The sequence below is a fragment of the Manacus candei genome, unplaced genomic scaffold, assembly GCF_025592945.1.
Source record: "Manacus candei isolate 608988 ecotype Guabito, Panama unplaced genomic scaffold, ASM2559294v1 h1tg000119l, whole genome shotgun sequence".
Taxonomy (NCBI): Eukaryota; Metazoa; Chordata; class Aves; order Passeriformes; family Pipridae; genus Manacus; species Manacus candei.
Window position 1 is genome coordinate 1,614,453 of NW_026138167.1, and position 71,853 is coordinate 1,686,305.

General features: G+C 45.9%; 1 protein-coding gene and 2 long non-coding RNA genes across 4 annotated transcripts; 1 reads left to right on the forward strand and 2 right to left on the reverse strand.

The window, feature by feature from the left end:
* Positions 1-18,622: 18,622 nt before the first annotated feature.
* Positions 18,623-28,103, reverse strand: LOC127462157 (uncharacterized). The gene is made up of 3 exons (XR_007900325.1): positions 27,920-28,103; positions 25,752-25,875; positions 18,623-18,978 (listed from the first exon to the last, which is right to left on the reverse strand). It is a non-coding gene; the product is annotated as an uncharacterized LOC127462157 (long non-coding RNA).
* Positions 28,099-31,242, forward strand: FOXB1 (forkhead box B1). Its single transcript, XM_051770535.1, has 2 exons — positions 28,099-28,479; positions 28,889-31,242. Exon 2 carries the CDS (start codon positions 28,912-28,914, stop codon positions 29,872-29,874), a length of 963 nt encoding a protein of 320 aa, XP_051626495.1. The 5' UTR covers positions 28,099-28,479; positions 28,889-28,911; the 3' UTR covers positions 29,875-31,242.
* Positions 31,243-65,827: 34,585 nt separating this feature from the next.
* On the reverse strand, positions 65,828-67,940 carry LOC127462143 (uncharacterized). Of its 2 annotated transcripts, none has more exons than XR_007900309.1 (3): positions 67,817-67,940; positions 66,875-67,007; positions 65,828-65,968 (listed from the first exon to the last, which is right to left on the reverse strand). It is a non-coding gene; the product is annotated as an uncharacterized LOC127462143 (long non-coding RNA). The 2 variants fall into 2 exon arrangements; XR_007900310.1 differs by lacking the exon at positions 65,828-65,968 and adding an exon at positions 66,401-66,490.
* Between the last annotated feature and the right edge of the window lie 3,913 nt (positions 67,941-71,853).

The window sequence follows — 71,853 nt, forward strand, 5'->3', positions numbered from 1 at the left end:
GAACTCATCTCTCCTGTATCAGGGTACAGCCTACTGAGCACATGAGGCAGTGGAGTGGACGTGGTGGGGTTTTGCAGAGCCTGCTGTGGTTTTTAGGTGGTGGGGATGGTGGTCCCTGAGGGTTGTGTGGGTGCAGCACAGCCCCTGCCCAGGGCATTGTCCATGCCTGCTGGAAGCACACTCCATGAGGAGATGACAGGGTTGGCTCGGGCTGGACCTCCTGGCCTGCTTGTTGAGTCACCCCAAACCCCTGATGGATGTGCTGAGTCCCCAGGGTACAGACACCTGGGGAGGAGGCAAACCCTGCCCTTCCTGAACCACACTCTCACCACACATCTTGGATCTCAGCCATTGAGCCTCAGCCCAGTGCTGGGATCCACACCAGGACACCTGCTGGCTCCTCAGTCCAGGAGCTGCCTGGGGAGGACTCCAGCTACAGCCATGGCATTGCTTCTGCAGCTTCAGCTTGAGCTCTGCTCCCACTTCCACCACCAGTCCCCTTGGAATTCTAAACCCAGGCTGAGACTGATGCCACAGGACACTCCTGGCACCCAGGCTGTGGAGTGCATTGGGGCAGAACACTAACAGCAGCCCTGACTTTTTTTTGGTAACTCCTGAGTGCTGCTTAATGTTTAGGACATTTCATCCTCAGAGCTTCAACTCTAATCTTGTCCTTGACTCTTGACTGAAGACTCAGCCAGGAACGTGGCTGTGTGTCCAGGTCCCCTGGTGCAGAGAGGAATATCCCACCAGCTGTTCTCAGATTACTCTGGCCACCCTTCCCACTGGCATTCTTACCCATTTCTCAGTTTACTCTTTCTTGAAAGCCTGACCCTAATCCCAGCCCTAACCCCTAGGCTAAAATGTATGCACTGGCACACCCCGAGCTCCCAGGTTAAGGGCTGCTTAGGGTGAGGGCAGTTCTCACTTGATTTTAGCATTTCTGAGCTCCCCTATTCTGTCATCTGTCCCCACTGGCTGTTTCCTGGAGCTGTTTCCTGTGGCTTTTTGGGACCACAACTCTCCTCTTCAAAGGCAGAGCAGAAGAGAACAATCCATCTGAAACAACTGTCTCACAAGAAACGATGAACAGACACCAGCTGGAACCCCAGGGCACCACTGGCACACCCCTGGGAGACTCTTGTTTTTCTTTTTTTTTTTCCTATTTGGCAAAGCAGCAGCAAGCTGTATTTGTGACCCAAAAATGCAAAAACTGCTTTGTGAACAGTGCCTGAGAAGATTTTTGAACACCCTTAGCAGTAGCATGATTTCTTCTTGTGAGAATGATTTTCCACAAAAAGCTTTTGCTTAAATCTCTACTTATCAAGAACTTTTTCTTACAGAAGTCAAAAAGCTTGATCGTGTTTCATTTGCATAATAAATTTAGAAATAACCAACTGGAGAAAATGAATGTACCTATACCTCAGAAGAATGAGCATTTAAAAAACATAAAACCCCAAATACTACAAAATGAACATGCTTGGATTTCCTACTGAAACAGGAAAAACTCAAACCCCATATATAATCCAATGATTAGACCTGAATAGTAACCATTTATACCATGGGAAACAGTAACTAAACACGGAATTATGGCTACACATTTCTAGGACAAGTCCAGATAAACAAGGTGGGGGGAAATGGCAATACTGGCTTTAGCAACCAGTTCATTACATTGTGCTGTTGCCTATCCAATGGCCTGGGAAGAGCGAGGATGTCAGGGAAGCTGAACACAGGCTCAGCAAATTACCACATTTAACTGACCAATAACCAAACCTAAAGTATCTCAGATCCAGTTCTACTCTTGTGGGATTAACTGTACTTTCCCTAAGTTGTGTCACTTTGATGTCTTCAGGGGCTCTAAATGCCCAGGGAGATTTTCACTGATATTTTTAAAATAAGTTGAAGCCACATATTCCTCCAACCCTTCAGTTTCTATCAGAGAGAACATTGACAACACTGATTTGATGTCAAAAACACTGAGATTAGCACTGAGAGGACCTGGAGTCAGTACCTTGCTCTGGAGTTTAACTCATGAAATCAAAAGCTCCCTGTGCAGCTGTGGTATGAATGGAATTGCCTGAATTCATACTTTCACATATATAGATACTTCTGGAAAAAGTTGGCCTCCTGGTGAAGGCAGAGCAGAGGGGGATGAGAAGCAAAGCAAACCTGACGAGTATTCAGCATGTGGGAGATATGCCCACACTTCTGACTCTTGAAAACATCTGCACTGGGAATCAATTCTTTAATTCCAGGAAAGCCCGAATTACCAGTTCTCTGAATACCAGTAAAGTTGTGTCACACTTTTAGTCCTGATTCCTGTTGTCATTGTCAACTCCTGTTTTTTTGTAGGTGTTCTGTGCACAGCAGGCAGACCTCAAACAGGGACAGTGGTAAACAGAGGAATATATTTCAAAGTACAGACCATGTCCTTGATCACGAGGGAGGATCAAGATGATCAATAAACTTGAACTTTAGAGCATCCATGAGTTCCAACGACCTATATCTGGGCTGGAGTGAGTTTATTGTTGTAACACTTGGGGAAAAAACAAGGACAGAAAACTGAAGGACAGTTTTCTCTGAAACAGTTTGCCTGCAGACTGCATATTTGAGGCCTCTTTAGGGGTCTGAGTATATTATAGTAACTTTTGTGTCAATCCATACCAGTCCATCACCATTAGTGCAGCATCAATTTTTCATAAATATATGAAAAAGGTTCAGTGGAAACAAACAAACCAACCAACCAAGCCTCTAACCCACAAGCAGAAAGCATCATTTCTTTTTGTAACCCTCCGAAATGTTGTATCTTCACAGCTTTCATTTTTCTCCTTCCATTCAACTCCCTCCTCCTTTTCTTTCTTTTTTGGCTTCTCTGCACTGTGTTGATTCCTTGTCATTTTTCATGGTCATCCTTATTATCCTGCTTTGGACATTTGCAAGCACTGTGGATCCACTTTTTCACCCTTCGCATCAAAATATCTGTTTTCCACATTTTTAATTTGCTTCTCACAGAAGTCAGGTTTTTGTCCTTTGTTCACTTTGTAATCAACAAGTACAGAAACTATCAAAGCATAACATGGAAAGTTGTTTCCCTCTATTAACAGTGAGCTCAGGACACCAGATGATCTGGTAGTTGTCTGAAGGGACTGTTTCTCTTCCTGCTGTTTTTAAGATTCACCAAAAAAACCCTAAATGGTTATAAATGACACTCGGTGGCCCATAGCATTTACAGAGATATTCTATCACTGACAGGAAGATGATAAGTCATTTTATATGTCTACTCAAAAAGATTGCTGTTCAAATGAATTAGAGGTATATTATTTTATGTTAAGGTGTATTCCTTTGCTCAGCTTCAGCTACAGTGAACCTCTACCAAGCATCTGGTATATTTTTATATTTCCAAATGAAAATTGTTTCTTAGGGCCACTGACAGATTCTTGCTTTTACTTAGTGTTAGATACAGTTAGATACATGTTTTGCACCACAGAACTGTGCAGTTGTATAATTTTGCAAGAAATAAACAAAATTAGCCTGTATTTTGTATTACGCAATAAAATCAGTGTCTGTACTTGACCTCTTACGTTTCAGTATCAGATGCCAGGAGTAACCACTGGAAATGTATAAGCAAATACACAGTTCCCAAATATGAATATTATATTTTAAATGCACTTAAATACATGAAACAAGTAAAACACAGAGATATTTGTAAAATATTGCTGAGGGCCAAAGACTCCATGGAGGTGTCAAGTCTGTAGACACGTCAACAACAGAGGTGAGTCCTGGAAGATTCCCCTCCTTTAATTTTCCAAGGGACTGATTGTTCTGCAGAATTGGTACCTCCCCACAGGTTCTGTGGGTGCATTTCTAAGGCCTGGGAGACCAACCCAGAACCCTGAGACTTCCTTCTGGTTGATCATGAAATCATGAAAACGTCATTTCACTGAATATTTATTTCTCATAGCAGTCATTAACTTCCCAAAGTGCACTGTGTCACACTGCCAAGAAAAAGCAGCCTTCCCTAAGGACTTCAGCATCTGAATAGAGACATGACAAAATGACAGAAGACAAAACAGACGGAGGAAGTGAAGTGCAAAATGCAAGATAGAAATACGAGATTTCTGAGTTATCCTAAAGGCACTGTATTGGTCTTGTTTCCACACCCATTTCTGCTGTTGTTTCTGTCTAAACAAGCATGGTGTGGAGCTGTGACCTTTGATGTAACATCAGTCACTCTGTGGGCATTATATGTAATATATGTGTGTACATATATTATACGTATACATAGAGATATACACATAAGTGCATACAATAATATGACCAGAGAATCTGGCAAATGACTCTTCTATCTTGGTTACTCAATACCTTCAATTTTAGAGAATGTTTGTGGCCTGGCCTTTGAAAGGTTCTCACACCTCCATTGTGTGTGGAAGCCTTTGATAAGCAGCCCTGCAGGTGGTAGAATGCCTTTTCTTTGTCTTCTGAAACTCCACTCACTTTTGGCAGAGATATAAAGTGTAGCATCCCGGTTTCCCTTTCTTGCTGCCTCTGCAAAGAGGGTCTGGCTGTTTGCCCAAACTCCTGAAGCTCCCAGCAGAGACTTACCAGAGCTGCAGGGGTTGGTGCTGCACACTGAATATACCCCTGACCCGCAAAGCAGAGAGAAACCACCACTCCCTGTCCCACACAGGGACTTCTGCCACCTCCCACCCCCTTACTGGAGGCAGCACAAGGGCAGCAGGATCCTCAGCTTGTTTGGGAAGAGAGAGGAAGGCGAGCAGAGAAACACGTGGTCCCACCCCCTCCCCAAGCATCCGTAACTCTTCCACCTCCACTCGCTCCTTTTTCCATCTCTGCATTCTCTTTTCTCCCTTCTCTTCTCTGGCCTCAGCTGCACAAGAGTAGGAAGAGTTTGCTGTGTCCCAGTTCCAGGCTGTTAGCGAAGGCACCAGAGGCAGAGGCAGTTCTGTTCAGCCCCATTCCCATTGCACACTCTGGAAAATTACCACGATTTCCAGATTGTTTCCAGGTTTCCTGTGCAGGAATTCCAGCTGGGCTGCCAGCTCCAGAAAGCAGAGAGAGATGAAAAGGCCATCTTGGAGAAGTCAAACAGAAAGTGGTGGCACAGCCAGGAAAGCCCAGAGGCACAGCCCCAAGCTGGGATCCTGGGGGGGCCCCTCTGCACAGCTCCTGCAGGTCACAGCAGGAGTCCTCAGGCTCCACGATCCTCTGCCTCGAACAAGTGGGAAACCCAGACACAGTAACAATAATTAAATTTCTCTTTCTATTGTGCTGGCTGGTTCACATGTAAGATAAAATACAATCATTGTTTTGCCAGTTTGAAAACTCAAGGTGTGCAGAGTTATACAATAAACTTAGAAGAATTGCTACTGTCCAAATCAGTTTAGTTTCAGGTGATTTTACTTTTTGTTGTGGCTTACTTACTTGCATTTTAATTGGGAAATCTTTTAAAGCAGCTTAATTGCCAAGTTAAGCCCAGAAAAGCTGCCTAGACATCTTTAATTCAGCCCCTTGTGGCTGTACACTACAATGCAAAGGAACAAGAGAGAAGTGCAGAAATCACTACAGCTGCATTTCCGTTCTGAAACCTCAATTTCAGGAGATGGAACATTAGTGATAACAAAGCAAAGCAAAAATCCTTTCTCAACCTAACTGCAAACATACCTTCTGCACCCCCCAAGGCTGATCTGCTTTGTCAGGGCTGCTCGAATTCCAGCTGCAGCTCCAGGAGCCTCCCTGCTGGCCCACCAGGAGCCGGGTCAGGGCTGAGCACGGGCACATCCTCGGAGCTGGGGCAGAGGGCCGGGCTGCTGCACTGCTCATGGCCCTCAGGTGAGGAGCCTTTGCCTTTCCTTCCATCACAAGCACGAGGAACATCACTCCAGTGCAAGGTTCTTGCACGCACTTCTAGGGTGTGATTTCTGCAGTGTAGCTTTAGCTACTGAGGATTAAAAACAGCGTGTATTTTTTAACTGTCTCATTTCAGCCACTGCCTATACAGATACTCTTGTTATTTGACTCATGGACTTAGCAAAGATTTTTATGGTTTTTGAATGGGCGCCATGGAGAAAAATTATTTTGTCTCAAGAATAAAAGTTACAGTTTAATGATAAGAAACATTTCTAGGGAAATATCCCCAGTATCACATCTGGTGCACTGTTACCACCACAAAAGAATAAGAAACAAGTATTAATCCATGCCTCTTAACTTCAAAAGGACTTTGAATCAGGCTGTTTCTATTTCTATAGGAACACTACCTAATTTGTCTTTATACCCCATGAAGTGGCAAGAAATTAAGCAGAAGACTGTGAAACAATTGCACACCTACTACAGAGTGAATGTGGGTAAATACCAGGTGATTTTGTGTCATGCATATATAAATACGGTCAATGATGTTATTTTTGCTTAAAGACACCAGCTCTGGAAAAGAAGGGTCTATATTAACGAGGAATCTGGCTCCCTTCTCACCCACCTCACCTCACTCGGTTCCTCACTGAAGCCCATCACCTCCTCCTCTTGTGCCACCTCCAGCTGGCACAGAGATCTCACCTGCCCCTCCACAGGCACCACCCTCACATCTCTCACCACATGAATTTCTGCCCCTGTCTCCCACAGAAACCTGACAAAACACTGTGGTTCTCTTCTGGGTTCCTCTTTCCCTTTTCTTAGCAGCTTCTCATTGACATTCCTGACCTTTGGAAGAATCTGCCTTTTGTTCCTCATAGGGATACAATCAGCTGGCTCTGATCTCTCATCAGGACCTGGGGCTGCTGCCTGCAGAGGCCTCCAGCAAAGCCCACCACAGACTTCTGATGGAGCCCAGAGATACTGGTTAGCAGGTCAGAGGCTCTTTCACACCAACAAGAAAACACTCAACCTCAGCACTGAGAAAACTGTCGATAAAAATGCACCAGGAAACGTCTGGATAAAAACATTCCCAAAAGTAATAGGACTAAGTAGAAAATATTATTATCCAGACACAGCTTTCCTGAGACAACCTTCCCTTTCTGGGCAAATTCCATGGAAGTCTAAGCTCAGCAAGGTCACTGAAATGATTTGCCTGGCTACTTAAGAGGCTCAGTGAAGCAGTAACTACTCCACAATGGTAGATTGAAATAAGTGCCTGCAACACCACACCTGGATGATTCAGAGACCTGCAATGCATGAACCCCCACAAAGATCCATCCTTAAGCATAACCCCTAAATTGTAATTTTATACCAGCCTCTTTTCCACCTGTTTTCTCTCTGCACTGAAATTCTTCCCTCTCAAGTGTGAGCAGTGAATCTTCCTTTAGAACGTGGCAATATTTATTGACTGTACTCTTTGTTCACATCTGTCAGACATGGGAAGTCACCACTGCTTTACAAGACTATCAGTTTTAAGTAATGCCATTCATCACAAAATGGAATAGTGTGAGCAACATTTCCTGAAGTGCAATGAATTATACAAGGGTCAGCAAGCTGGAGTCGCGCTTGGCAACACAAACATTGGCCTCAGGTAGCAAACCCATCTCTCCAGCTGTTCTCATCCATATGGGATCAATGAACTGCAGAGACTACAGGCCTCTGCTTATTGGGAGTATCTGCTGGAACTATTTCATCTAACCAGCATCATAAAACAACTCTGCAGTAAGGTGAGTGCTATTCATCTAAAGCTCGTCTGGAAGCCAACTGCTGACGGGGGAAACAGGGACGGCAGGGCGGGCGGTGGGACCGGGGAACGCGGCTGCTCCTGAACTCCACGCTCAAAGATTAAAGCTGCAAGGAGGGGGAACAATATCCCTGTGGTTCACAGGTCACCCCAGCAGAGCTGAGCTTCCTGACAAGCAGCTCCCAGGGTTCCTGAGTGCATTTCCTCACTGCCATAATGCCCTTTTAATGTACCTGCTGTCAGGCAGATTTGTTCAGCAGCCACACAATTAGCCCTGTTTTTGCTCTGAAACAGAAGATTTGGTTTATACACATGGTTTTGCTGGTAAGATTATTTTGTGATTAAACACGGACATTTTACCAGAAGCCTCATCACTCATACATGGCACACTCAAGGCTCTGGTTCTCTCTGCCTTCTGATTTACCTCAGGATTCTTTAAGATTTTACTTCTAATAATGGGTCCTGCAATAAATTTGATTTTCTAGAAGACACCGCATTGCTTTCCTCAGCCTTGTTTTCCCCCTCCCTTCCATTAGTCTAATCAGATTCTTAAGTTTTCTATTTAAAATAGCAATTGTGCAAACAATTGACCAAGAATGTCAGAAGTCCTCATTCAATTGATAATTGTTAATTGCAAAAATACTACAAATCTGTCTCAAACTAAGAAAGCAACAGATTTCAGAGACAAGGCCTTTAACAGAGGCTTCTTCTATATATAAGAAGGCTAAAGGTGCTTCAATTTTCTTGCCTTAATGACATTCAACCAAAAAAAATTCATTACGAGCTAAGCGCTCCCAAGAAAAGAAGAAAAGAAGCTTGTAATAGAAATATCAAAGCCTTAAATGTCAGTTCCTAACACAGCAATCATGTTCAGTAACACCATTGACCCAGTTTGCTTAGCCCACCAGCTGTAGCATTTTAAACTGTTCACTCAAAAAATCTGGATCTTTGAGAGATACTGTCCCTTTCCAGCTCAGGATTAGGCTGATGGAGCCAGACAAGTACCCCATCTAAGGGATAACAACCCCACAACTTGTCTTGTTATCAGAGAAAATAAGCAAATCCCCTCGAATGTGGCTCTAGTGTACTGATGGATTGCAGCAGTGAAATGGTGACAAGAAAGGATGGCTTCATGACTATATGTCTATAAAATTCCATTCTTTTAGATGTTTCCTTGGATGAATTAAATTATGTAAATATATGTTAACAATAATTCATAATATTTTAATAAAATCTTTTTGTTTCTCTGGACTCCTTAGAAGTGTGGTCCCAGGTGTCCTTAGGGTGCTGCCTGTTTTGTTTCTGCACTGTAAGGACACACAAGGTTATACACTTGACAAGCAAGGAAGCACAACTATTGATATATAATGCAGATAATGAAGCTGGGCATCCTTTGTCTAGTATCATTCCCAGTTTTTGCTGGGAGCACTGTTCATCAACAAAGTGACTTGGTATCAAGAAGGGGACTCACATTTTTCAAGTTCTCTGCCAGCTATTCTGGGAAAGAAAAAAGTATTTTGATTTTCTTTTTTTTTCCCTCAAGTGGAAGATTAAACAGTGAAGGTGTTTTTACTGTTGTCAGATTTTGTATTAGTAAATGCAATCAAACCCCCCTCAGTCTCATGCCTCCAGTGAACTCACTCACTGCAAAATACATCCCCAGAGACATTTCTCTCCACATGGTCCCCCCGCTTGTTCGGGCTCTGAAAGTTCGTCAAGTTTAAGGTGACCCTATCTGTAAAATAAATTAAAAGCCCAGGATATTCTTGTACCAAAGTAGCAGCATTTCCTCACAGGTACGTCAGAGCCATTAGTCAGTGCTGCCAGTCCCGTCAGGGGCAGGATCCTGGCGCAGCTGGGAGGCAATCCTGCCTCTGCAATGCAGTGCAAAGAGCTCCCGTGGAACAGCACTGGGGCTTTCCAGCTGAGCTCTGGGGCTCCTGCCCCCAGTGCTGAGCACACACCACGACTCCACCTGCTTTCAGAGGCCTCTGATACCTCAAGGTCCCACAGACTTCACATTTCTTTTCATTTTGGTGTTTTCCCACACACTGACTCCCACAGCACCCCCTGTGACACCTGCAGAGTTCACTCTGCTCCTGCTCAGGTGTCTCTAATTGCGTCTTGAACAGGCAGTGAGAGGGACAGAGCAGCAGACACTGGGACAGAAAAGAGAAATATCCATGCTCACAAAGCCTGAGAACACAAACACTAATGTGCAGGGTCAGACCACAGCACTTTCTGTTCCTTGTTTCCACAGCCCATCATCAGAAGCAGGTAATTAAAGTTCAATCTTCAAGAGGTTCTGTCAACTCACCTGATTTTAGAGTGACAGAGCAAGCATCAGAGGTAGCCTATATTTTCAGTTTTCCTTTGATCTCGTTCTTTGTTTCGTCCGAACTCCACCTGAAATATTTGGAAATTATTTTTCTATTTGGATCCATATCTGCTCTTCAGGAAGGGTAAATACTCAAATAGAATTTATTTCCCCCCTTTAAAAATATGGACATTTAAGGACTTGTCTACTTGTAAAGCTGTCAGCTTGAGAGTGCCGCTGACATTACTGAACACTCCTATTTTGTTGTTCTCTTTCTATTAAGCAAATGTCTCAAAACAGTAACATCTCTAGTAACCATAAAAAAAGCCCAAAACAAATCAGCAAACCTCTAAATAAGTTTTCTTATTTTTTTTTATTTGCAGCTTGTAAAAACATGCTTATTACAGCTGCTACATACATATAAAGTTTGCTTACAAAATTCCCATAAATCCCTGAATCCTGACTGATACCAAACACCCACCAGGTCTGACTAAAACTGCAAATACTGGAGGCCCTAAAAACATTGTTGAGGCTGCAATTCTCATTGCTTAAAGCACACAGGATCAGCTAGAATAGGAACCAATATCACTGGTTTATCATGTTTTATCACATTATCATGTTTTCAAACTCTCTGGGCACTTGACACTGGACTGTTTTAGAGGAACTGACCCTTCCTCAACATGACAACTTTCCAAAGCTTCTGTAATGTGATCAATGTTATTTTCCAAGTGTTGACACTCAGGTGAGAATAAGCTGTGCTACTGTGCTGAGTACAGAAATATAAAACGAGCATGCCGTTTACAGGGGAATTATTGTGGGACTAAAACCTTATCTACATTTTCCGTTGGTACCAAATAGCCCAATAAAGTAACAACCCCCACTGACAAATCTTGCCCTGCCTGTTCTCAGATCCTCACAGTTACAGCCAAACTTCTGTTTCTGGCTGTATTTTTTTCTCTTAGTGCAGAAAAAGGAAACTCCTAAACAATGTGAAAATTCACAAAGAATATTTAAAGGCTTAACTCCATTTAAGACAGCATTTACCAGATGTTTTCATCTCTAGGATTAAATTTAAGCATTTCTTTGCAAGTTATTGAAGAGATGAACTGAGTAAGCCCAATTCGAGTTCCATTTGTGACTTGGGACTCAAATAAGCAGTCACATTTCATGAAAATCCATTGTCATGTTTTCATCCCACTCTTTCAATGCCCCATTTCAATGATTCCTCTTGTAAAGAGTGATGATCTGCACGTGGCAGTCTGATGAGTGCAAAGGTGAAGACCATTCACTCCACAGGTGAACATTGACAGACATTTGTTCAGGGGTAAAATGGTCTGGGGAGCATCTGCAGAACATGTCAGACGAGCTCTACCTTGTGTTCTTGGAGCTTGGTGCAGATTTTTTGATAAGCATCAATTCACAGGCTCCAAAACTTAGATATTTTGTCTGTATTCAAGAGTATTGCTTTAACACCAGGCTGTCTCTGTGCCCCATCTCATTAACAAAGGATCTTCTGAGGACCAAAGGACTTGAAGATCAGCTCTAACAGCTTTATGTTACTTTTGATCCCTTGAGTTTTTGGAGCTAAACAACATCTGTCAGAAATGCTGGTGGTCCCAATTCCAGCCCTTTTGCTGCATGAGCCAGACACATGCTGAGGAAAGGCTTTGCAGCTTCCCAGGGAACAGAAAGCAGAGCAATAAGTGGATAGTTGAGGTGAAGGGCTGGAAGAGGAGGATACACAGCTTGTCCTGTGCCATGAAACCCAGGCCAAACATGCCAGTGTAGAAAATGCCACTAGAAAGACTGCAGACTCATCAGCCTGCTCAGCTAATTGCTGGAGAAAGGGGACTGAAGAATCAAGGGTTCTGGCCAGCTGAACAATTCCAGTGGTCACAGAGCTTTGCATGAACAATCTCAAGTGACTGCTTCCACACCCACCAGTTACAAATCAGCACTCAAAACCTGACCATAGAGAAGACACACTCAATTAGCATAATTCCCTAATATCAAACCAGACGTGATTAAGACAATTCATTTTAGTGTTGCTAAATGTTAATGCATCCTATGGTTCCTTCTTCTTTTCCTGTTTACTCTGCCCTCCTCTCTTTTGCCAGAGGTTCTCATGATAAAGCACTTTTCTCTCTAACAAGGTCTCTCTTTAGAATAGCATCTTTAAATTATTTAAATACTCATCTGGTAAACAACGCAGTATTTTTAGCAGTAAAGTAAAAATCATGTTGCTTTCTGAACTAACCCCAAGGGAAACGTTGGATTATACAAACTGGTTTATTTCTTAATCGATAGAAGGTGCTCAAGGAACCCTGAGCATCATGACATTATGATTAAACTCAAACTGTTAAAGATCTAATTCCATAAAAAAAAAGAAATGCCTGCAAAAGCCCCCTGCAGTAACTGTTACATATACACAAAGGTGATGAGAAACACAAAATCTCTGGCCAAAAATAAGACTGTACCTTAAGCATTTGCATAATGTTCCTTTACATTCCACGAGAAAAGAAAGAAAAAAAAGGCTACCCCTTTACAAAAGTAACCAAGATCCATTCCTGTTTTTACCAGGGTTACTGAGGCAAAAGCTGTCAGTGTTCAGCTGATCTGCACCTCACCTCAGCAGTGGGATGCACCTCTGAGAGGTTCCTGGGGTGCCACAGTGTGGCCTCTATGAAATGAAGGGTGAGGGAGCATCCCCACCACAAATACCAGCCCAGCAAACGGGAGACTGTCATTGTAAGCAAAAGGGGAAGACACAAAACAGATGCCTGTGCAGACACCCTTCCAGCCTTTGCTTGTCAGTTGTTACAGCAGTGATCTCTGAACAGGGGGATGTGGTTCTCGGGGTGACACAGTGGGTTGTGTCAGAGATGAGCAGCACTGAGGTTCTTGCTCTGCTCTGCTCCCACAGCATCTCATGCTGTCCTCCTGCTTCCACACATCTCTCCACATGCAACCCCCTCACTCCCTGCCCTGCTGTCCCCCTGAAGCCTGCAGGAAACTTTTGAGCTTTATCTCCTTTCCCCAGCAGTATCTTCTGCTGCACACAGGATGTTACAGAAGTGGCAGACATTCAACGTGGGAGGGCAGATACAACTGAGGAGACAAGACCCTTTTACCAGTTTCACAACTACAACCACAACAAACCCACGATTTCTGTATGAAAAGAAATCAGTTACTGCTCTCTGAGTCAGTAGCCTCTGTGTAGGCTTAAGTTCACTGCTGATGTAGTTGATTTAAAACCTTTTGCTGTGATGGCAGTGTTGGTAAAAGCTTTAACCATAGTTTTTATGATGCTATTAAGTTTTAGTCATTTGTGGGTTTTGCAGTATATGAATACTATAGATGCCACCTTAATTAAAAGGTCTTGTCATCTCGTGCAATTAAAAAGAGAAAATATACTCTGCTATGAATAGCCAGGAACAAATCGAGCAAGCGGCATTATACACGCTAAGTACACAGCAATTCTGTGCCCCTTCCTGCCCACATCTATTCTCAGGCATTCAATATTTGCCAATAATCCTGCTACAATGTTTTATGTTTAATTGACTTATGGAGTGCTGGTGCCATGGCATCTCTGACCATTAATGACAGCAAAGTTAAACAAAGTTCTGCTTTGCAAATGCATATACAAATTTCACACGGAGTGCAGACAGAGAAATGCTGGATCTCTCAGGATTTCCATCTACAGACACCTATTAAGAGGTGTTCTTTTTTTCAGAAGAAAATATCTAATGGATAATAAGACAGTCTCTTCCCAAAGAGTACATAATAAGATAAACAGACTTAAATAGACTTTAATACCCATGCAACTATTTAATTGGACTGCATATGCACATAAAGGAGATCATGCACATGGCATTCACAGTCTAAACATGAAGGTTTAGACTTCCCCAGCTACCTACAACAAATCCCAGCAGATGATTACCAGCATGTGTCCACTTCTGTCAGCTGCAAACATTCACCTTCATAGGTCTGGCTCCTTCTTTCAATTTTGACTCCATCTCAAGGTCTTTCAAGATAATGAAGCAGCAAATGACTGGTTGCCTTGAGGTTTGTGCCCAGAGCAGGACTGACTTCAGGATCCACTAGTGACAACTTTTGACCATGAGGAAAGGATATTCTACATCCACTGCAGCTTATTCCCTTAACACCCCAGGGCACTGTGCTGACACGGCAGCCAGACAGCCAGGCCCACCTCCTGGGCCAGTCAGACCAGAGCATTCAGTTCACACCATCTCTTAAATCCAGAGCTGCCAGGCCACACCAGCTGAAAGCTCTGTGAAGAGAAGAAAGGCATGAGATGGTACATTGTCTTCTCCAAAGAGGCCTGGAGTTTTGACTACGAATTATCAGAGTCATTTAGACTTCTCAGGATTTTTTCTAGACTACAGAGTCAATAATATTTATAGTGATTTTTGACAGATATTCCTTTAGGTCCAAGCATCACAGCCCTTGTGCCCTCATTCAGAAGTCACAATTCACATGATCATTACCAATTGTAAAATACACCAGTTCCACCAGTGCCAACTGAAGCAGAACCTCCTGCCTTTGGGTCTACTTTTTAAGTTGTGTGGCTCCACTAGAGGACTTATCCTTTAAAGGTGCTAGGTAAGTCAGGCTCAGATGGACATTATCTCAGGAGTCTTTTCCATCTGAAAGTTCTTGACCAGATGTTTGAGTGAAAATGCAAAGTTGACATCAAAGTATGGAAAACACTTTTTTCCCTTCTGTCTCACAAATGAGCAGGGCCTTCTGTTTTGGAGAGCTGACACTGCCCCCATCCAAACAAGTGACACAGTGGACTTAAGGTCAGTATAAGACAGCGGTAACCTGGGGAATGAAAGCTCACCAGCAGAAGGACAGACAGTGATCCTACCTGCCCACAAGGGAAATGACTGCCCTACCCCCCACGCTCCCCCTTGGTGCTTTGACTCACCCAGGAGTTGCCACACAGCTGCTCTAGCTTCTGGGAAGATCTTCACAATCTGCACAGAGGATCCTGGCTTGCTGCCTTGTCCCTGAAGTGCCCAGTGCTCCCCTACAGAAGGAAACTCCAAAGCTGCTCCTTGAAAGGAGCTTTTCCTCTTACATCCATGCCAGCAGCCCCCTTTGGGGCTCGGAGCACCGCGAGCGCCTGTGCTCTGCTGCTCTGAGCCTGCAGCTGCTCCTTTGAAGTGCTCAGCCTTTGGGGAGCATCCTGGGGCACTGCTGAGCTGCACAGCCAGGCAACAACTGCTGCAGCTCAGACAAGCATATGCTCCAGAGGAGGAGACACACTCTGGATGAGGGATGAGCAAAGTTTTGATCACTGATAAAGCAAAGGGGAAAGGTTTTGGAAGGAACTCAAGAAATGCTGAGGATACAGGAGGCTTCAAAGCAAAAATAAGAGCAATCATCTTGGCTCTGATGGTGTAAACTATATAAGATAGTTAATAATCCAGCTGACAAGTTATTGACAATTAGAATAAATATCCATAGTCATGGTTCCAAGAGCCAGGGTCTCACATGAACAGGAGCTCAGTAGCCAGTGAGCAGGAGGTGCAATGGTAGAAACATCAGGTCCACTGTCCAGGGATGATGGAGCCACATCACCACCACATACTGTACCAGCAGCACCCAGCAGTGCTAACGACCTCCCTGCACAGGAGGCTGGTGGCATGACTGGCCCTCAGAGTGCAAAATAATAACCTAATGTTACTTGACCGTTGAAAAGCCAGATAAATGTATGTTACTGTGCAACCTCTTAGGAATTCCTGAGAGTCTTCCCTTCCCTCAAAGTGGATACAGCTGTGCTGGAAGAGTGGCACCCAATCACTCCTCAAGGACCATTTGTAACACAACCACCAGGAGCTGCATCTTTGAACTGTGGGCCTGACTTGGCAGTTGGCACAGGCTGCTGTCACCAGGCCCCCTCCAGCTGAAGTCAGTGGCAGTAGGATAGAGTTAGCACAGAAAACGAAAAAAAAACAGGAAAAAGAAAGAAAGCACCTGCCTGCTGCAGCAAACTGACTAAAGGAGAAACACAACAGTCACTGGTCAGAGATGTTCCCTCTCCTTCAGTCCTGACAGAGCAAACACGTCTCTCTGCAGGCTGTGAGCAGCTGCCAGCCACTCACAGCCACCTCAGTGCCCCTTGGCAACAGGTACACACAGATATGCTGCTCTTAAACTACCAGTCACCCGAGGCCAGGAGCTATGCAGAAAGTTTGAGTACAGATTAACAGGCTCATAACTTTGCTTAAAAGTATGCTATACACTGGGGAGGCTGGGCCAGCTGCTACAACAGCCTCTTAGTAGGGCTCCTGTCCATTAAAGAAAGAATAATTCACAAGAAGCGGCTTCAGAGTAGATCAAAGCACAAAGGAGAGAGGGGAAATGATAATTTTGAAAAAGATGTGCACAAACAACACATTTGGGCAACTGTGGATTGGTAAGTGCTATTTCCCCTCCCACTCTCCAGTTGAGCTGCAGCATCTGTCTAGTCTGAGCAGCATAAATATCACTTGGGTACTGACTATGCCACCTCCTGTACAACTCTGGGTAAATACTACACATGAGATACAAAAAGAAACATACCTTGATTTAAAAAAAACAACACAGTGTACACCTGGTGTTTACTGACCACCTGCACTAATTTGTCTGCTCACTCCTGTTTTATAGCATGAAATCACAAAATCAACCAGGTTGGAAAAAGACCTCTGAGATCATCAAGTCCAACCTATGACTGAACACCACCGTGCCAACCAGACCATGGCACTAAGTGCCACATACAGTCTTTTCTTAAACACCTCTATAATATTCTAAATAAACCTTAAGTTGCAATGTGGGAAGACAGACTGCTGCACCACTTAGTATTTTACTGTTGATGAAGTTTTCAAGTCCACTTTTCTCACATCATTTTACCTAAACATGTCAACTGCATCCAGCATTCAGATGCACGAGTCTTTTTTCCAAATTAATGTGTCATCCACAAGCCTTTGTGATCCAGCCACGTAAGCCAAAATTAAAAACAAAAAAAAAAAAAAGAAAAAGAAAAGAAACCAGCAGAGAGAAAAAGTAAGCAGGAAACCACTTGGCTTGAACCCTAGAGGGTGATGCCCCACTCTGCACTGTGTGTTCTCATTACAGAGCTCAGTTCCTGACCCCTGTGTACGAGCAGGTTCAGCGCCTTCCTTTCTGGAGCACGATGCCTGCTTTTGAACTTGAGCTGCTGAGAGAGTTTATGAACAGAGCTGTTGTTTTATTTACTCTCAATTAATCATGCTCAACTGTAAACAAAGTGTCTGTTTTAGTTCTGCTGACAATTATCCACTTGTCAACATCTCCCTCAAGTACCTTCAGCATCTGGCAACAGCACAAAACTGCTACATCAAAATGAACGTTTTGTCTCAATAAAAAGATAGACGTGTGGCAGGGTTTCATCTGTTTTCCAGCCCATCAACAGTCAAGCTACATTGCTACTGATGCAACCAGACCACTTGCTATGGAATATTTACAAAGGAGGAGGGAAGCCAAATTTTATTTATATTAGTAAGGCAGAGTCAAGGAAGAAAGTAGAGGAGAGCCCCAAAGAGCCCCAACACCTCCCCACAAAGGCAGAATGAGCCCTCCTTGCAGCCTGCCTGGTGCCTCCTGTTCTGCTGGTGCACATCCAGCACCAGCTTCACCAGCCACCGTGCCAAAAGCTGCAGAGTAGGAGTAGCTTCTTTATTTTGTGGTGTTCAGCAAATCCCAATGCAAATGGAAACCACTTACTGGTGCTTCCCCAAATACTTTTAGTATGATAATTTTTCCACTACCTGCTCCGTGGCCTGGGCATTCTTTGGTCCCTGGAGCTCCTGTACTGGTTTGAATTTTGCCATTTTAAGCTTGTAAGATATAATTATTCCCATTAGCTCAAAATCCTTCCTGCATTTTAACACAACCTCCCTGGTGCTTAAATTGAAAGCTCCAAGGTAAACTGCAGATAGCCTGGCACCTTTTTGGGTACAATAAGGAAAAACTGGACACTCCTTTTCTTCTGAGGGGACAAAGGCAGCTTGCCAGGTAACCTCCCTGACAGGTGAGGAGGCTCCAAGGTTCTGGGCCTATGGAGAACATCACCTCCCATCTCTGAGTCACCAAAACCGTGTGCTGTGGCTCTGGTTACCTCAAATCTTTAATATTATTTGAAACTTCACCCAGCTACAGCAAAGTAAGGGGGAAATCTGGAAGCCACTCCAGCCCTGCACCTTTTCTCCACAGAACTGAGTTTTCTCCCCAGAATGAAACACTCAGGGGTGCGTGGGAGGGCCGGAGGCTCCACTGAACGGACCGGCCAGAGGCAAAGCAGAGAGAGACCCCCGGGCCGGGCCGTACCTGCTCCGGGCGGCAGGTCCAGCGCTCCCAGGAATCCCGGCTGCTCCCGGCGGGATTCCCCCCGGGAAGGCGGCTCCGCGCGGGCCGCCGCGCCCTGACAAGCGCTAATCAACCTCAGCCGTGTAATTGATTCTAATGAGCTCGGCTCTGGCTCCGGAGCCGCACTCACGATCACCCGAAGTCGGCGGCGGCGGCTCCGGCCGCGCTCCCTGCCCGCAGCCGCGGCCCGGCCGGACCGCAGCCACCCCTTTAACCTTCTCCTCCCGCCACAATTAATTGAGATATCTTTTACACTTGATGTGTTGTAAAATTAATGCCTAATTTATGTAATTAGTCAATTAACTGTAATTCTAGCATATGGTGCCAAATGCCCAGAAGGTGTTCTTGTTTCCCAGGTACTTATTTTGATGTCATGAAATGCAGCTAATTAATTTTACATGCATATTAATTTCGGATCTATTTAGCGGCTCCCTTTGTGAAGGCAGATTTAATATTTGTCTTTCTAACCTTTTTGGGCAAATTCCGCGCTCGGTGTTGAAATGGAGGTGACTTTTAAAACACATTTCCATCGGTCTCCCTTTCCTCTGCGGAGCCTCTGCTGACACCGGGTCGATCTCTCCTGTGTGAAGATGCACAAGGGCTGATTATCTATAGCTTCCCGCACATCTATAACTGTCGCAAGATACGGCTATTGAATTTAAATCCGATTAATATTTAATATTAAACATTTCTGAGGGAATTTTTGTTTGTTTTTTGCAAAGCACAATATCCCACGGACATTTTTTTTTAAATAGCTGCTCTTAATACAATGCTCCTTGGAAAAAATTATGAGAATTGAATTATCGCCTAATTAGAAAATGAGCGTAATCCTGATCGCTGGCTTCTGATGTTCGCAGTTCTCCTGACTGCGCTGAGAAACTGCACTTCGCCTCTCCCGGCCCCGGGAAGCGCTCCCGCTCCTCCCAGCAAACCGTTAAGGTTCCACTTCTGTCCCTGTCGGAAAGCGATCGCGTTTGATTTTGTCCATAATACTGGGAAAGATGAGATTATGCCTCTTCTTTCTGCAGTTTGTGCAGAGATTAAGGGGTTAATCGCATCGCGGGCTTTCCCGCTCCCCAGATGCTGAGAGAAGATTTAAGTAGAAAAAGAGATGAAATCCGTAGTCTACGCCTCAAATTCCCAGCGATACCCTTTTCCCTTTGCCGCAGCAGCACTAATTGCCGCATTACGCTCATCTCTGGGGTGAGGGGAGGTACAAACGCGCCTGGCTGAGGGTGCGGGACTCCGCGCGTGGGGCGGGCGCGCTCCCGCTGCCCGGACCTCTCCAGCCCCGGGGAAAGGCTTTCCTGCGGAGCGGCAGGACGGGACTTGGCTCTTTGAGCCTCTGCGCGAGTGCTGTGGCGTCATAAAACTTTTTATTCCCCTTTCTGGATAAATTAATGAGCAATTTAATTAATAAAATCAGAGAGTAGCGTAAGTGCTATGATAATGAAGTTAAATGAGCGCGCAGTAAAATATTCACTAATCCAGCACATTGGCAAATGCCCCCTTAATTCTGCTTAGCACTAAAAGGGTTTTGAGCACCATAATGAGATTCCTCTGTCTGCTAATTAATTGACACTCTCCTGAATATTCATATGTGCTAGCACCAATACGTTCCTAATTGCACCGTGGAATGGATCTCAGAGGAAAGTAAATCGCCATAGACTTAATTAAAATAATGTATGCCAGATCCAGCTCGCTGAAGACGAGACATTTGCCATCAAGCAGTGTAAGAAAGTGGCACCTGGTTTGTAGCGAAAAATGAGGAGAAAATCTTTATCCCTCCCAAGGTGAAGTCAGCAGGGGCTGCGAAGCGCCAGGCTGAGATCTGGAAGCGAGAGAGCTTCGCCTTCCACCGCCGCGGCCAGTGCGCGACCCGCGGAGCCCGATCGCGTTCGGGGGAGGAACCGCAGCTCGAAGGGGGGAGCGGGCTCCGCACGGCGAGGTGGGAGAAATCTGGTCAGGGATGCCCTCTACAGAAGCGTTCAGGGAAAACCGTTTGTCTCCGGCGAGGGAGAGGAGGAGGGGGAGGCAGCGAAGGAGGGAGGGAGCAGCCACATTTGTAAACTTTTCCTTGAGGGGAATCCGGTGCCTTTGAAGCTCAGTCTCTGAATGGATTGTTCTTTGCACCTCCAGACTAATACTGTGAGCTAATATTGTACATTTAAATTGTTCTGCTGTTAAAAGCGTGGCAAGTTGCGCTGAGAAATGAGTGCCTGGCGCTGCCTGGCCGCGGCCTCCATCCCGCGCAGGGGGAGCGGAGGGGGCCGCGCCCCGGGCTCGCTGGGCGGGCTGCGCCCAGGCCCCGCATCCCCCGCTGCCGCTGCAAAGCACACGTAAAGCGCTTTGCTAGGTCTTTTCCTTCCCTACCAGCTCAGGAAACGAAAAGGAAAGCTGGTTTCTTGGAAAAGACAGCTTTTAAAAAAATCACCACAGGTTAGAAACTAAAAAGAGTTTATTTGAAGACATACAAATGCATATTTATTATACACATGTAGGCATTAACAATGTAAATTACACCGCCAGCACTTGCTGGTTGTTTATTCATTAGATCTTTAGAAAATCTACATTGCCTGCAGATAGCGGGATGATAATGTGCGATACACAAGCAGTTTACCCAGGCAGCTCCGCCCGGCTCCGCGCGGGGCTCCAACAGGTCCGCGGGGCTCCGCGCCGGCCACGGGTCCCTCTCGCTACCGGGGGCGCTTCTTACGAGTGTGATTCTACCTTGACGAGAAAACTGCCGTGCCCACTGAAACCGCCGTCACCCAAAATACAGCGCGAGGGTTTTACGGGTCGTGGCTCAAGAGGGAGCGAACTTAGGTGGAAACACCTCCTAGCAGAAGAAATACGAAGGGGCTCCCCTGAATGACAGCGCAGGCATCTCGCTCTCACAGCTCTAGAAGCTCTGCCGTTCGCAATACCTTTTATTCCCATGTAAAATCTTTCCTCGCCAAAAGGAGTAAAAATCCTCTATCAAATTCTATCCTCTTCGGCTGATCGAATGCTGTGTGACTACCGTATCTCTCGATAATAAAGACAGAGAAAAATATATGGGAAGAAATCGCTGCGGGGAAATCTTTTCTAAAGTTAGATCCAAAGAATCTCTTCCAGGAATGAAATATTAAAGAAGGTTAATATGGTTTTTGCTGTAGAGCTGAGGGTTGATGGGAAGACGGGAGCTGTGCGGCCGGGAGCTGAGGGTGGAGGGTGTCAACAGATGCAAGGGAGCGATGGAAGCCGCTGGACTCGGGAAGCGCAGCCAGCGCTTCTCCTGCAGCCGCCGGGCTGCCCTGTCACCCCCGCCCTGCCCTTCCCTGCGCTGCGGGGCGCGGTGCGGGGCATTCCCCGCAGCCTCGAGCCGGCCCTGCGGACCCCGAGGCGGGCGCTGGACCGGGCCTCGCAGCAAGGGAGGGGGCGGGCAGCCCCCCTGCTTTCCCGGGGACACAGCCGGGAAGGCGCTGCCCCTTCCCCGCGACACGGGCCCGCACTCGCGGGTGTGCGGGGGCCGGGGGGCTCTGGGCGGTCCCGTCCCGTCCCGTCCCGTCCCGTCCCGCCGAGGAGCGGGGGCGGGGAGCGCCGCGCTCGGGAATCGTCCTCCCTTCCCTGGGCAGCTCGGTGGGTGGCAGCGGGGCGGGGGGCGCGGGGAGGGGGCTGCGGCAGGAAGGCAAAGCGCCCACACATCGCACCGCACCCCCACCGCGCTGCGGCAACTCACGGGTCTGTTTGCAAACATGCCCCCCGCCAACAGCGAGAAAAACACGAGCATTCAAAGTTCTGACCCTAATTAAAGCCCGGCTCGTTAAAGACTTCACACAATGCAGGAAAAAGTTTGTCCGAGCCTGAATTCCGCGAGCGGTTATTACCTTTGCTTTTAAAGAGGGGAAATAACCGTAACGTGCGCGCCATTATTCTTGTGGATATGCAATTTAAAATCATCGCCAATTGTCATAAAAACCATTTCACAATGTTTGGCTAAGTAATAACTTAGTCATTTAAAGGTGGTTTTCCGGGCGACACGGACATGCAATTCAAGAAAGATTTACATTGCTTACGGGGTTTGCACCGCCGTTCTGACCGCAGCGGGAACGGGACTCAGTCTAATTTTTTTCTTTCTGATTTTGCACGGAACACCAAGACGAGAGCAGACTGTGGGAGAAAGCGTGAATGGGATGAGCGTGTCTCGGAAATAAAAGCTGATGATAAAAAATAAAGTTTATGAAACGGACGGATTTGGAAAGAAGAGTCCTCGAAAAAAAAAAGAGAGGGAGAAAGAAAAGAAAGAAAGAAAAGAATGAAAAAGGAAAATCAAGTTTGCTCCACCCAGCTATTAACCAAAACACAATACCTTTTTCTGGGTGGTACTGCACAGAAGTTGATTCAGTTTTGACAATGTTGTTTAGCTATCATTTGCTATTTTGAATGAATGGGAGCAATCCCCCTTTTTACAACAGTTGTTTCCTATTATGGAGAGGTGCAGCAGTTGAGGGCAGACATGTGAAAGTGGCTGTTTGATTCCCTTTTTCATCCCCCTGACCCTGCCTTTGTCCCTCCTCACCCTGGGAATGTCACGCCTCACTACTTCACTTTGAGATGCTCTAGAAAGTGGCTTTGTTATTCCCTTTTAGACATACACGAAATTGTTCTCATTCCCCCTGCTGTAAAAGATACTTCAAATTGGGACTCGGTTCACAAGTGCAATGCAATTTGGCTTAGCTCAACCTTTGTTCTGCTTGTACAAATGACCAAACAGTGCACACATTATACAGTTGATCTACTGCTCCCTTTACACCAGAGTTAGCGGCTGGGAGAAAAGCAAGTTAATCCCTTCAATACTAAGGTGGCATTTTCAATATTTCCTACAATGCGAGAAGGAGAAGAGAGGGCAGCTTGAAATGCGACATTTGTTTAAAAGGGAAGATTAAAAAGAAAAAGTTTGCGAGGCCTCCCCTGTTACTTCTCCAAATAAATAAATAAACAAACCAACAAGTCCCAAACGTGTAGATAAATATTCCAGCGCCTCCGGGAAGGCAAGTTTACCACAAAGACAGGTTCTCAGGGCAGTAACGTCGAGACTCGAGCTGGAATCCGCGCCAACAGCGCAGTACTTAACACAGCGCTGGGGACTCACCGCTGCTGCGGGGCCCGAGCCCGCGGCCCGGGCACACCTGTATGGCCCGGGCACACCTGTATGGCCCCGAGTACACCTGTACGGCCCGGGCACACCTGTGTGGCCCGGGCACACCTGTATGGCCCTGAGTACACCTGTATGGCCCTGAGTACACCTGAGCAGCCCGGGCGCACCTGTATGGCCCGGGTACACCTGTACGGCCCGGGCACACCTGAGCAGCCCGGGCACACCTGAGTGGCCCCGGGCATACCAGAGCGGCCCTGAGCACACCCGCACAGCCCGGGCACACCTGTATGGCCCGGGCACACCCGCACGGCCCCGCGGAGGTGGGACGAGCGGGGGGTAGGTGCGGGCAGCGCTGTGTGTGCCCAGCAGGAGCTCACGCACTCGGTGTGTCGGCCCCGCGCAGCCCCGGCTCCTCCGAGCCCTCCAGGGAGGTCCCGGGGACGCGGAGGGAGGGGGGGCTGCGGGGCCGCGCTTACCCGCGCGTGGATTGACCGCCGGCGACGGAGGAAAAAGAGCTTTCCCAGGAAACCGGCTTCGGTCAGGAACCGGGTGCTCCGGGCCACCCCCAGGAGCGATGAGCGGGAGCAGCAGCCTCCTCCCGGGCTTAAGGAATTCGGGTGGTCCCAGCGCGGGCTCTCTTCGCGCTGGGCAGGGGCGAAACGATGGCGCTGGGCCGGGACAGGGGGCCCAGCCGGTGCCCCCCCGGCGATGGAGCAGCGGGGACAAGTGTCGGGTGCTGGTGGCGCTTGAAATCGCCGACGGGGCGGGCGAGGACAGCGCGAACAGGCAGCCGGCTCTGAGGAGGGTGACAGCGGTGAGGAGCCAGCGGGCGGCACGGCAAGGCAGGGCAAGGCAGGGCAGGGCAAGGCAGGGCAGGGGTGGCCGAGCCCAGCGCCGGGAGCCCCGGGCCCCGAGGGGCGCAGCCGGGCCAGGGCCCCCCCGGGCACAAAGCGCACTGTGCATCTCAAGCTAACGGGAATACAGGTTTGGGGAGCAGTTCTCAGTCCAGCCTTGACAAGCAGGGGGAGTTTGTTTAGTGCTCGTTGGGAAAGGAACAAAATCCTTTTGAAAGGGCGCTAAGTAGTTTCACGCCAAAGTGGCAGATTTGGTGAAGAATGTGGGGTGGGACAAAGCCCTGCCGTTCCCAGAGCGGCCGCAGCGCTTCGGGAAACCGCACCGGGAATTCAAGTACACAGAAAAGCAGGAGACCCCAAATCTCTCCGCTTCCTTCTCCCTCCTGGCCCCCGAGAAGCAAAATGAAGCAGAACCATTACTGAAAAAAAGAGAGCAAGGCTTAGCCGAAACGCAGCCACAACCAGCAGCCTGGAGTTGACTTTCCAAAACGGGGGAAGCTTGCTCAGAGCCTGGCATTGTGTTTTGCAGCCTAGGAAACCCTAAGAAGCTGGTACTTCCCCCCTCCCTTCTCTTTTCTCCCAACTGGTTTGTAAATATTAACAAGGTTGTGAGCTATTCTCTCACACGGAGTGGGTTTTTTCTACCCTTGGAAAACTTCTTGGCTTCCCCCCACAGCCCCTCTCCCACTCCTCCCCTCTGCAAAGCTGCACACCTGCTTGCAGCCACAAGGATTCAAAATCAATATTGTATTTGTCACTTTTCTGTCTCCTTTTCCTCTCTCAACAGACCTGCTTGCCACTGAGGCGAATTGTGGATTTATGGAGGAAAATTAGCATAAATTATTAGCAAATCTGTAAACGTGTGTGGTCTTGCTTGTGGGAAAGGGGGCTATTGCAAACCTTCCATGCAGAAAGGTGGTCCATGATGGGCTCCATGCAAGGGCTGAATGGCCCTTGCACGAAATAGATTTCCATTGGGTTTGCACATTGATATAATTGACTTATGTGTATTTTATACAGTTTTCCCAACACTTCCTCTGAGCTCCTTATTTGAATTAGACTTCAGAAAAACGTCTATTTGTTTTGGTGTCCTACACAATGGATTTGGATTCACTTGCACCCTCTCCTCCTCCCTAGTGTTGGCTTTCAAAGTAAAAGGCAAATGCTACAAGTTGCATTTAAATCCTGTACTTCCCAGGTCTATCATCTGTTGTGTGCTTAACACGAAGTGAAACTTTGGGTATCAATTACTGGGATGACTTCGCCTGCCCTACCCCTCCGCTCACACATTCCTTTACAATGGAAAAAAAAAAAAAAAAAAAAGAAGGAAAAAAAAATTCATGCGCCTTCCAGCCATACCTCGTTCGCACTCGGAGCAGCAAATGACAACGGAAGTCGACTTTTCTTTAACTTTGCAGCTTGCGGTTCCCTCTTGCACCAGCGGTTGTTTTGTTTTGTTTTCTTTCTTCGGAAAGAAAAGGTACTGGGAAAAAGAGGAAGAAAAGAATTTGTCACTCCCGTGCTTATTCACTCCCGTGCTGTTTCTGAGCCGTCTTTTTGATGGGCATCCCAGGAGTGAACTTGGGCTGAGAAACAAAACTCGAACTGCGGGGTGTTAGGAGTTGGGGACGGGGGGCTGGGATGTGGGAGGGAAGTGTCCCTTACACCCACATATTTGGGGGCTCTCAGTACAGAAATAGAAGCCTTCTGCGTGGTGTCCTGGTGACGCTGGGAGGAATCTGTCCTCATTTCAGAGTATCGTCTTTCTTACCCCCTAACAAACAGTCATCATCTCATCACCTTTTATACCCCCAAAAATATTTCTGGAGACTGCCTTCCTGCCCTGCCCGGCTGGACGGAGCATCTCTGAGTCGGTTAAACTGAACAGGGCAGCTCTCGGGCTCTGAACCGCACAAACGCTCCCGGGCCCTTCCCTGCCAGGGGCACAGGGTGACATGCGGCAGGTCTCCCTCCAAAAGGGCTCGTTAGCTCGGCAGCGCGGGGCCGCTCGGCTGCTCGGAGTCCTAGGAACACAATTATTTGCTCATTATTCTCTAAACGACATCCTGCCCCGAGAGAGAGGGATTAGATGGGACCGAGGGCAGGCGGGTTGGAAGGAGGGGAGCGCAGCGTAACACACACGAGGTCGGCGCGGTGTGAAATGCGGTTTCCAGACTGCTGCCAGGTTTGAGGGAGCCCCGCTTGCTGGGGACGGTCCCTCCGAGGAGGCTCCCAGGAGCCCGCAGAGCCCGTGTCGCAGCGACCGCGCTGCGGAGCCGCCGCCGCGCTCCCTCCCCCAACCCGGCTATTTTTGCTGAATTAAGAAGGTGACATTATTCTTCTTTTCAAGTACTTCTGTTAATATTGAAAAACGTGCGCTTGCATTTCAAGAGCGCGCGCTCAGCCTCAGCAGCCATTTCAATATTAATGAAATTGTTTAATCTCCTAAATTCATCGTGTTTAAGTTACGTTTTGGTGAGTTATTGACCGACTCCGAAAATATTGTTAATGGAGTTGATGTGTATTCACCACAAAGGCTCTTCCTCCCAGGGCTTGCAGCTCCCGAGACAATCTTTAATTCTGGCTCTAGGGTGACAGGATGCACCGCAGCCTCGGGAATACACATCATACAAACTTCCCCCCTGTGCTAGGGCAAGCCTGGGACCTTCCGGGCCTCATCCTCCCCCCAGGACACGCGGCTGGCAGCGAGCTGCTCGTCTGGGCTGCGCTTCCAGGATCGGGCCTCGGTTCCCGGGGAGGAGGGAGGCGGTGGAGCAGAGAGAGCCGCAACTCGGGTGCTCCACACCCTGCCTGCTCCTCCACACCCTGCCTGCTCCTCCACACACGGGTGCGCACCGAGCAGCACACAGGCAAGCGAACAGCCTGAGACGCAGCGCGTAAATCCCACAGAAGGCGTCAAACTGAGGATATTTAGCATCATGACCGGTGACAGGGACTGGACAGCCCGGCCCAGCTCCGCGGGACCCCCCAGTCCCGAGGCCGGCCGGGCAGAGGGGCAAGCGGACCCTCCGCGGCCCCGCGAGCAGAACGGCGGCGTGCAGGGAACTCGTTCCGAGCACACCGGGCTGTGCCACGGCCGGGAGCCCGCTCGCTGGGATTATTTAGGGCGATTCCCACGGCTTTACACCAACAGGTCCGCAGAACCAGTCCTGCATGGGCTGGGGGGGGGAGGGTGGAGCGTGGAGGGGGAGAGTAACTTCCCGGGGCGGTGGCTACCGAGGAGCCCCGATCTTATCGCTCCTCGAAAGAACCTTCGCTCGGGGAGAGCGGATTTGGCAAAGAGAAAGTCTCTCGTTACAGAGAAAAAGGCTTGCCTTAAGTTAGCCAACAATACAAATCAGATAACAATGCAGAACAAACAGAATACCACAGCCAAGCAATTTCCATGTCAAACATCCCACTGCTCAGTACCTCCATTTGTAAGTGTGAATTGCAGACTAAGCTTCCTGCAAAGTCCACAGAGAGGTTAGTGCATACCTTCCCCCCCACCCCCAGCCACCGGGTACCATCGCACTGCAATTCCGCTGGCGGAGCCTTTTCACCCCTCGCCTTGTCTTCAAATGGAAATGATTCCCATTGGCCCAAGGTGTCCATGTAAATAGGTGTAAATGAAACCAGATTATGCCTTTCTCTCCAGCCCCCTCCTCCCTGCTCCCCTCCCCCTGCTCCCAAGGCGATTGTCATATGATAGCAAAGAAGTGGCACATTAATGAAGCGCCTCTACAGGGGTCTTTTCTGCTCATGTCACCACATAAAACTATCAGATGGTTAGAGGAAGGACATGGAGGCAACTACTTAGCTCATCGCGGCTGCAGAGAAGCAAACGAGCCTCTGCTCCAGTCCAGCTGCCGGTGGTGTAAAAGAAGCTGATTCAGCCCGCGGAGGCGAAGGGAGGGGTGTACAAGAGGATTCCCAAAACCGAGCCAGCTCGCTGCCTCCTCAGGACTAAACCGGAGCAGAGTGGCATCGAAAGGAGCGACAGACACGCCGGAGGAGCGGGGTGGGAAAGAGCCCGGACTCTCAGCTGCGTCCCGGATGCGGACTGTCAACTTCCAGCAACTCTAAGGTGGGCATATGCAGGGGGTAGCACGAAGTGGGAGACGAGGGGAGGGGAGGGGATGGGGTCCCCTTCTCCTCCTCGCCGAGACCAGAAGACAGAGCTATCACTAGAGTAACTTTACGGCCGCGGGCTGCAGCGGGAAGGCCAGGCTCAGGGAGGCCGGAGCTGGGAGAGGCACACCGTTTTTCCCCCGCCGGCGGCACAGAGCTCCGGGTTGTTTTCTCCTGCCCCCATCCTTCCATCCCCCGCCCCCATCCCGAGGGCTGAGGTCCATCGTGCCCTTTCCCCGCGTCCTTCTGTGTCCAGCCCGACCCCAGAGCCACCGCCTGCCCCGACTGGGTGTCCGTGCAAATCCTCTCGGACTCACCCCTCTCCCCCCATCCCCGCCCCCTCCCTTGTCGATGCCCCTCTGCAGATCTCCCCGGTCGCCTTGCGAAGATGCCTCGCCCGGGCAGAAACACTTACAGTGATCAGAAGCCTCCCTACTCCTACATCTCGCTGACCGCCATGGCGATCCAGAGCTCCCCGGAGAAGATGCTGCCCCTGAGCGAGATCTACAAGTTCATCATGGACCGCTTCCCCTACTACCGGGAGAACACGCAGCGCTGGCAGAACTCCCTCCGCCACAACCTGTCCTTCAACGACTGCTTCATCAAGATCCCGCGGCGCCCCGACCAGCCGGGCAAGGGCAGCTTCTGGGCGCTGCACCCCAGCTGCGGGGACATGTTCGAGAACGGCAGCTTCCTGCGGCGCCGCAAACGCTTCAAGGTGGTCAAGTCGGACCACCTGGCCCCCAGCAAGCCGGCGGACGCGGCGCAGTACCTGCAGCAGCAGGCGAAGCTGCGGCTCAGCGCCCTCGCGGCCACCGGCACCCACCTGCCCCAGATGTCCACGTACAACCTCGGCGTGTCCCAGCCCTCCAGCTTCAAGCACCCCTTCGCCATCGAGAACATCATCGCCAGAGAGTACAAGATGCCCGGGGGCCTCGCCTTCTCCACGATGCAGCCCATGCCGGCCGCCTACCCCCTCCCCAACCAGTTGACTACGGTGGGCAGCTCCATTGGCACGGGCTGGCCCCACATGTACAGCTCCGGCATGATCGACACCGCCACCCCCATCTCCATGGCCAGCAGCGAGTACGGCGCCTACGGCGTGCCCATCAAGCCGCTGTGCCACGGGGGGCAGACTTTGCCGGCCATCCCCGTCCCCATCAAGCCGACCCCCGCCGCGGTGCCGGCCCTGCCCGCCCTGCCCGCGCCCATCCCCACCATCCTGTCGAACTCGCCGCCCTCCCTCAGCCCCACGTCCTCGCAGACGGCCACCAGCCAGAGCAGCCCGGCCACCCCCAGCGAGACTCTGACCAGCCCCGCGCCCGCCCTGCACTCGGTGGCCGTGCACTGACCCGGGCCGCCCGCGCGGACTCTGCCTCCCCTGTCTCCCAAAGTTTCCTCGGAGCTCTCCTCCCTCCCCGCCTCTCCCTCCTTCCGCTCCTTTCCTCTCTCCTCTCCACTCTTTTCCTCGAAAGCAGAGACAACTCCCCGCGGGAAGCTGAGGTTTGCCGTGAGCCCTCCCTCGGGGTTCGGCTTCCCCCCTGCTCCTGAACTTTGCTTTCCGTTCTCCCGAGGCGAAAGGACCCGGCCCGGCCCCCTCCCGCCCGGTAGGAACTGCCACTTGCATCGCTAGTTTTCCAAAAGTACTTCAGGCATCTTCGCTGTGCCGGCGGCCAGGCGAGCCTGGGCCGGCGACGCCTCTTTCCTTCCTTTGTACGGGGAAGAGCAGGGTGTATCCAGGACCGGTCTGTAATTCCACAGACAGGGATGGCCGCTGCCTCACTGCACGGGAGCAGCGGCGTTTCCAGCCTCCAAGCAGCCAACGCTCGGATCTTGGAAACGCCGGGAAGTGCTCGTGTCCTTTGTGCGGGTCTCGTTGTTACAAAGGGCAGGATTTCCCGGGGCCAGGCTGCGGGAATCCCCGGGCAGGAGCCCCAGGCAGGGGGTGCGGGGCCGGCGCGGGAACAGGATCCACGCGAGGGAACCGCCGCGGTCCACTCAGCCCACACCTGTAATGTTTACAAGCGCCTGTCCTAATGTAAATACTGAACTTGCATCTGTACTGTACATCAGATGGGGTCCCTTTTGCAGTACCTGTTGTAACGTGGATGTTTACTGTAGTTTTCAGGTGAAAGAGAAGGAGAAGTTGACTCGCCTGTTAACTTCTGATTAACCCGAAGGTTTCGGGGGCTGAGGTTTCCTTTGTTGTTTGTTGGTGTTTTTTGTTGTTGTTATTTTAAAAATTTTGTAGCTATTTATTTCATAGCTTAAAAACAAACAACAACAATAATTATAATAAAAAGAAACCTGTCACCAAGCACATGACCCGACATAGCTTAAAGAAAAGCTGCTGAAGTCACTGATAAAATGTGGAAAAGTAATACAATAGCAGGTACAAACTGTGGAGGTCATCCTGATTTCTGCTGGGGCTTTGCAGACAAGAGAGAGGGGGCTAGGGAAACTGTAAATGTTTGTGCATATGAATGATTATAAAATGTGTAAAATGCACTTTTGTTTGATATACTCCTTTCTAGTTTTAGGTAGTTTGCTGGAAACTGAACTGTTGTTCTGTTGTGAACTGCTTAAGTTAAGAAAAAAAAAAAAAGAACACCCCCTCCAAATGGCATTCGTGTCTATTGAAACTGTAAAGACATTTCTTTTTAACTTTTTTTTTCCTGTACAGAATAAGCATGGCATTTTAAATATTGGTGTTCTTGTTCCCAGCATGTGTGTTTTAAGACAAAGGTTAAAAAGTGTCTACGTTAAATTATGAACCTAGTCGTCCAAATAATATTTTCTCATTAAAATATGTAAATGTAGATTTAGTTTCTTATTTGTCTTTTTAAAGAGTTTACAGGAGAAAAGAAAAAACATTAGTTGATGACAAAGGAATGACGCTATTCCAATATTTAGATAATCTAAACAGCCTTTTCATGCAAGGTTACTATAAATGCAGTTATTTACATACCACCACGTCTCAGATAAAGTTGTCGTTATTGCCGGTTTAGCGAAGGGATAACGCACTGAGTGTGTTCTGTGGGTTTATACATCTGTGCATCTACGCATACACATCTGCATTTGTGCCCTCTGCACTCACACCGAATACAAACACGAATTACATTTACACCTGCTTGGATGAAACTTATCACCTACGCACTCCCAGTTACATTTTATCTAAAAAGTATAAAAATCAGTAAGCTCCTGCGGTAGAGAGCAAACATAAAAACCCTTAAAGAATTAGTTCCTTTTCAAGACTGAGAATACTGAATTTTTGCCAGTAGTGTTTTTTCTTACAAGTGGCATTTCAAAATCTTTTTCGAGTAAAAGTGAGCTATTATAGCCCTTTACCTGTCGTTTAAGCCTCCTCAAGCACAAGTTAGTCCAGCCACTGCTGTAATTTCTCCATCTCTATTGATCAACACTTTCCAAAAACGGTAGGTTGCAAACTGTAACACTTAAAATTGTGCTCGTTTTCCTGTAATTAAATATACAGTCCCTTTTAAAAAGTAAGGGCAACGTAGTTACAATGAAAACTGGATTCCGGGCACACTTTCCAGTGGGGTTCTCCAAATCTGTTAGGGATTTTACAAGGATTCTGCGACTGCTGAAAATGACAGAAGCAATCCAGTGAAATTACGAGGAGGCTGCGAGCACAGTTATGAGACAACCACACACTGAAGTGCTTCCTAGCAAGAAAACGACATTGTATTCTAATGAACAGACAGGATTCGCGAATGCTACGGCAATGATGTTACAGAGGTTTTGTCTCTGACTGATCTCTCTGAATTTCTGGACCACAAACACAGTAAGTGACATCCTCATTTACTTATTACAAACCACAAGGTCCTTGCAAAAGTTTTAAGATTAATGTAGGGGGCAATTAATCCAGTTGTGACCATTTTTTCAAAAAGGGAACGGATCCCACACACAGAAAAAAGGTGAAAAATACATGAATCATTGGGCTGATTAAAATGCATGAAGCTGCTAAAGCTTGTCAGATGGGGGACAACTGAACTCATTCATCAAGTCCAACCCACGATTATATCAACACGATCGGCTAAAGAAAGCATTCAAAACTTATCACCAGATCAATGGACACATAACTCGACAAACTTTTCCTAAACAAGCGATGACCTACATTTTTAGACGACGAGGACGCTTTTTCTCCTTCCTTTTTTTTTCTTTTAAGATCTAACAGTCAGAATAAATCCTCAAAGATGAAATCCGAGCTCAGCTAAGAAGATGAAGCTGCACTTTCAGAGTTTCTTTTTTTAAAACTATAAGTAGCGGCGGAGATAACGATCTGAAAAGATTATGGCCCAAAGCAAAATATTTTCAAAAGGTGCAATAGCTTTCTCGCTGCATAATGCCATAGTATGAGTCGCCACCGTACTTTTAAAGTGCCATTTTCCTCCTTATCTCTGCGGTTGCCCGAGACTTTGGCAGCCCGAGGACCCCCCTCTGCCCGCGCCCTCGGCCGCGCTCCTCCGCGCATCTCCACCCGCGCCCCGATGTTGGGATGCTGCTCTCAAACAAATACTGCAGCTCAGCGCGTCGCTTGAATTTACTGCTTTGACTTGTTAAATCTCCCTAATGGCTCAAGTCCAATGTCAATAAACACAGATCTGAAATGGAACAGCGAGAGACAACGGCGCGGAGGGAAGGGCCGAGGGGGGGCGAGGGAACCGGCCCCGGCCGAGCTCTGCGCCGCGTTCACACATTTCGTGGGGGGCCGGGGGGGATCTTTATCTTTTTTATTTTATTTGCCAGCGAGACATTGTAAACTGAGCGTACTTGATGCAAAGCGAGCGTTCATTCCAGGCAAAAGCTCTTTTCTTCCGGAGGATGGGTTTGAGCCCGGCTGTGCAAGGTAAGCCCGAGAACCCAGCCGGGCTTGGCGGCTCGGGCTTTTGCTCCATGTCAGCGCATGGTGTGTGAATCCTTTCTCGGCGGCGTATTTCTTTCCTTTTTTTTTTTTTTTTTTTGTTTTGTTTTCTCTCCCCTCGACATGTGACAAGACACCACCCCACAGGACTGAATCCTCTATTGAAGACAGCCAGCTCTTTCTCTCTCAGAATATTTATTTTCTCTCGGACCGCGCCTTGCGGGGAAGGGCGGTCTGTGCCAGGTAGGGAGAAAAGAACTCCCCGGCGACCCCTGAGAGGGAGTTTTATGAGCCAGCCTTTTTTCAGAAGTGGTCCTTGGGAAAGGGACAAAAAACTTAGCAGCTTTATCAACTTCAGTGCCGAATTATCTCGGAATCTTAATATAAATATCACTTTGTGAGTTCGTTATTTTTTTGTTTTGTTTTTATTAACAAAAAGAAACCGAGGCTGTGAAGCCTTGGAGGGGCTGTATTTGTTTCTTTTAAACTAACAACAAATTATCTAATTAATATGTTTCAATTACAGCATGAAAAAGAGAGGCTTTGGACCGCCTGCAGTGGGTTTACAATAGCCCCAGAGCCCACTATAAGAATTTACAATAACTTCACATCTGTTTCTTTATTTCCCACTTTTCGAGTCTAAAACTCCTCTTGAAATCACTTCAAACCGTGGCCCAAGTTATGAAATATGGTCTCTCTGCCAGGAAAAAAAAAAGGTAGAAAGAAAAAAAGGACAAAACTTTGCAGATCGAGGCTTCATTTGCAAGCTAGAAAGTGAAAGCCCCATTGAAGAGCATTAAACAAATATATTAGAATTCTGTCACTTTATGCAATTGAGTAGATCAAATAAAGGGTCCCAGGCCACTTCATTCACTCTCATTCACTTGAATAGAAAATGCAAAGAATAGCAAACCTAGACTGGGCCACCGATGTAGATTTAGCCCTTTTTTTCTGAGAGACAAAAAGGCTGAATTTTCACAAACACATTGCTGACTCGGGGACTAGGAAACCAGCACTGAAACCCCTTTGGAATTTAAATTCATTTTATCTTCCTCTCTCTTTCTGGGTCCCTTCGCGCTACAGGGCGAGTTGCACTGGCACCCTTGCCTGGAAAAAAAATGCAATACAACCCATCAACAACAACAACAATTAAAAAAGAAAAAAAAGGTTCCAGATATACCCAGCCGAGCCGCAGTGCAGTTTGGAAGGTGAGGTTTTATTTACAAAGAGAAAAGAGGACCCAGCCGCTCTCTGCCCGCGGACCGCAGCCCTCCCCGAGCCCCGGGCGGATCCCGCCCGCCCGTCCGCGCTCGGGGCGCTGCGCACACGCGGAGGGGCCGCGGGGGGAGCGCGGAGACCCCCCGGGCCAGCCCAGGCTGGGCTCACCCAGCTACAGCCGCAACACACTGCACAGCACAGGGCAGAGCACAGGGTATGGCATAGGGTATGGCACAGGGCAGGGCACAGGGCAGGGCACAGGAGAGGGTATGGCACAGGGCAGGGCACAGGGCAGGGCACAGGGCAGGGCACAGGGCATGGCACAGGAGAGGGTATGGCACAGGGCATGGCACAGGGCAGGGCACAGGGCAGGGCACAGGGCAGGGGATGGCACAGAGTGTGGCACAGGGCATGGCACAGGGCAGGGCACAGGGCATGGCACAGGAGAGGGTATGGCACAGGGCAGGGCACAGGGCATGGCACAGGAGAGGGTATGGCACAGGGTAGGGCACAGGGCATGGCACAGGGCAGGGCACAGGGCAGGGGATGGCACAGAGTGTGGCACAGGGCAGGGCACAGGGCAGGGGATGGCACAGAGTGTGGCACAGGGCAGGGCACAGGGCAGGGCACAGGGCAGGGCACAGGGCATGGCAACACAGCCGTGTTCATCCGTGCCAGTGCCTGCCCAGGGAGCGAGCAGTGCACAGCAGGGACACAGCCCCTGTTGTCGAGGAGGTTGCCCGAGGAGTGCCCACTGCTGTGTGAGAACTGGGTGACCCTGTGCCCCCCTTGGCAGGTGTTTCAGGTGAAGGTGCCTGACCTGCCATCCCTCCTCAGCCGGGCCCTCAGCACGAGGCAGCCGGGGCAGGGCAGGGCACGGGGGCACCAGGGAGGGCCTGGCCCTCTGCTCCCTCAGTGTCCCCAGCACAGGCACTGCCAGGACACACCACCGTGTTTGAGAGGTCGGCTCAGACCACAACTGCAGCCACTGCTAAATAAAGGCTCTTGGGTTTGTGCTGTTTCGTAGGGCCTTGGTATTAATTAAGTAGTAAGTCGAGTATTTTGCATTAATTAGAGCAGCTCCTTAGAGAGACATTACAGCCAAGACTAATCCTACACCACAGGAAAGCACTCAACATTTTCACTGCCCCAACCAGCACAGCCAGCACAGCCAGCCAGCCAAACAGACAGACAGACAGACAGACAGCACAGCCCCCTGCATGTGCTGGGTGGCTCTGAAAACACCAACCTGCAGCCACTTCTCCCAGTGAGGACATCAAGGCACTTTGGGGCTGCAGCTTCCAGCCTCCCTGCTTGCTCTAGTGGCTACTGGCTGGACAACAAATAAGCAAGGAGGGACTGAGCCCAAAGCCTGGACCTGCTTCTGTCCCTGGGTGTGCCCACCAGCCCCGGCCTCAGCAGCACAAGGTGCCTTCTCAGACTTCAGAAACCTTTAGTACAATGTCCTGCCAGAGGATTTGGGAGCTCTTGCTCCAAAGGACGCTCTCCTGAGCAGGCCCACAGGTTAGTTCCACGTTTTAACACTGAGCTACTAATTATGGGACATTTTTATTCCTACTGTCAGCAGTGCCACTGCACTAACAAACACTAAACAAATATAAACTCCAATGAAATAAGCAAAAAGTTACCAAAGCCTGTCTTTTGGAATACCTAAACATGAAAGTACACCAAGTCATCCAGCTCTGGCCAAAACCAGCTGCTTTATTGGTTAGATCAGATAGGAAACTCTGCTGCAGGATACGAGGGTGGGCAAAGAACCCATTTCAGAGCAGGGTAGACAATTCTCCATTGGCAGCCACAGATGGCAGCCATTTCTTCAAACAATGGCAAGGCCACCTCTTCCCCACCACAGATGTGCCATTTTGTACCAACTGGAGCAATATCACCACCTGATTCTCTCCCACCTCTTCCTGTATTTCTCTCCTGCATAGTCTTTGTGGCTCTGACTGTCGAATTTCACTTTTAACTCCTCGGATTAATGATGTGTGTTCCTGGGAGCAGAGTACTCAGGTGCAGTCAGCAGCCCAGAGACCTCCCTTGGAGACCTCCCTCCCTGAAGGCTGATGGGGGATGGATAATTCCCCTGGGCCTTTCACACTGGAGTTCTGGACCCAGGAGAACAAGGCTTGCATCATCTCTCCCTCTGCTCTTGTCTCTCCTCAGCCTTTCAAGGGCTGGGCTATTCAGGCCAGAGATAAAACCCCTCACACACAGAAGGGTGGGAATAGCCCTGCACAGACCTGCTGAAGGAGACCACAAGCAGTTTGTGTTTCTTCTCAATTTGTGCTGAATGCACTTGATCCCTTGTTGAATATAATTTCATACTTAACCCTCACAATTTTCAGGTTAAGGAAGTTCTCTGGAGAATAGGGAAGGGGATCAAGAGAGGGTTGATCCCTGTTATGTGTAATTTGGTTCCAAATTGCTGTTTTGTCTATGAGAATTCTAACAGATTTAGAGAGGATTTCTAACAGAGAGGAAAGCAGACATTTACAATTTCTACACCTGCAGGAAGTTGTTAATAGCCATACTAATTTTTTATTGAGCTACAGCTCCCTCATCTTTGCTAGACCTGGCAGGGTCAGGTGCATCCAGGGGCTCTGAGGAGCAGATTCTCCTGAACAGACATGGGAACAAGCTGGGCCACATTTGAGCTGCTTTCCCCACAAGCCAAAGAACATATTTGGGATGTAAGTTATATTCAGCCATTCATGATTTGCCAGACTGGCACCAGTATCTCCTCCTGGAAAATGGCACGTATTGTGTATGCCAGAGGAAGACACACAACTCCCACAACTCCTACAACAGCCAGTTCCACAGGAGGGAAGGCTTGTCCTTCTTGCTCGCCCTGTGGCTGCTGGGGTTCCTCACCTCCCAGTCCCCAGTGCTCTCCCTACAGCTCACCCAAGTCCTGCCTGCAAATGCCTTACACAGACACGGTGGGGTTCAGGGTAAAACTGTAATTGCATTAAAATCCACCAAAAATTCCCAGTGAAGTAAATAGTTTCACCATCCAGGTTTTTCAGAACACTCAGATGAGTTTCTCATCAGGTAAGCAATTTGTCTTTCTCTCAGTTTGGGGTCAATCAGGCAGTGGATATGGAAGGCCATAAACAGCATGTACACAAGTGCCTTAATGCTGCCTGGTCATGGGCAACTCCGAAAACTTTGGAAAATGTCCACATTCTTTTTCATTTTTTTCCTCAACTGTTATTCTAGTGCTTTCAGGTCATAAACCAGAAACCTCTTTTTTTTTGCCTCAGACACAAAAGAACTGGCCAAAAAGGGACCAAACCCAGACCAAACCATGGGGTTCCATGTTCCTCTCTGCCTACAACAAGGTTTTGTTCTGTCATTTTGTTGATGTTATTTTAGTTGGTTGCTTAGTTTGGTTTCGGTTTTTCTGTTTGTTTGTGTGGTGATTTTGTGGTTTGGTTTGGGTATTTTTTGATTCCTGGATGAATAAAGGACAACCCAGAATCCATGCTTAGGATGGTGCTAGGATACTTTTCAAGCTGTGGACTAATCTATCTGAAAATTAACAAAAATCACATTCTTAAATACTTTCAATTAAAAAACTAGAACATTTTGAGAAATTCTCTCTTTTCTGTACTTTGACTCCACTTTCTCAATGGTGAGGATTTTTTCAATTTCTTTAGCATCAAACCCACATTATCCAGTTTTCTCCCCATCAGTAAGACCTCAACCACACTCCCTCCCTCCTTTTCAAACAACAAATCATTCACTAGAGATTCTCCAGCATTCAGTTCTCCAGGATTGTTAAATAGAGCATCAGGCACTGTAAGGCTTTTGATCAAGTCTTACTAATACTGGATTTCCTTCTGAAAGCATCAGTAAAAGCACAGGTAGACAAATTTCTGCAATGGAATTTTACTAATGACATCAAACTGGACAGTATCAGGTCATGTCTGCATCCTAGCAATGCCTGTTAGATTTGGTGTAACAAAATGAAGGGGAAGGATTTGTTAATTTTCTGTAGCATTTCCATACAGGCAAAATCCCAAGAAAACACTGGTATTAAAGCCACTGGTGTCTTCCCAGGGAACTTACACCCAAGCCACACGAATTAAAGCCCGTTTTGTCAGGGTGATCCCTCCCAGCAGGAGGAGGCTGCTGGCCCAGCTGCCCTGGAGAACACACTCCCAGACATTCCCTCTCAGCTGCTCCCCTGGGGATGGTGTAGGCATTCCCCCAAGGATGCCAGCAGCCCCCCAAAATCCAGAGATGACTGAGCTAAATCAGGGCCATAGGACTGGTGATGTCCACGCAGGACAGATAGCAAGGCCAGGGAGGAGCAGCAGGAGCACAAGAGGCTGGAACTCCTGCTCTGCCCCAGCACTGGCTAGCACAGCCCAGGGAATGGAGACATCACCAGCTGCAGCCAGGCAGGGGCTGACTGCTCTGGAAATCACCTTACTGTCTTCTTCACCCAAAAGAAGGGACAATTATCAATAAAACCCATTGTTTATGCATATAACAAGTTCTGGTACTGCCTATATATAGTTACATATTATGAATCCCTGTGCTGTAAGATGGTTGGAAACCTGTGTTTTGAAACCACTGGCTCATCTTCTAGAGCTTTGCTTTTGAGGAATTTGTGTTAGGGGTTTATTACCTTTTCTATTTTATTTTTTCCCAATCAGGAGATACACAGCGTTGTGGCTTTCTATCAGCCTGGCATTACTCTGACATTTTTCCATGAGCTCAAGATCAGGCTCTTTTGAAGTCATTGCCCAGGAATTACCAGGGGCACCCACTGCATGTTTAGATGAGGGCTCTCCATTGGAAAATAACCAAATTCTGCCTGTAGCACTCAAATTCTATCTCTATTCCTCTATCTGCAATTGATGTGTCCGAGTTGTACTTTGGAGAACAGCATTTTCCTCCTAACTAGTCACAGGCACTAATCATAAAACAAAATACATTTCTAAATTTAAGTAAAGCCTTGTCAGACCACAGAGTCTCTGACTGAGGCATCAGATCACACAGTCACCCAGAACATTAGCAAAGAAGCAAACACATGAGACATCTAGCACTCTGAATCCCTTGTTATTCTCCCTTTGCAGTAGGGACCAGATATATTGAAGTGCTGCTTTTTCGTTTGTTCAAAATATTGAAAGTCCCTTGACGTTTTTCTATTTTCCTGAGCAATTCTCCTTTGTCAGTTCCTACAACTAAATAAAGCAACCCCAAACCCAGAACTGTTTCTCCATGATCAAGCTCTGGGTGATTTTTTTCCTTTCCAAGTAAAGATATACTGCTTAAAAGGACAGTTTTGGGGTCAAATGCCACTGCAAAGCAACTCAATGGGATGAATTTGGGTCAGTAACAATGCCTTCCTCAGTTCTCAATGCGAGTCAGGGGGGTGATGGTTCTGTCAATGTGGATGTGGCACAGTTGGGTAGGAGGTCAACAGCCCAGAGTCAAGTACTATTTTCAGCATTGTCTTCTCCTTCAGCTTTTGAGGATACAAAGCAGAAACTGTCAGTATTCATCCACTTGAGCTCTGGAAATACCTCTTGGAAGGCTGGGAGCTGATCCTGTAGAAAAAACAGCAAGCATCATTATATAAGCCTGGATCCTTGGGGTATCCTGACAGAAGGTGGAATTCCTTGTATCTCTCAGAACAGCAATGGGAAAAGCTTTTTTCCCTGGAGTAGGGGATGCAAACCCTGCCTGTCCACTTCCTCACAGTGTCAGCTGAGAGGAAAGCCTGTCCCTTGCACTGCAGACCTTGAGGCAGTGGGTTTGGTCATTTGTTTTGTGTTAGCTCAGGTAATTCTTGTACCAGAAAAGACTGCACTGTAGCAGCAGCATGAGACTTCAGAGAGGCTGATTTGTCTCTGGGAAGCTCCAAACCATGGCCTCTCACTGGGCCTTAGAAAATGTTCCACTCATCCAAGCATGCTACACCATCCACTGTAACCTTTCTCTCTTTGCAGTAGTAAACACTAAATTTGAAAAGAGAAAACTTGTTACAAATATTTTCTCATTCTGCCCAAACCCTCTCTTTATTCCGATGGAATTATGATTGACTCAGACTGTCTGTATGGAGGGAAAAGCCCCTAAAATATTGCTTGAACTATAATAAATGGGCTGAACAAACACTAATCTCTTTAGCAAGCCAGCAAAATCTGCTTTGTGTGCTTCTTCTTTCAGCCTAGCAGAACTGGTCTCGTTTTAGTCTTGCAGAGCAAGACCCTCAAGAAGAAGTTCATGTCCAAAGTTCCTGTGCTGCCAAGTTATGTGTGCAAGTATCTACTATGTGCACAGAAAGCATCAGGAACATTAGGCTCAAGCAAATGGGCATGAAAATGTGACCAATTTTGTTCTCTTTTCAAAATAGAGTTCCATTTCTTGGTCTCTGTGGACAGCTCCAACCTCTGGGCAACAAGGTGTCATCTACTTATTTGTTCCTTGCCAGACACCCATCACTACAAAGCAGTATATACTGTGTAAATCAAATCATTTGGACAATTCCTGGATGTTTCTATTTAATCTTTTACTTGCTCAAACTGTGCAAATAAAACACAATCACTGGAAAAAACAACAGTCTGAAAAAGACCTCTTGAAAGACTGCTATTATTGTTTTCTTTAACAGTGGCAGCATCTAGACCCTGACACAAGGAGAACTTTGATCTCTTCTTACAGGCCCTTTCCACGACCTTGGTGGGAACAGCAGTAGGATTTCATCCTGTGAATTCTGTAAGGAGTTGTTAGTACCAGCACTCAGGGATCTTCCTCTGGACACAGAGGCTTTTCAAGAACATCTCCATTCTTCATGTTCTCTTTTCAGTGCACAGCACAACTGCCATTGATCTCAGTGGGGATGGCTAACACAGAATGTACTGGAAAGCAACTGTAGTGTAAGCACTGGAATAAATGTACCTGATTCCCTATAGATAATGTCCTTTGTTCCCTGAACTGTACCTGCCTGAGCAGCCCTCCCTTCCTATCCCCTGTGGGACAGAGCAGCTGAGAGAGTGACTGCCTGTGACTTGTCAGAGGATGTACCACTGACTGACTGACTTGTTTAAGGGACTAACTGAGCCTGTCTTTTCTATCCAGGCAACATTTTAAGAAGCCATCTAAGGAAACAAGGAACTCAGTTAGTAGAAAGAGGACTTCCACTCCTCTCAAGTCTGACTGAACCTGGCCAAAACATTCAACATTGCTTGGGTTGACTGGAAGGAGAGGTCAGGCATAAAATATGGTCTCAGAAGCCTCAATTCCTCAGCAAACCAGGGTAAAACATTACAAATCTAGTTAGTGACACCAAATCCCAAGTAGTCACTAGGATTGCCTAGAAAATATTCTCTGCCTCCAAAACTGTCTAAAACCCCCAAGTGAGCACCCATCAGTGTCACTGCCAAACTGAAGCAATTCTGTTCATTCTCTAGCTCTGAATGGTGCAATTTTCAAATGTATTTTCTCCTTGTCCTACTCTTTGTCCTAACTGCTTTGAACTCCTTGTTTAATAACAGCAGATTAATAATGCATCTTACAAAGAGGAATTAGGATGGATTTCATTATTGCTAACAACTTGGCTATGTTCTCACCATATGAATATACCATAAGTAAGACATTTTTTATGCCAGATCTTGGGCTTATGACACACTGAATTATTTTGCTGAAAATCCCTGTCAACTTTCCATTAATTACTGATAAATCAAGCATGCTAAAATGATGCAGCAAATAATCTCCTCCCATTTGGAACATGTGTGCTCTCTTTGGGACTGGCCTATTTATAACAGCTATGATGTTCCACAGGCTTGGAAAGAACATGGGATTTCTTTCCTTCATGTTCTGAATGCATTCAGATTGTTTTTTTAAGGTATGATTTTTTTTTTCTTACTGTTTTCCTACATTTCCCATCACAGGCGTGCATCTTTTATTTTTCCTTTGATCTGAGTGTAGACCAAGCCTTTCAAGATTCATCTGGTAACAAAATAACAGCTTCTATAGGAATTGCTTTTATTGTTTAAAAGGTGACTCAGTTAATATAAAGCTAAACTCCTGGATATAAAGTCTCTGTCTGCCCCCTCTCGTCCCCTCTTGGATTTTCTCCACATGTTCAATATTAGAGCAAGTCCTGCAAATTCCATGGCTTGGCAAATGTGGACTCCAGCCTTGTCCTTGCCTGGCCACAGCTCTCTTGGAGGTGAATTACTACTGGAGAGTCTGAGCCCCAAAGCTGCCTTCATCCCATCCAACTCTGAGCACCAAAAATGTTTCTAGAAATAAAGATTCATGTGACTGGTGTCCAAGGCAGTGGCTCTTTGGGGGGTCTGGGCTTTGTGGTGACTTTTGTTCACTTATCTGCTGCCTCCCCCAGTGACACAATGAGCAATGGTTTAAGCAGGAGAGCTGCCAAGGGAACGGGCTTTGTCATGAGGTGACAAAGAGAACCTGGATCTGGAGAGGAAAGAAGGCAGAGCTCCTACACTTGGTCATCAGAATCTGCCCACTGCCCACACAGCACAGCTGTCACTACAGCAGCAAAAGGGGGCACTGGGTTAGAAGAACTTTGTCAGCACCACGCTGTGTTTGTGTTTGCTCACTTCTAAACACTTGCTCACTGTGTTTGGGCTTGCTCACTTTGAGCCCTAAAACAGGACTGAAACACGTCACCAGTGGAGGCTGCAGCGTTATACTGCTGCCATGGTGCCAGGACTATCAAAGAACAAAGATTCTAGGGCAAAAGCAGAGTTCAATTCTGGGTTTGTAGACATTTCTTTCTATAATTATAGTAGATATAAATAAATAAATAAATAATTCCCCTAGACATAAACCTGCACGAATACATGGAGCAGCTTGGAACTCTTGGAGGGATAATTCTGCCTCTCTCATGGTGGCACATCCACTGTCCTGTGCTAACCCTCCACAGGAAAAGAGTGCCCTCTCCTCCACATGTGGAAGGATATTTTAACTTGGCTTCCAATTAGTATAGATATATCAGGGTCAGATATCTAATCTCTGGAAGACTCTGCTTTCTGCATTAACAGCTATTCAACTGATAACATTATTATGGACTATTTATTTATAGGACATAAAAATTGGAGTTTGTAGCCTCAACCTAAGTTTGCACATTTGCGATTAGATACAGAACTATTCCACTCAGAAGGAGGAATTTCCTGCTTTTAAGGAACAACAAACATTAATTTATAGTTGCTGAGATCCCAATTATTGTTCAATACCTGTGGAGAATTCATAAAGCAAACAGATGTCAAATGGCAGGTTGTGCTGTGTGTTGTGCCCACAGAAAACATGGTCTGTTAAATGTCCAGTTAAAGCCCTGCCTCTTTTAATCCCTGTTCTTTTGCCAGGAACTTCCAGGATCAGTTCTAACTGATAGCTGAACTGGTGGCCATCATATGTGCATTTCTGTCACGCCACACTAACTGCTAATTTTGCCTGGGTGTACAGATACAGCCATGTAAGACACGTTGAACAACATCTTAATGCAAATAGAAAAGAAGGCTGCAGAACTTGATAGATTGTTCCCAGAAAAACAGAGGGAAAATTCCTCCTGCCAGTTCAATGTGAGAAAATAAATAAAAGTGAATCAAAACAAAAATGTTTGGAATTGATTCTAAAGTATCCGAAGACATAAAAGTCATTAATATTTATGACATCAAATATTAGTTATATTTGATGTCTAACAAAGACTTGTCTGTTTCATTGGAAATAGCTTTCTTATTTTGTCATGAATACATAGGCAGCCTTATTAATAAAACAAAATACCATAAAGGAAAACAAGCAGAGACTGAAGGTTCTGCTAGTTTTTAAGGGTTTGTGTTCTGCTATGTTATGTACTTATTTTTGATGGTTTTCCTCTTAAATTAAGAGCTTGGGGAAAGAGAAGAAAATAACTTGAGTGTAAAGTTTAAACTGCTTATAAATAAGACAGATACGTTTGAAGCTGATTGCCCTGTCTGGGGAAAAAAAGAGCTACTACACAACACACTTGAGGATCATAAATCAGTGCACACACAGAGTCCCCAGAGTCCCCAGAGGAGCATCATCCCAGCTGTGGGTACAGCCCTGCCCACTGTACCCCGTGTGCTCATGGGCCTGGCCAGGGCTGGGGAGCCCCGACAGGACTGGGGAAACCTGAGTCTGCTCCTGCCTGCCACATCCCTGGCTTTTGTGGGTAAGAGACAGGACAGTCAGAGCTTCCTACAGCTTAGGAAAAGTAGGTTAATGCTCCAACTGATTCACAGACTCTCAAAGTGCCCCTAAGGTCTTGTATGAAAAAAAAAACCTGCACAAAAAATGAAAGAGCAGGTGGGATCTCAGGACATCCCAGAATCACAGGCATGTTTAGGTTGGAAAAGACCTCTAAGATCATTGAGTCCAAGCTTTAACAGAGCACTGCCAAGCCCACCATGAAACCATGGCCTTAAGTGCCACATCTACACATCTTTCCAACACCTCCAGGGGTGGGGACTCCACCATTTCCCTGGGCAGCCTGTTCCAGTGCTTGACAACACTTTCCACACAGGAATTTTCCCTAATATCCAACCTAAACTTCCCTTGGTACAATTTGAGTCCGTTTTCTCTCATCCTGTCACTTGTTCCTTGGGAAGAGAGCCTGACCCCCACCTCACTACACCCTCCTGTCAGGGAGTTGCAGAGCCAGAAGGTCCCCCCTGAGCCTCCTGTTCTCCAGCTGAGCCCCCCCAGCTCCCTCAGCTGCTCCAGCCCCTTCCCAGCTCTGTTCCCTTCTCTGGACCTGCTCCAGCCCCTCAATGTCCCTCCTGAGCTGAGGGGCCCAGAACTGCCCCAGCACTGGAGGTGCAGCCCCAGCAGTGCCAGCACAGGGAGGGCACTGCCCTTGTCCTGCTGCCACAGCAGTGCTGGCACAGCCCAGGTACCTTTGGCCTCTTCCCCCTGGGCACACCCAGCTCGTGTCCAGCCACTGTCACCAACACCCCCAGGGCCTTTCCCAGCTTTCCAGCCCCTCTGCCCCAGCCTGGAGCTGCAGGGGGTTGTGGTGACCCAAGGGCAGGACCTGGCACTTGGCCTTGTTGCACCTCACACCACTGGGCTCAGCCCATGGATCCAGCCTGGCCATACAATCATTTTCACACACCCAGACAGTGTGAAATAAGCCCAGACTGCCTTGAAAGTGATTATACACTCTCTTCTTTAAACTTGCAAGTGGTTTTGCAATGCCCTAAGATGCTCCAGCATTTAAGTATCTTTACAGCTGGTATTTCTGAGACCTGACCTATATATCCTTTGCTGCAAACATTATGTGTTGGGCCCCTTCGTGCCTGCTCCCCATAAAGAAACCAATGCCATGTGCCAAACTCATGGTGATATTGTGCAATTGTGTGCACAAATAGTCATGAAGAGTTTGAATCCTGTGGTAGAAGGGATCACAGGAGCATCTAAAACTTTGAAAATAAGGAACCTCTGGGAAATGAGAACCTCAGCTGTAGAAAGCCTCAGGCTCAGAAAGCAGCAAAGAGCTGATGAGATTTGGATGGAACTCTCTTACCACAGAGGGCCTGTACAGAGACCAGCACCTGGAAGAGGTGCAATAAAAGGGGAGAAACTTGCTCTGAGGACCTGACTGTACCCTAGAAATCTGAGCTAAAGAAAGTGCAAGTAAAGAGAGCACAAAAACTCTGCACAGGACAGCTCAATACCTCATTCCTGTGCTTTCCCAGTGTGACCTCAGAAGAGAAGACAAGAAAATTCCCTGGCAATACTCACTTTGTTCCAGCCCTGACTACCAGTGCTCACCAGAGCCCACCCAGGGCCAGGCTCCAAGCACAGTAACAGTGCCCTCACCAGCCAGAACTGGTCTTACTGTGCTTTGGCTGCCATTTAGATTTATCTTTCTGAGCATTTTATGTCTTTTCTCTGAGGGAGCAGAGGGCTTTTTGGGTCGGTACCCTATGTAAATTAGAATACATGAATAAATTTGAAAGCTTATTTAATTATCCATGGACAAAGGAAGCACGACAGTTGTTTTGAATAGAAAAATCATTCTGTGAATGAATCAAATTCCAGTAAGAAAAGATGTTGCACCTGCAGTACACTTAGCCTGATGACTTCACCAAGTTTGATACCCATTAACCATATTATAATCTTTAAAATATAATTAATTGGTCAGTTACCTAATTCCAACAGCACAGTAGTAGCAAGATGCATCTTGTTTCTGAGGTCAAATGCAGTAAGCTGGAATTTTGCCAGGGCAGGGAGTGTCATGGTGTAGATGAAAATAATCTGTGCTTTAAGTCTTGAATTTGACTCTATGTTTCATAAATATGGGTTGGACCTGCATGACTGAGGAAAAAGAACCCACAAAATTCCTGTTTATTGGCTACAGCATGAGGGATCATGAGCAAGGGAACTGGGACACAGACCAGGTGTTACTCCCAGTGTGAGACATTTCACCAGCAAAGGAGCTGGGATGGAACAAGGTCCTGGGATGGAACGAGGTCCTGGGATGGAACGAGGTCCTGGGATGGAACGAGGTCCTGCTGTGAGTGCAAGGCCCCCTCGCACACGTTTCCATGAGCCTTTTGCAAGGCAAGAGAGAAGATGCTCCCTGGAAATGACCCTGATTCCAGCCTAACTGGCCCGAGAAAGAGCTTGCAGTTTGCACCCAATGGTTCTGCTGTGCATGGTTGTGAGGCCACATATTGGCTCTGTGTGTTGCATGTGAGGATGTGTGCAAGGGAATGTCTGTGTGTGTGTGTAGGGATGTCCCTAGAATTTGTCCTGGTTTTAGAATGTCCTGGAAATTTAACTGAACTCTCACGTGGAATCAATTTAAAATAAAAGGCTTGGCATGGCTTTACTTGTATATCTTTCCTATGCATTTGTCCAATCAAAATGATAATGTAGACAAACTGTGGACTGCAAAGCGTATTATCCAGCAATATCTCATTATTATGCAAAAAATCAGATATTCACAGCAACTGTCTCATCTATTTATTGTTTGGTTACTCATCTGGAAATTTTAATACTTTCTTCAGGGGCAGGGGCTGGCAATAAAAAAATAGATCTATATATCAAACCTTTAACTTCCAGCCATCATTGTGTGCCATAATACAGATGGAGTAGCTATCAGCTCTCTTTACTGTGTTGGTTTATTTACTTCAACTAAGAATAAAGATTTAAAGAGAACACAATAACAAAGTCCACTGCAAGCTAAACTTTCATGTTCCAAAGTGAAAGAAACCTTGACACATAATAATAATAATAAAAGAGTAATCACCATGGCCAGTCTTCGCGAGCGAAGATTTGGGAAAGGTCTTTACCCTTGGAGCCTGTGCAGTGGATTTTTTAGGTGAGACACAGTGTGCGCTGAACTGAGCCCACCCTTTGATCCTGAGGTTCATCCGCCGGGGCCGAGCGAGCTCGGACGGTGGCAGCGAGGTCCCCAGAACGTAGGTTTGTTTAGTGACCTTCTCTGAGATGGATGGCCTTACAGGGCTGACGAGCTCCATCTGCCCGGGGGAGTCCCCTGACCGGGAATCGACGCGGCGGTGAGAGCGCTGCATCCTGACCACCAGAGCACCAGGGGTCCTCAAAAGAGTCTAAACTCTCCTCTGTGGGCTCCTGTTACAAAACTTTTCAAAGTGCACGATGGAACTCAGATGCTCTGAGTTCTTTCTCTATACATGTTCTAAATACTTGGCTCACACTCAAATGTGTGATCTCTCCAGCAAGCATCCATGAAGCAAGCCATGTTTCTTACAAGAAAGGGGCATGTACCTCCTGGCTGGCATAGGATCATACACAATTTTCATATTTTGGTTCACAATTTCATTATATGAATTACAGTTTTACTATTAAATTTGTATTTTGAGAAAAATCAGGTAAAGAGTGCTTAATACAACAAATGTATGATTCAGGAAGATCAACCAGATTCAGAGAGTTAGATGGGAAACTGCTGCTACACACTAGTTTTTTAGTCACCTTGCCAAGAAGAGTCTCTTTCGCCTGCAGGTTTTTTTTTTAATTGCATGAAAGAAATAAAACTTCCCAAGTCATTCCCCCAGCTCCTGGCACACTGCTAAGGTGACTGTCATTTCACATCCACACACCAGCCTTACTGTGACAGCAGACTTGGAACTGCCATGTGCCTACAGAAGAATGGAAATTATAGGAGGACACATGGAAGAGTTTCAAGACATTAATCTGTAAGAATACTAACCTATTCCAGTGTAATTCAGACTTTTCCTGTTTCATATTTGGAGTAAAAGAAAATCTAGTTTCTATTTACTGCTTTGTTTTGCAAATTAATTAATGTAGAATTAATAACATTCACTATTAATGAATAAAATAATAGTGAACACCAAGTACTTCCTCCCTGCACCTGCAAGTGTTATGGAATGAAATGATCCCTGTGCCTTTGCACATCCCCATGGAATCAAACTCTGTGTTGCTACAGGCATTTGAACACATCCAATAACACACAGGATCTTAACTTTACTGTTTAAAATGAGACATTCTTCAGAATTGTTTTCTGTTTGGAAAACTGCTCCCAGACTTGGCATGCTGGTCCAACCTGAACAAATACTCAATGGCACAGAGTGTCACAGTCTCTGCTCACATCACCCATTGCACTCACACTTCTGTCTGCCAAGCACTGCATTTTTTCTGTAGATTGAAATAAAATACCAAAGGGTTTTTTCATTTCCATAAACTGTTTTTGGTTGGGGTGAGAAAACAATAATCACTGAAATGTGACAATTAAAAGCCAGTCCTTCCAAGCAAATTCACAGCTTTCTTATTTGTTCTTGATGCTCTCAATAGAAGTGATCAGTCAAGAGAGGAGGCACTTGCCTTGGGAGGGTTACTTAGTTTGGCAGCCAAGAGCCCTGGAAAACTTGTGCTGTGTCTTAAAAAATAATCTAATGGCCTTGCTTGAAAGGGGTTGTGAAGCACCAAGTGATTGATGGGGTTATTATCACCTACTGCTTCTGTTTACCCCAAATTAATCTCGAGTAGAGTTACTTGTAAATTGTTTAGGTGTTGATATTCACTACCCTTAGAGAAACTGGGAGTGGAGTCTGGGAAGAAGGGAGGGGTGGGGGGAAGGTGTTTTAACATTTACTTTTATTTCTCACTAGTGGCAAAGCAAAACCTATTCATTTGATATAATAACTGGTCTCATTTTTATATGTATCTTCTTACTATATAATTGCAAGTCAAAGAATAGGCCAATTAATTTCTGATTAGCAGAGGGTTAGAAATTCAGGAGTTTGAAGCAGAATGCACGTGCATCACTTTGATCCAGATGATATTCTCAAGTGCATATTCAGTGTGCAGATGACCCAAACCACAGCACTGTTTTAGAAGAAGGCACAACAGGCAGCTGCGAGGAGTATTTCTATGCTTTCAACTCACATGAGTACCAGGAACAGTGTAATTTCGCTATGCTGCACTAGCAAAGGCAGAGGAAAATTCCCCCAGGACTATTTCCCCATGCAAACTGCTGAAGATACGCAGTAATTGATGACATGAATCTGTTATTAACTCTAAATAACTTAATGTGTAACTATGCTGTTTTGTTTATTTCTGCTTACAGATCCTGATCTTTGGATTTGCTTAGTGTCCATTTTGTCACCTGGCAGTAGAACTTTTTGCTGGTTCTCCACAGCAATTTGAGGGAAGGCAAACAGTTGTGTTGCTGTTTTCTTCGTTCTGCTAATTCAGTTCCTTTGTGGGGGTTGGAAAAGCTGCAGGAGCCAGGAGCAGGTTGTCTGGTGATGAGATGTGCAGGGTGAGGCACACAGCTGCTGAACCAGCCCTTGGAGCAATGCTGCCTTCAAACACCTTGCAGACACAGGCTGCACAAGGGTTCTTGGTTGCTGGTGCTGAGAACCTTCTGTCAGTGTGGCTCTGTGCCCAGCCAGAGGGAGCTGAGCCCATTTCCTTCACCCCTGGACATCAGCCAGGGGCATCCCTGGGATCTGTGCTGGGCCCTTTGCTTTCAGTCCCTTTCCCTACAGCACTAGTGTCCCATTGGGTCCATGAGCCGTTCCATTCTTTATCACACTGTTAACACTTCCATGCTCAGATAAGAATCTCTGACCCATGGAGAAAGACAGACAGAGGGTTTGTAGGCACTGATGGCTGCCAAAAAGACAGGCTGTGGGAAGGCAGGCACTTGGGAAACCTCCTGAAACCAGATGGCTTGTCAAAACATATGCTAGATAAGAGCACAGCCTGCAGGCACTGTGAGGAAGACAAGCCTATGGCAAAGGATGGCATCAAGGACTGACTGAAATCACACAGGGATCATTGCAAGGAAGAGCAAAGCCTAAAATGGAGATTCACCCAAGGAAGTGCAGATGAGATTAAATCTGTTCCAAAGTGCATATTAAATTTCATTCCCCAAACTGGAGATAGAAAGATATGCAACATTTGCATGCCAGCAAATTTTCAACTTTCTAAAATCTGGCTCTTTCTACCTGAAATAAAACTGATTACATACTATATGCATTTTAATTGATTTTCACAGTAACTGAAGACTTTACTTTCTGTTACAAAGTGTTCAACCCAGGTGCTGACACAGACGACCTCAGAAAAACCAAGAGGAGTTGAGTACCAAATATTTAAACACATCTTGAAAGTTAGATTGATGTCACATATACAATGCATTGGCCATTTCTCTTCATATCATAACTTAGGTTAAATAGGATGTAAACATGTAAAATGGTTTGGAGGCACTAAATGCATAAGGGCATGACTATTCCTCTCTTCAGAGGATTATAGAATGGTTTGGGTTGGAAGGGCCTTTCCCAGATCTCTTCCTGTGTATCACCAGGAGAGGTTTCTGTGGTAGGAGATGACCACACCAACAGCTGTGTGGGGCAGATATTCCTTTCAGAGAGATGAACACACGAAGGAAACAGCACCAAAGTGATGGTGGGACCAAAGGACAAGCATCAGATGAATGTAACTATCTACAAACAGTGAATTTAAAGTAGAAAATTCCCATTTACTTGTATGGATGAACACCTTGGCTGGAGCACAAGTAGCACACAACCAAACAGTGAGCAGAGGTCACAATACCACAGTGGATCCGTGGGCAAGAGCAGGACACAAATGTGCAGCGTGACCAGCCAGGAACACACCTCACAGTTACATGGACCCTGAGAGAAGGTGATCCAAGGAAGGGGACAGGTGTCAGGACAGGCAACCTTCACTATTTTCCCTCATAAGCACACTACCATCAGCCACCAAGCTTCTTTGTAACCCAGAGTGGCTTGAACATCAGCTGAAGCACATCCAATGACCATTGTCCTTCCCTGGACTCTGGGAAGCCACAGAAGCCTCAAGACTGCCAAGAACAGGTGAATTACAAGAACAAAATAACAAACTCCAGCAAAAGGCAAAAGAGTAAGGGCACAAACATGCTTTGCTTTTAAGGATCAGAATGACATGAATCATTCAGTCTTTGCTACTATTCTTGCTATTAAGCTACTGGTGCTGCCACTGTGCAAAAACTCCTTCCAGGTGATAGTGTAACTGTTATGCTGAATGGTTGTGACCTGATCATTTTTAAGAAACCAAAGCCACTTCAAAAGAACATGCCAGGGACCCAGATAACTCTGCTATTTACCACTGATGTAAAACACCAAGTAAATGAGAAGTCCTGGGAAATGATTTACTCGTGTTTGTTTTGGAAATTACCAATACTACACCATTCTTTAACTCCATTCCTTCAAGACTGCCTTTCCTTTTCCTGGGTGTTGGCCTTTGCCTTCCTGACAGAACCGTAGCTTTCCACTGAAGAACCTCATTCCTTAGCACTGCAAGAGAACATTTTTCAAATTTCCAGTGCTAGCGAGGGTGGGTTGCTCTCTGTATATACTACTTAAGTGAATTAAACCAACTCAAATGTGTGATCTCTCCAGACAAAGATGAAGGTTACATAGTTTAAGGATGAAATATAGACCATCCTCCACAAAACCACTGTGTTGCAGTTTAATTAAAAGAATTCATTAAAGTCATGCCCCATCCAAGGTAATTAGTATGCATAATTTACGCTTTGCCTAATACACAAGGGCAGTAGTCTGAATAATAAACTCAAGTTAACCTTAAGTGGAAGAGATTGAATGGTCAGATGTTTATTTAACTCAGGTTTGCTCAAGAGCTAAGGTTAAAGAGGTGAAATTTTGTCATAGTTAATTAATTTCTTAAAATTATAAGATGCTGCCTAGCCAGTAGGATGAATTTTTTTTTTATTTTTCTTAAGGAAGGATACAAGTAAATGTCTCCTGTTCTCATCAGTTACCAGAACACTGATTGTGTGATCACATATGTGCAGTTTGCAGCAGGGATTTGACTTGAAGGAAGGTTCCCCTGAAAATTTTCACCAAGGAGCAAATGTAGCAAAAGGTTCAAACCAAAACCCTCCCAGGTTTCACAATCCAAAGTCAGTGGCTTCCAAGGCACCCTGACCTATTGCCTTTCCACTCCCCACCCATCCCAGCCCCTGACTCCTTCCTGCTATCCCCTCAGTGGCACAGCCTCACTGCAAACACAGTGACCAAACCAACCAAACCAACCCCACCCCTCCTCTCCAGCTGCACTGCTGGCAGCAGGACTCAGCTCAGTGTGCCCACGTGTGCCATCACTGCTGGGGGTGTCCACAGAAGGATCAGCTGTGCCTTGAGCTGCTGTTTTTGCTGGAGCCTTTTCTAACCTTGCTCCAATCCAGCTGTATCTGTGACACAGGGCAAAGTCAATCTGCTCCTTTATCTACAATGTGGTGCCTGGAGCTGAACTGCTCTGGTGGCTCCTGGGTGACACCCTGCCAAGCCCCAGGGGACCTGCAGTTCAAGTGCTGGACACCAGTGTCCTCATGTCAGAGTTCTGTTCCACATGAGGGTGTCAAAGCCAGACTTATGGCTTGTGGACCCTCTGGAAAGACACAGGGATGTCAGGCAGATTGGTGATAAGAGGATCTCAGCGCTGGGGGTAGAGATATGGGGCCGGCAGGACAGTCAGGTGTCTTGGAGAGCATTTGTCAGTCTGGCACAGGAACTGTAAAGTTTAGTGCTGGAAAAGAAGGCCCCAAAGTCTTCTGGTAAGAGCAGGAAAACAGGTTTGACCAAAGATCTTTTTAGCTGCAGATCCTCTCAGCCAGGTCAGGGAGGCTGGCTGAGGCCCAGCTGCAGGTGCCAGGCAGCTGCTGGGATGTGCAGGAAGGTGGGATGGCAGCACCACAGCAACCACGGGCACGTCCGCACGGCCCTGCAGCACAAGCTCACTTTAAGGCACGGGGGGTGCATGGGGGGTGGTGGGAGTGGAAAGATCCTGTGGAGTGAGAGGAGGCAGAAGCACAGTAAAGCCCTAGGGCTCTGCAAGATTTGAAATCAAAACCTCTGTGTGAAAACTCTCCGTGTGCTACTTTTTCTTCCCTCAATATTTTCTTCCAACAGCAGGGCAGGTGGGTTGGCTGTGATTTTTATCACTGGAAAACATCAGAAATGTTCATTCTTGTCAAGGGCCAGCTGAACCAATGGGCCTGCATCGCTTTGATGCAGAGTTCCCTTAATCAGAAACGCCTTAGCTGCTATACAGGTAGATTATTTTCCCCAGCTGTCTTTGTCTTGTCAACACGTTTGACTTGTTTGCTTTCACATTTCTCCTTAGTCTCTACATCCACTGAGAGGTCTTCATATTTTCAGCCTTTGAAAAAAAATCTGTGCTTGATTTGGTCATTTCTTCTGTTGCCTGAGTGGGAAAAATCCTTGAAGTGTGTGGGGTTTGAATCAGGTCTAATGCTGAATGGCTGTTTTCTTTCCTTTGAACTTACATTTGGGTTTTGTTGCCTGTCACAGCAACAGCACAAAAACTGAAGGTGTTTGTCTGAGGTAACACAGGAAATCTGCAGCTGGAAGTGAATCCAGGTCTTTGTGCACTGTTCTATCTACATGCCAACTTCTTTCCTAACCAAACAAGTGTGAGAATTTGTAGGTCTCAAGTATAAAAGATAATGTAAGAATCTCCACATGCCTTTTTTTTTTTTTTTGAGCTGCATTTTTTTGAGCAATTCTCAAGCATTATCTGCAGTAGGATTTTTGCTCCCAAATGCTGCATGATACTAAATTGAATGTTTATTTTGGGGTCTGTATCACCAAGTAATCCTTATTTGCTTCCTCTTTTATTTACTTGTACTAATAGCCAATAAGAGAAAACTTCCTGTGCAGGGTTAACTATTATTTAGGGAACCTACTCCAGTGCTATAAATGACCTGCAAGTGTTGGCTGAAACATCTCCCACTCCCATGCTCACAGGAGGCAGATGAATTAATAAGAGTTGTCCTGTAGAACTAATTGCTATAGTACAGGAGGCCAGGTCTCAATCTTACTGAAACTGCTGGCAAAAGGCAGCCTATAGTTTGCTCTTAAGAAAATTGAGTCTATGTTAATTGAAATGAACCCTTAAAGCCAACAAAAATCTACTTTTCCTTGGATCAGAATACTCCATTCACATGGGAATCCTCCAGCTTTTGCAAGTATCTCTCAGCTAAGGCTTGGTCCCATAATCACTAAAAAACCAGGTTGCAGAAACGTGTGAATATAAAGCTTTTGTCAGGACTTCTGGATTACGTAGTAATAGAGAACTGTCAGCCAGAGAAGTACAGCAAACTAATGTATTGTTTGTGCTACACATTTCTGATCTTTTATTCTCTTTTCTGTAAGCATTCAGATAACTCAGACTAACTAAATTTTAATGAAGACAAAATGAGGGAAGAAGACAATTTTCAGAGTCACATATGCACATACCTTCAGAAATTCAACTGCATGAATTTTTGCCATACACAAAGGAAACCAAAACACCAGAAGCATCCAACTTCTAAGACCAACCACAATCACCCAAGGAAACTCATATTTCTAAGACTACGTAGTGAGCAACAGATAAAAATGTATTTTAGAATAATTTTCCTACATTTATTTTTCCAAAATTTAAAAGTTCTCCAGTGTACTTCTGAAGTATATTTGTGAAAATTGGCCTTGACAAAAAAAAATGGTCAGTGAGCAAGTAAATTTCATAAAGAAGAATGTAGTCTGCTGCTGTTAAACTGGAGTCCTGCTCAATACATCAAATTATGCAGAGAGATCAGTGCCTTACACAGAGACATTCATTTCACTAGAGCTGAGGTTCAAGCTGCAGATGTTCCAGTTTCATAAAATATGACTAAAACTAAAGGCAAATTTAAGAAACTCTCTCTTATTTCCATATAATAAAAGAAGAACATCTGAATCATGTATTACTCAGCAATACCTAAATTCAGTGTATGATCCAAAGCCACCTGTTCAGACATTCAGGTTCTGGGGAAGCAACTAAATAGTTTCAGTCAAGAAAATCATTCAACTGAAGAAAAAAAGCAAAATAGGTTTTCTACAATCCATCAGCATGGATGTCATAATTATACTGTTGAACCTTAGTATGAACTGCAAGACATAAAATCATGAAAGATTTTATTAATTTTATTAGGATTTTTAATTGTTTCTAGCTTTGCAGCCAGATTTACTCCTGAAAAATCACAATAATTGCACTAACTTAGCTGTTTTCCTGGGTTTGAGCTGTTGGAATGTTTTTTTTCTGAGGTGTTTTTGCCCTTAAAAGAGCTTCTCTTCAGAAGGGGTCCCCTCCTCCTCCCCAGCACAGCCCTGCCACCTCCTTCAATGCCATCCTTTTTAATAACGTGGCACTGCTAATAATGCCCAGAGCAGCATCAGCATCTGTTCACTGGGCACCTCAGCCCCTCCAAAGGTGCTCAGTGTATGAAGCCATGTACTTCTCTTTCTTGGACTGTATTTTTAAGTTTAATCCAAAAAAAGATGCACAAATAATGCAGCTATGAATGTAGTTCCCATCCAACAGATTCCTTCAAGGCAGAGATCTAACAGCAGGCTCAGCTTCATTAAACTTACAAAATTACACTTCACTCTGATTTTTTTAGCATTCCAGTTCCCCTCTTTGGGTCCCCCCATGAGGTGAGTGAGCAGGGCAGAGTGGCAGTGCTGGGATGCTCTGGTAGTGTCTGCAGCAATGCTGCTCCTCAGCGTGCACGACACTCCCATCAATCTCGATCCGTTCCAATTACAAACAAAGGTAATAGCACAGCCCAGCACACATTTAGCATTGGATGGCACATATCTGGGCAGACCTGAGAAGCTGCAGAATAAATATTGATATATTAAAACAGAATCTATTACTCACCTTCTGAATAAACCACTGATTTTAATTTACCTGCAGTTTCGCAATAGCATCTTTCCAAAGAGGAAATTAGATTTTTACATATCATAGCAAATCACAAAGCCAAAATGTCAACTTCATATATCAAGCAATTACTTGTACTGTTTATTTTTGGGGAAAATTTTAACATATATTTACTTAGAAAGCCACATGAGTCCCTCCAAAATAAATAGGGGCTATAATTCTTGCCAAAAAAACCCACAGTTGCAGAGATCTCCTCATCAATTTCCTGCAGCATTAATGAGGAAAGGCGCTGAGACAGTCATTCATACTGTCTTTATGATAAGACTAACCTACAGGGCAAATCAAGATTAAGGACAAAGGGAAGACAAATGGATAGAACACAGAATGGTTGGGTTTCTTCTGATGCATCGCTTGAAATCTTTGTTTGCCATCTTAAATGTAAGGACTACACTCAAAGCACACATAAAAACTGAAGACAGTCTCCAGACAGGAAACAATATAAAAGGAGGGGTGGAGTTATTTTTACCTCCAGATTTATTTGGTTAGAGTTGGGAGGAGGGGAAAGAGGCCACATTACCCATAATTATTAGCACTTCTGAAATGGTTGTGAGTTGTCTTTATGAGAAGAATTGAATTCCAGTTAAGAAAGACAAGGTCAGAAGTCACAGTGACCTGGCTCTCCAAGGACATCCTTTACCACTATCAAAGGCATGTGAACTTACTCAGATCTCAGGAAAATCCTCCCAGAAATGTTTGCACTCTACTCTCAACTACACCAGAATCGTATTTGTGCCTGAATATTTGGGGGGGTTTGTGCTCCTTGGAAAGGACCCAGCCACTGTAATGCACATGGAGGTCCTGGGGAGTCTTACACACTTAGGAATAAAGGATTAGAAAGGATGTAGTAAGTTCACCCCCAGGTATCCGAGGACACAAATCCTTGCACAAACCATGAGATGCTCAAGGTGGGTGTGCTTAATAAAATCTGCAACCCTGCTGGTCTGAAGGACAGCACCGAACACAACCCTCTGCCACGCACTCACTTCTCTACCACACCCTTCATCCTGGCATCCAGACATTGCTTTTCAAACCTTGGGCCATTTTAATTTCCACAGCACTGCCTCTGTACATCTTGGCCAGGCTGAGAGTGTCTGTATTTCTGAGAGAGCTGTGTCAGCATTAGGAGATGACCAGCTTGCTGCACTTGGGCTACAGACCCTGGAGATGCTCTGCCAGTGCTACCCTTGGCACCAAAGGTTTTGGGGACAGTGCAGAGGCACTGGGGCTGGCTGTCCATGACCCAGCTGAGGTCCCAAAGCAGAACAGCACTGTTGATGTTGTCTGAGCTAACAAGGCTGCCAAGGGCATTTATCATTCCCAGCACTGCAAACCTGCCCTCAGCAGCTCCCAGCTCAGCAAACACACCCCACTCCTGCTGTCTAACAGGACAGGCAAACACTTACAGGGAGTTTTCTGGAGCAGCAGCAATGATTTCTCATTTCAGTCATGGCACAACCCTTCTCAGACAATGGAACAGTCACACCCAGCATTCCATGAAGGGAGGTGATTATATTCTTACCCAAATTCTAAAGAAATCGAGGTAAGTATATGACATTTGAATAGTTCACAGTGACAAAAGCTTTCGTGAATGAGATGGGCAAATAGCATCACCATGTCTTTTTATTCTCAGGTATTTATTTGTATTATTCTCTCTACCTTCTTTTTTATGGCTTTCTGCTACTTTTTCCTTCTCTCACAGCAACCACCTTAGTTACTCTCACATTAGCCACTGCCTCTTCAGCAGAAATAACAAGACAGAATTTATCACTAAGCCCCTCTAAATGTGCTACTAAGCCCTTCAAGTCATAATTGATTTAGGAGGCTGGCCCAGCTGATAATGTTCTCTAATCCAGACACTGTATGTTTGACCTGACGGAATAAAGAAACCTTTGGAGAGATTTGAAATGCTTCAATCACCTCTCAGGTTTCAGTAGCTCTAACCCTGTTCTTGGTGTGTGTGCTGCCTCTCTCTGGGCTGTGCTTTCTCACCCAGAGCTGTCCACAAACCCCAGCAGGCTCCTGCACAGCATCTCCTCCTGCTGAGCTCTCTGCTTGTGCCTGCCCAGCATAGCACCACACAGCACATTATTTTAACCCTTCTTTCCCCCTCTTGACCTTACCTAAGTAGGTAGAAAAGCTGCAAGTTACAGTTTGGTTTTCTCAAAGAATTTTAAAGTTCAATCTAAAACTCGCTCATTCTTTTGGTTGCAGTTTGGTGAGACAGCAGCCAGCATCAGGAACTAGGAACTGACTGCCAGCTCATCTGGCTTCTTGTCTGTGAGATGCTCACACAACTCCACTGCCAGGTTCTCATTATAGAAAAATATCCAAACCAAAAAATTCTCCCTTCCAGTCCTCTCCTTCTGGCCTAACCAGATGGCTGAAAACAAACAAACAAATAAATAAAACTGTGAGAAAGAAAAACAGAACCAAATCAAAATAAATCCTGGTTAGTTTTTGCTTAGATGATAAAATTTCCTGCAAGGTCGAGGTCAAGTGGTCAAGCCCAGGATAGACAACATTTGACACCTGCCAGTCTTGAACAGGCAGGAGCAGAGCAGCTTGTCAGGGATGAATCTCAGCTCCAGGAGTCCTGCCTGCTGCATGGAGAGGATGTGGGGAACAGGAGTGGGTCTCTTCCACTCTTTGTTTCTTTATTCGGGAGAAGGAAGTACTGAGGGCAAGCCAGAGGGCATTTTCAGAGTATAGGGAAGCCCACAGGGAGTCCAAAAATCTCATTAATGCCTCTAGAGAGAAATATAAATACTGATACATTGCCTTGCCAAGTACCAACAATATTAACCTGTGGGTTTCTTTCTTCCATTAAATGCATTGGAACACAGGGATGTGGGGAAATTGTAGGTTGCCATTAAAGTATCCAGCATGTCCAGAGTCTGAAAGCTGACAGTCAAAGAATATCATAATTTATCAAGCCAGACCCATTGCACCATTTGCTCCCAGTTTTTTTTCCTTTTCCTATCAAAAGATTATTTCCCTGATAATAATATTTTGCTAATAGTAAGTCTTGCCAGGTTCTTGAAGGACATTGTAGCAGGATGCTCTGCCTAGAGAGGGGGTGAAAGAACACCACTCCCTTGAGTGGGGATGCCCCTGATGGTTATTCCTCAAGGCTGAGTGAAGGAGATTGGCCTGGGGTTGTTGGTCTGGCCAAGTAACATCAGTGTCTACTTAGCAATAGCTTTTGCCTGCTTTAATATAATTGTTTCAATATTGCTTCAAAAAGAGTGCACTGTGCTAGTAGCTATAGCTCCTATAGTGTTTAGAAAAGAATTCTGATTAAAATATTATAGTCTAATACCATTGTCATAATTTAAATAAATAATTTATCTATATAAATGTATTTGGTTTGCCATCCTTAGTCCTGTGGGACAAAGTTGTATAAAAGTTCAATTACAGCTATGGAAACCTTCAGAAATAAAGGGTTGACTAAGTCTGGGGCTAAGACTGGATCCAGCTGCACACAAATTCCTCCCTGAGAAGGAGTTTAGAAAGTATTGGGGTCTTTTCTGCCTAATCTTGGGAGTGCTTCTCTAATAAACCATTCTACCCACGACACTCATTCACAGCAGGCTCTGCTCAATGCTATCAGCACTAGAAAAGCTGGATAACAGCCCGTATTAGTTGCTGACTTCTTATATTCCAAATGATGTAAAACATGGAATTGAGCCCAGCTCAGGTATCCCCAGCTGTGCAGAAATCACAGCACTGGCAGCACTCAAACACACACTCTCAGTGCCCTGCATGCCCAGTACATTGTATTAAAAACACCTTTCTTAGTGCACATACCAGCTTATCTCCTTTTAAACAAATACTTTTCCACCAATGAGCACAACTAAGACTATGCAACTATTAAAAAACCTCTGACTGAGCCAGGAGATCCATAGGAATGTGACTTGGGGAAGTTGCTCCATGTAAAAGTCTGTGTTTGGGACCTTGTACAGGATTTCCACTGATGGATGGCAAAAAGCCTCAGCTGAGGGTGGACTGAACAGCTCTGGGCATGTAAACAACTTTCATCAAAACTAAGGAAAATACTTCCATGAACTGCTGCAAAATTGGTGAGAGAAAAGCCAGGGCTGCTGGCACAGCCAGGGCTGGGCAGGAGCTGTGCTGAGAGTGGCTCTGCACACCAGGCTTCCCGCTGGGAATCTTCACACGTCCCTCAAACAGCACCGCTGACACCAGCAGGGCTTGCTCAGCCCCTCAGCCTCCCAAGGGACATAAATCTGCTTCTGCACAATTTACTGGGTGTCATTCTCTTGGACTGAAAAATAACCAAGTTCCTTTTTACTCTGAATGAACTTTAAAGACCTGGCAAATCTCACACAAGGACTTGTCCAAGTGTCTCAGCTAAAATCTCTTCCCTGTCCAGTGCTGCAGTCCTGCACATGCCATCAGAGCCTGTGTCCCAGTGCAGGGCAGGCAATGTGTCAGTGGGCTGGACATGCACAGCCTGGAACCTTTCCAGAGGACAAGAGCTCTGCCTGTGTTACTGTCCTCACCCAGCTCAGTGCATGGCACTCCTGTCACATCCTGAGCTAAACACTGTCCTCTGACCCAGGGATGCCAAAGCTGAAGCCAAGGCTGTGCATTCCAGCCACAGTCAGTTCAGGACCACAATGAGCTGAAACAGAGGAGTGTCACATGGCTCATGAGCACCCTTTATTCTCATCAGTACTGGATAAGAATTAAAATCTCTCAGAGCTTCCAAACACACATGAAATGGGGAAAGCAGCAAGCAGGTATTTCTGGGTTTGATGCTTTGCTCTGTTCAGCAATCAGGTGCCACCAAACCCCACAGCAACTGCTCTGGCTCCTTCTCAGCCGTTCCACCCTGGAGCTCTGGGAACGTTTCTGGGATGTGCCTCTAGATCTGTGAATAACCATTCAAAGCCATTCTTTTGGTTTGCCGTGACTTTTGGGTGCCTTTCAAGAAAAACAAAAGACTTTCCTTCAAAGCAAAATAAATCTGCTCTTTTACCACAAATAACTACACTTTGCGTGGAACCGGAACAAAACTACAAATCAGAGGCAGAAAAATCCATGGGATTGATACTTGCAATATTTTAACTCTATTTGTAGGGAAAATCTAGATTGAAACCTTACATAAGGCCCTGGCCGGTGTCTGGCAGGTGGGGGTCAGAAGCTGGCTGGAGTTTTCCCTCTGGCCAGAGTGCTCCAAGGTTAGGTGCACGCAGAAGCTGAACTTCATTTTAGCTCCAGAGGTGGTTGCTTGGAGTGAGAACTTTGGTGAAATATCTTTACAACAATCATTAATGGGCATCAGTCTCCAGGAGCAAGAATTGGAACATCTTTTGCATTTAAGCCACTCGGACAGAGCAGTTACAACAGAAAGAGTTACAGAGTTTTGACAATATTACCATTTGTTTCATACAGGAATTATGAGAAAAATCTGTTAAACGCACTGAATTAAAAAAAAAATAAAAATTTAAAATTACTACTTTTCCTGTAAATGTGCCTGTCCAGCCCACCAGTGCAGTGACAGGAGCCATGAACTCCTGTGGGGGAAGGCAGGGCTGTGCAGCTTTAACCAGCCCAGCACTTTGCAGGAAGGTGGGAACTTCCCTTTGGGGGGCTGTGAAAAGGCCTTGTCTCCCTGATTTACACAGGTATGGTGTGAATGGCTCAGAGGCTGAGGCCTGCTCAGCCAAACACCCATGTGTGCATGAAATTAGAATGTCAACATTTGATTCATGCTGCCAGGCTGTGACTGTGAAACAAATTATGTCAGTGGGTGGCAATTGCAATATTAGTCTAAGCAGATAACATTTAGCTAAAAGGAGGGGCTCAGCTCACATTTTTCTCCCTACCATTTTAATATGTCAACATCATTAGACTTAGAAGTCCAGGAATTTTGTCAGAATGGGAAAAAATATGGAGACAAACAAACTATGGGTTGAGAGAGGGTTTATGATAAAGCACAAGCAGCACGATCCAAATAAAGGTTCAGCAATTTCCTGGCTGCTCCTCACCACATACCTGCACTGTGCACAGCTCAGGGTGTTTAAATTTTGTCCCACACCCCCTGCACCCCACCCCCACTTAATGATTTTAAACCCAGTGTCTGAACACAGTGGAATGAAAGTGCCAAACAGCATCACCTACAGCATGTTAAAACTGCCTCTTTAGGGAAGAAGTGCCATTTACTAATTAATTTTTTAATAAAAAGCCTTGGAAGTGTTTGGCTTGAGCTACCAAACTTTTAAACACATGAAAATAAGGCTCCGAGTCTGGCTCCTTTTCAATTACAAAGAAATACAAATTAGTTTTTTAGAAGAAGGAAAGAAAAACAAGTTTTTCCAAGTTGCTCCCAGCATTTTCAAGTGCCTTCCCATGAAATCAACAGTTTGAGATGTGAAGTCAACATTTTGAAGCAAATTTGATTTTGGAAAAAAAAGGACATATTTGAAACCAATACAGGATACTTAAAGGTAACTGGGTTTATTACAGATTTAATGAAGAAATACTCAAAACTCACTATGCTGTAAAAATGGAAGATATCCTATGTAAAAATAATGGTTATTTTCTTTTGGTTCTCCTTTAATTATCCAACAGTCCCTCTATCAGAATGCAATATTACCACAGAATCTATCACAATCCTAGTTCCATTTTTTTCCCCTTGTTTTAACAACAAAATGGGAGAACATCAATTTAAAGTTTTATTCCACAGCAAACACCCATGTTGTTAAAATTAACACTGTGAAAAATCTACCTTGTAACAGCAAAATGTTTATAGAAGGGACCACTCATTTATCTGCAGAACCGAGGAACAGCTCCAGCTTCCTGGTTAGTGTTCAGAAATACAGATTCCTTAGGTCATTCTGCCAAAAATGAATCTATCAGCTTTATCTTCCAGCTTTATCTTGCAGCCCTTGGAAGGGCAGTGGGTTGTAGCCACGTCCTTGCCCACCAGCCCCTGGTCCCTGCCCCAGAGCAGTGCCAGCCCTGGCCCTGTGCCCACAGCAGTGGTGTCACTGCAGGCAACAGATTCCAGTGCTGGGTCAGTCTCACTGCCCTCCTCCCCTGGGAAATTCCACTGGGGTTCATGGGCCAAATGAATCACTGGCAGAACTCCTTTGGCTCCCCCAGAGATCAGCAGGGCTCCACAGGACTGTTCTCTGCTCTGCACCAGGACTGGGTGCAGGGACCTCCATGGGGGCAGGATGGGGAACAGAATGACAAACCCAGATCATTTATTCGTCAGACTTTGCAAAGATTGATTTAAATTGACTGCAGAAAACACACACTGTAGTAACACACCTACATGTGTGTGGCCCAGCTCTCATTTTACCAGCTCAAATCTCTCTAACTCTGTTGCTAGCGCAGCTACTGTGTGGTACAACAGGGATTTCCAGACCCTCTTAAAGCTCTTTTCATGCTTCCCTAGTACACAGTCCTTAAAACTATATGTTTATGTGAAGGGACTATAAAGAGTCAGTCTATAATATTTAACTACTTGGAAAAAAACCCCAGACAGAAAATGCAGATATAACTGACTCCCTTAATTCAATTACTTGTGGCAGATGCTACAATGTGACCTCTACAAATAACAGAAAGATGGAAAAAGTTCCCGGTAGCAGATTGCAATTTGCCTATCACTTCAGGGTATGTGTTTTTGGAATCTTTTCAAAGGGGAGGATTTTTTATCCAAATCTTTCAGAATTGTCCGAATTAGTAAAAAACGTTCAAAAGTACTTACTCTTTCTCCCTATGATATAAACTACCATTCTATTGAGTTTCCAAAGTCCTCATAAAATAAAACAAATCTGCTGGCATTAGAAGTTACATCTTTGTCAACAAACAAACAAAACTATGGAAATGTCTCTCTTCAGTTCAGCACACTCCCCTCTCCACCTCACCCCTCAGTAATTAATCAGGATGTAATAAGTCAAATAAAACTAAAAAAAAAAAACAACCCCACACAAAACCTGCAGAATTGGAAACTATTTTTGTCTCTTTAGACTACTTTATGGCAAGGAAAAATGTCTGGGGAGAACACTGTAGCTCATTTTAAAAGCTCAGCTATTCACCCTGTAGAGAAAAATAAGTGTAAACAATCCAACTTCTCCAAAGGTAATTTGGTAACAGTGCTTACAAAGAGGAAAGCAGAAAGACAGCACTAAGACTGCACGAAAGATTCTTTCTTTATGGTGTAGTGACAGCCTTGTAACTTCTCCATTATGATGGGAACCACAGCATAAAGATTGCATTATCATCTGTGGTTAACTGTCAAATGCATTTTAATGCTTTATTTGGGAGAGCTAAGTTAAAGACAAAACAATCCTTCTCAATCTATCCATCCCTGAGAATGGAAATACAGCTCATACTTGTGTGTCAGAGTGTGGGGAGTTAACTGTATTCTTTCAGCTCCATGTAGATTCCTCAAGATCAGAGAGCTGAGTAAACAATATTTTGATGTAAACAGATTATCAACATGAGAGGAATGACCGTCTGGTCACCTGTGGGGGTTTATTCACTTAACACTTCCACCCCATAAAGACAATTGTGTGCAATCAATGCATATAGGGCCTTTCACTGGGTTGCTAAGTGATACGTAGTGTCAACAGAAAAATGCCTGATGTACAGAAGGGCTGCTCCCCAGCCAAGGGAAACAACACACATCCATGATATTTTAAACTTAATTCAGGCCGTTATGAAGATTGTGACAGGCACAGGGGCTGACCAGAAAGCACTTCAAAATTTGACTTTATAAAGTTGGATCTCCCACGTGTGTAAAGAGTTTAATTTGGTAACAAGTGGATCGCAGTGCAGAGCTGTAGCTGGTTCAAATAGGAAAAGCCAACCCAGCAGGGAAGCACTGAATATTCATTCACTGGAAGGCACAGCAGTCATTTTACAATCCAGGCTTCAATATATGAGCAGATCGTTTGTCTAAGATTGTATATGCATTCTCTCATTTTCCTCATCTCTGGAAACTATTTTAGTAAAAGCCCAGAAGCTGTTTTCAACAGTTTCTTCAGAATTTCTAAAGAAAGGAAAGAAAGTTGAATGGCATCACGTTGCCCCATACAACCATGAAAACCTGTTTTGTGGGACATTCTTGAAACCAACCCAGAAAGAAACCCTTAAGAGGTTTTGTATTTATTTACCCATTCTCTCCCCACCACCCACTTGATAGGTTTTATATTCAAATGCAAAATATATCTGCCTTTGTTCTAAGGATTCGGTCTGATTTTGGTTTGATTTACAGAACAAATCCTGAGAAATCCAATCTTTTGCCAAATTTTATTTTTCTAATAGCTGCTCACAGCACACAGAAAACTTCCCAGCTTCTCTAAATCACTTGCAATGATAGTTCAGCTTTCTGTGACATTCAAAGGCTCCTCCGAGGCCACAAAGCTCTGAGCAGAGCCGTTTCTTGCTGGATCACTGATGCTGTTTTCTACACAATACACTTCCCAAACTCGTAAAATGTTTTCCTTACAAGGTGTCAGCGAGCTCTGTGTTCCCCAGGCTGCTCCTGACAACACGTGGGCAAAACCAGGATCTGTGGTGGCACAAGTGGTAACTCAGTCCTGTGTGTCACAGGCCTAAGTTTGTAAATCCCTGAGCGTTCAAAAACATAATTTTTATTAATGTAGAGAGGGGCTTGTTTTCTTTGAAGGGATTTGTATTTAATATATTTTGGGAGAATTTTACGTAGGCATGACAACACTTTATTGAGGGAACCTTCTTCTGCAGTGCTGCCTGATTCAGGTTAATGAAGATTGTTACTGGAGTTTCTGAGCTGCAGGGAATCAGGACCTACTCAGGGGATCCAACTTCCCAAATTTGTAGACTTCAGCCCAGCACACACAAAGCAATACCAACTTTAAATACGCACAAAGTTCCTCTGAACACAACGGGGTAAATTGAGTTCACACAGCAATACCTGATGTGCTGTTGGTAACAGTTGTGAGGTTCCTATTTGAGTAATCCCTGAGGAGCAGGCACATGGCAGGACAGGAAAGACAGGAATCAGAGATGGTCTCTGTCTTGGAGACTTGCAAGGCAGCTGGGTAAGCCTGGTGACAAAAGGATGGAACAGGGAGGATCAGGACCTGACTCAGCATTCCTTAAGGAAAATACAGAGAAATCCTTCCACTGGAGGCAGACAAGTACTGACAAGAGAGGAGTCGACCTGCTCAAGAAAAGAAGGATAATTTGGGATCATTTCACTAAATCGTCTCTTAAACCAGTCAGGTTGCTGGATTTCCAAATCGAAAATATAACAAATCAATAAAGAGAACTTTGGAACTCTAACTTTGGAAATGTATGTGACAATTCTGAGGACAGTAAAAATTAAGTTCCTTAAACAATCATCTTGTAACTGAATTTGAATTAGAAAGTTGGATCTGAATCTTAATAAAAACAACTCAGAACATTATCTTTTTTAATATTAACATGCAATTATCAAGCTCAAAATAATCCAGTAGTTTATCAGCAATAATAAAATTCAACTTCTAGGTCAGGAACTGAATTTTATTTTCATCCTCAAAGAACTATCAGATTGCCTGGAAAATAAGTATAAAAAGATTTGTCTACCATGTAGGGAACTCCCACTCTAGCCAGAAAAGCTCTATATAAAAGCAAAAATTAGAATATCCACCTCATATACTGGAAAAAAATCCCCAGTCAATCCCTCCTCTCCTCCCATATGCTGTGCTATGTGTTGTAACAATTTTTAAGAATTAAGGAGGAACAGGCACAACCCACAATTGTAGCAGAGCTTTCCTGTCATTCCCAGCAGTCACTGTGGTGTGGCAAACACAGCACTGCTCCAAAGGGTGAAGGAAAGGGGGCTGAGCACAGATTCTGCTTACAAGCCACTCACAGTCTGTGGCAGCATCTCCCAGTCTGGCAGCACAGGAAATTCTTCTAAGGGCAAAATCTTGTACCCCTGGAGCTGTGCAAGTGTAAAACACCAGCCTGGACTTGGCTGGTTGCAGGAGCCTTGGGCTGTGTGACGCAAAGACAACACAGGATCCCGTCTCTTTGTGACAATTCTGCTCCAATAACAAGTCATAAAGCAGAGCTGTGGCTCTGGGTTGCATCAGGGCCAGAACAATCTGGGAATAAGCTTGCTGTATCTTTAGCTGAGGCAGTGTTGGGATGAAATAGTTGTTCTTGGCTAACAATAGTACTTTGTACAACACTGGGAAAAGCATCTTTCCGAGTCTGATTGTCAGGGTCGGATGACACATTTCGAGCCTTGTTTGAGAAGTCCCTGCCTAAGGGGTGCTCCACTAGACACCTCTTCTAGTCTTGGAGCTCAGTATTTCCAGATACACCCTTAGGGGGGGGTGCCAAGAAGGCCAGTGGCACTTGGCTTGTTCCAGCAGTGGTGGGGCAGAGGCAGGGCAGTGACCATCCCCCTGTGCTGGGCACTGCTGAGGCAAATCCTGGGGTCAGGTTTGGGTCCCTCACGACAGGAGGCACATTGAGGTGCTGAAACACGTCCAGAGAAGGGCAGCAGGGCTGGGGAAGGGTCTGGGGCACAGGTCTGATGAGAAGCAGCTGAGGGAGCTGGGGGGGCTCAGCCTGGAGAAAAGGAGGGTCAAGGGGAACCTTATTGTGCTCTACAACTACTGACAGGAGGTTGAAGCCAGGTGGGGTTGGTTTCTTCTCCTGAGGAACAAGTGACAGAAGGAGAGGAAATGGACTGAAGTTGCACCAGAGGAGGTTTAGGTTAGATATTAGGAAAAATTTCTTCATGGAAAGCACTGGAACAGGCTGCCCTGGGAAGTGGGGGAGCCTCCCTGCCTGAAGGTGTTGAAAAGGATGTGTAGATGTGGCACTTAAAGAGACGGTTTAGTGGAGGGCTTGGCAGTGCTCTGTTAAAGCTTGGGCTCCATGATCTTAGAAGTCTTTTCCAACATAAATGATTTTGTGATTCTAAGGACTTGATTCTGCCTTTATCAGTAGATGTTTGGCTTTTGGTTAAAACAAACCTAAAATGAGTCTAAAGTTAAAAATTTATTTGGCCTTTTATTTCTGGAGCCAGCATTACCTACCTAAGGGTAGGTAACTGCATAATCAAGTAGGAGTCCCTACAGCTGTTGTTAAAGTGTCAGACTGCACTGCTTTACCCCAGGTAATCTCAGCAACACCAGTTCTGAAGTGCCATCCTGCCCCCAGTCAGAACATGAGAAAGGAATGAGAAATATTCCTGTACAAGAGTCTCTAGAGACTTGTTCCAAACAGCTTGTTCTTTCTGACCCAGAACACATCTGATACAGCCCCAGGATCCCCAGGACTCACAGAGCAAATGTTGTGAGTCTCACAGCGCTTGTTCCCCAGGAAAGGTCTGTCAAGAAAGGGCAGCTGCTGCTCTGATTGTAGCAGCAACTGCTCCTGCACTGTCATGTACACAAGGTCCCTCCAGTATCTGAACCACTGCTCTTTTCAGTTTGGTTTTCAAGCAAATCATGACAAGGGTGCAGACCCAGTTCAGAGAGTGGAGGATGGTTCTTAGCACCACTGCAGTCAGGGAGTTCTGGTTTAGAAGGTAAAATTAAACCCTGTAACTCCTCCACCCATTGCCCTCCATCCTCTTCACACCCAGGGCAAAGGGGTTGCTGCAGCTGTGAGCAGCATCCCCCCAGCCCACACAGAGGGATGGGAACCTCAGCACCCCACTGCTTGGAGGAGATTTCCTAGGAAGAGAAGGAGAGCTTTGATGTGTTTCCATCTGACAGGAATTCAGCAATGAAGTGCTCATTTTCCCCTAAAGCACTGCTGCAATGAAGCTCAGAGCAGCTGAAACAAGCTCAGCACCAATGCTGCTGGAAAGGGAGGGTGCTTTGGCTTGAGGGACACGAGCGGGGAGCCTGAAAAGCTGGAGGAGAACCCTTGGCCACTGTAAGTGTTGTGAGGACTGACTGCAGCTGGGTAACACTGGGGAGGAAGCAGCAAGGGCTCAGTGGAGGCATCTCCAGGGAACACTTGACTGGCATTAGATTACAGCAACCAGGCTTGGGGAAATCCATCCTCAAAACACCCTCAACCTCCCTGTCATTGGAAACAAAGGAAGTGTTTGCTACTAATTTCTGAGTCTACAGACAGATGAAAGGACTGTGCAAGTGTGTTTTCACAATACTGAAAAGCTTTTCCATATAAAGTAGCCAATTTACTGTTATGGTTACACTTAAGTCAATTAAAATGTTTTATTTGCAAGGATTTGAATCTCTTACCTTCATTAACATTTAGCAGTAAATGGGAGAAAAAAGGTAAATAAAATATTATCTGGCTTTTTAAAGGTCATTCCAGTTTGATCATTATAAAAAGCTAGGTAGGAACAGAGAATATGTCCCTTTGTGTGGATTTAATACAACTAGCCAGCGCAGAACAGGATCGGTAGAAGACAGCAAACAAAAAGTCAGTGGCTGGAGAGCTTCTGATGCTGGTGTTTAATACATGCTTAATTACAGCCACCCTTTGTTCATCTGACTCGAGATAATTTTCTTTTTTCCTTAAACCTCCCACCATAAATCACCCTCATCACAGAGCATTTCACTGATGCACATTCTTAGCACCTGCTTTTAAACAACCCTAGGCAAGCAATCCAAGCTGAAGGAATGACATGCCTAATACTTTGCATGCCTTTACCAAAGGAACAGCCAGCCAGGTTCTGGAATCTGGGTCCTACCTAGGCTGGAGGGTGCTTGGGAGGGCAACCCCTCCACTGTAATTATGCAGTTATTGCAGTGTCTTACTTCAAGAGCTTTCATATTTCTGTTTATTAAAAAGAATAACATGGTATTCAAAATTCATTATCACAAACCTCTTCTAAACAAAGATTTTTATTATTTGTAAATAGATATAAAACTAATGATGCAGGATGACCCTGTGTTCTTAATATAGTAAAAAAATAGACTAGAAAAGTTAGAAATATTTGTGCTCCTCTGGGCAAACATTTATTCAAACACACAGTTTACATTAAGCTACTTCTTTCCCTTTCCATTTTCCTACATCCCTCACTGCTGATACTACAAGGAAAATAGAAATTCCCCACAAACCACAGAATTGCCACAGCAGAATTGGCACCTAGTAGAGCATACAGAGTTATTTTCCATCCTGTCATTGTCCTTGGTAATCAAATTATCATCAATGCAAACCTACAAATAAAAGCTCTCAACAAATCTGTCCTTGTCTAACACAAGGGTTAGAATGCAACATGGGGACATTCAGATGCTGCAAATCTCCATGCTCAAAGTACAGGGAAAACTAATCCCCCCACCTCCAAGGCCAGAGAAAAATAGACCCTTAAGAACCTCAAAACTGCAGCATCTGAGAGGCTTTCCCGAGGAGTTGACACCATCAGTCAAGAATCCTACAAGCAACTGAACATCCCAAACCCCACCACCCCGATGGAGGAACACCACGAAATCCCAGAGAGCCCAGGCAAGTGCAGACTGAGCTCACACAGGGGTGTGCACTGCAGTTTTAATGAATATTTAGCTAGTGATAAATTGCTCTGTCTAAATTAAATTTTCATAACCACAAAATTTTCAAGAGGATTTCTTTCATTTTCAAGAGAACAAAAACTCCCGGCAGATGTTCAATCCCTTGGGTTTCTTCCAGTGGGTACTTCAAATGGTTTTGTTGGGCAGAGACTCAGCAATTAAAAAACGAAAGGTGATTTTAATATTCTTTCTGTGTTTATTTCTTCTCCTTGTTTATCTTTTCTTGACACAAGTGTTAAAAACCACTTTGTGTTTTACAAGGAGAAGAGGACAGTCGGGCAGGTGGTGTGTGCCACCCCAGACTCTCCAAATCCCCCTCCCCTGCTCTCTTCCATCACAATGTGCATGAGGGTCATTAACACTTTGACCTCTATATTTGCAGCACATTAGATTCTCTATCTATGGA

Bases quoted from the DNA above. Each gene is read 5' to 3' on its own strand.
- FOXB1 (XM_051770535.1), top strand. From the start codon at position 28,912: ATGCCTCGCCCGGGCAGAAACACTTACAGTGATCAGAAGCCTCCCTAC.